Genomic DNA, 72,089 nt, shown 5'->3' on the forward strand with positions numbered 1-72,089 from the left:
TGTCAACTTACGAAGCGACAGATATGAATCTTAAGCCATAGTTTTGCCGTCTATTTCATGCATATTAGTGCAACCCAAACTTTTCAACTCGTTTTATGTTGTTTTGGCCCTTGGTGTAGTAGTATTTGAAGAAGCGAACTGCAATACTTATACAGATCCTTGGTCGGTTTTAGTAGTCAGTATAGCTAGTATAAACAAAAACTAAATTGTGGCCAAAAATATGCTTTACGAGGAAATTCTACTTTCAAATACTTACTGTCAACCATGTTATGAGCAGAACCTCTGGTATACTGGAGAACAGCAGCTCCTATCGTATACCAAAGAAATTACCGACTTAATTATTGAGGAGGTTGATGAGATTCCTCCTTGACCTTGATCCCATGTTTGGAACTTTCTTATTTCTCCTATTGAGGTTCTTGTTAGCTTAGGTTTTCTATTATTTTCTTTAGTTGCACTTGTCCCCACATTGCTTGTGTGCGTTTGCCGACCAGACGTATATTCTAACAAGTGGTAAATAGATTTTAGGGGTCAACCAATGTTTCCTCCTTTCATTAAATTCGATACGTTCAAAAAGATTCATCTTCTAGCAAGATTGCCTTAGTGTCATTGAAGACATTAGGAGAGGAAGATAGAGAACTAATGGATTCCGGTGGAAGAGTAAGGATTTTATATCCTGCTTTTGATTCCGTTTTTGTCTGATGATATAATGGGGATGCAGAAAAATTAAGGATGCGAGAAAAAGTGCATCACCTTTTGTTTCTTGTTTTGAATATCATATGGATACGGTGAAGATTGATGTCAAGGGATCAAACTCCTCTGGTTCAACAGATTAAAACACCTTTAATCAAGAACGATTTTTTAGGACTATGGTTTGGTTTTTTAGTGGGACATTTAGAAGTAAACCGAAATATCCCATACTCAAACATTTTTGTTAATACCAAAGTTATATTTTCTATTATTTTTTTTTATAAAATCCTTTTTTATATTATTATTAAAAATTTATTTACTAGAAAGTAGTTGGAAGGCTAGCAACAAGTTGGGCTCCAACATCTTTTTGAATAGCGATACCTATTCTAACGGAAAAAAAATTACCAACTTTTATTTTAATAGTTATTATTTATTTTTAAAAAAAAAATAATTTTTTTTCTTTTATTAGGTATTGATTCGCCAAGGCCCTGACTGTAGCAATACGCAAATTCGCAGGTATCTACCCATAAGCCCATTATTTTTAATTTGTTATTGATTGAAACAATGAGTTTGAATCATCAAAATAGGGTGAAAATAATTACAGTAGCAAGTTCGCTTAGTAAAAAATTAACCAAACTTTCTAAAACCAAGAACACGAAGAACATTTCAGCTAGAAAGAAATTTTTGGTTGTAACCGAATTTTTATATAGAACACCAAATGCATATTTTGGTTAGTTCGCAAAAGATTTCTCCTTAGCCGAACTATTCTCTGTTAACCCATATGTATAGATTGGTTAGCTCGCATTTTTTTCCCAAGCCGAACTTTTCTTTCATGTAGTTTAGCTACGCTTTATTTGTTTCTCCTATCAAACCTTAAGTTCAACTAGATTTTTTTTCTCTGAGCGAATCAAATACAAAAAAATACCAAAAAAAAGTTAAAAAACTTTTAAAAATTAATAATAAAAAATGATACAAAAATATTTTATTGGATTAAATTAAAAATTCGCTTTCTCTTGAAGGCTGGTACTGACGTCTACACAATTCTTTTCCGAGTAATAGTCGAAAAAACAGTGATGGTTTTCTTCAATGATGTTGTAGTAAGATGGTTCATTCAAGACTTGTGAAAGCAGATTTTTTAGACTTAAATTTTATAAATGATAATAATAAACTCAAATAAAAAGGTGATGTGAATATTGTGGAGAGGCTGGGGCTAGGATTCCACCATTCGTCGATATTAGTGATTTAATAAAACAATAATTTCGCAACTCAACATTCAAATTGATTCTAATAGTATTGCCTAGACATGTAGATTTTTAAAAGAATAGATGTTAATCCAAGCATAGAATATCAAAACTCTAAAACCAAGCATATTCTATCAAGAGAAAATACACCTAACTAATCAAAATCATATAATCCATTTTTAGTTCAATGCAAAAATCATAATAGAATTGCTATAATTAATTTAAAATAAAGATATATCACTTTTACCGAAACAACAACTTCCTACATAGCCCCAAGGATTGGGTTTAGCTCTTCATCATGGAAGCACGCTCAAAAGTTGATTTCATTTATGCTCAAAGATGGTTTACAAATGATGAAAGTGTGAGAATGATTAAAACTACAGAGAACGATATATGTTGATTGTCAATGTTACTATAGCAAATAAGACTGTCGTGCAACAGTCGTTGAGACTGTAGCTTCTAAGACCCACGGCTGTGTGTAGGGGTGTCAACGGGTCCGGGTCCTTGCGGATATCATACTACCCAGAACCGGACCCTATTATTTTGCTCGGTTCCGGTTCCTACCAGTTCCGGGTCCGGTTCTAAAATCATTAGGCCCAGAACCGGACCCTATTAAGCAGTCGGGTATCTAGCGGTTCTGGATATTTACCCGGTATGTCATGTTCCATTTTAATATGTATGTAAAACTAAGAAAAAATGTAGATTTTATATCATGTCGCCGCCATCAACCACGAGCAGAGATTAGCACCACCTCCCTGCATCTTCACATTGCAACAATTGAAATATATCAGTTCTCCGTTCAAGGTCACATCTTCCCGACACATGAAATAGATTGAACACAACACCCATTCTTCATTCAAGATCTTATTAGCAAACAACGGCTTGAATCTTTTTTCCCCAATTTACAGACAAAAAAGAAGATGTTAAATCTAGCTTACCAACTAATGATACTATAAAAGCTAACAAACCTATTAAAGAATCGATAAAGTAAACCCAAGAAGCCAATCAAATTCATTCAAATCAATGAAGAAATTTATCAAATTCAATTTGGAGTTGTAAATATCAAAATCCATACACAGAAGTCGTCCAAAAAGATGTGGATAAGTTCGATATGAGATCGGTAGTTATCACTTAGTATGAACTTGGAGGAAAAAGAATTAATTCAAGATTAAAAGATAAATATGGAGTAGGATATACGTTGATAGTTTTTTTCTCCAGTTAATATATGTATACAAGATAGTGATACAGTGAAGCATAACCTTTCTTTTTTAGGTTTTATAAAATTATGTCGGGTACCCAAGAACCGCGGGTACCCGTCGAGTACACCCGGTAAATACCGAAACTAATCGGTTCCTAATCGGGTAGACCCGTCGGGTATTAAAAGTCTTAACGGGTACGTTTTTAGGACCCGGAACCGGATCCGTATGAGCCGGTACCAAACCGGGTCCGGGTAAATGGGTACCCATTGATAGCCCTAGCTGTGTGTCGTTATCACTGTTCATAAACGACTGTCTTGGTTGGTCTGTTCTTCGTGTTCTTCAGCTATGCAGCATCAGAAATGGCGTGTCCTGCAACTTTGATTTCTCGACTCTCTGTTCGTTCTAACTGCTCCCCAAAATCCCCGTCCGACTCTACTCCTTAGAAACAGCTTATATAGCCTTATGATACTGAAAATAATCTCTAATAACTCCAAATATTCCCCATTGAATGCAATTATTCTTCACGTCCGGATTAGGGAATAATTTCCATTTTTGGTTTCTCCACGCGGTATTCTGAAGACAGCACACGCCAATCATGCTCAAAAGACGTCTCAAAAGAATATCTCCATGCTCTGACTCGTGCAAATCGTGCAAATCTTCCAAAAATAGAAAAGTCCCGAGAATATTCTCACGGGAAATATACCAGTCCTGAGTTCTTCGATTGGTGATTATCTAGCCAAATTGGATTGAATCCGACACCCATATCGTTCATGTGTTGACAATTAGAACAAACCCGAGTGATTTCAGCCATTGAATCTCCCTATAACTTCTTCAAATTCCCAACCCTAATTATGTTCCAGTTTTCCCGCCATATTTCTAAATTCAAACGAAGAGGATGAAGTCCCCTTAACCAGATTGGGGGTGCGAATAGCAGATGCCCAACTGAGGTGCCCCTTAGTAATTGAGGTGCCCCTTATCCAAAACTGGGGTCCGTTTAGCAGTTGTCCTTCGGGGGTGTTCCACATAATTTTTCCAGCCGATTTTTCCAAAAATGTTTATTTTCCAAAAATACCTACAAACACACAAAACACCAAAATAAGCACAAATCCGAGTACCAACAATACAGAAAATTGAGGACAACTTACACACAAAAATGTGTCTATCAAATACCCTTGAACTTATTATTTGCTAGTCCTCGAGCAAAACTGATCTAGAAAATAAAATCTTAACTCACTAGGTGACCCTAGTGACCGAGTTAATCTCGGGAGGGTTTACCAGAGGTTTACCCACAAAACCTTTACTCCAGACCCTAGCTATCTTACGTAGAACCTTGGAAGGCACTAAAGAATCTCCTTGGTTGGTATACTCTCATTGACTACAGGAGGAAGTACCCTGATGCGAAATTCCAATTATTGTACACGAGTTTGCACTCAAGCATACTAAAATTCATATATAAGTGACAGAGCTCTACTCAGATAGTTTCTGAACATCATAACCGGAGTCAACCAATCACATGGAAAGATTAAGAAGATGGATGTAGAGAAAAAGAAGTTGACTAAGGTGAACCTATCCTAATGGACTGAGATACCAGTATGACTAATACCAACACAGCTGGCATATACAAGGGACCAGGGGGCGATAATCCTAACTCTCCGTCAACACAACTGGCATATACAAGGGCACCAGTGGTCGACTTTATTGAATTTATTCTGGTTGGTCTGATGGTCTGTTTTTTTTTTTTTTTTTTGGTATGTCAATCACTCTATTTCAGCCAATCACTTATAAGAAAAGAAAAATAAAAACAGAAGGATTAGGATTCAACGAGATATGGCGAAACTACCATGTTTTTTTTTTAATTCTAACACCTGAGCTCTGTGCTTTTATGAATAGACTCTTTAGATGTTTCGATCTAATCAGATTGGTTCCTCAACTCCTACAACCAAGATGTTCCCATCCACTTAGATTGGTTAGTGCCAACCTTAATAAGCATAAGTTTCTAGGATCTGGAGTTTATTTGTTGCAGCTAAGAGCTAACAAAAAGTTTCTTCCCCACCCCAAAACTTAAAATAACATTGTCCTCAATGTTCTAAAGATGAAATTAAAAGCATGAACAAGAAGAAACTGTTACCACTTGATGGATGGAAAAAGAAATAAGAAAGGATATTACCGTAAGCGTGAGCGTGGGTGCCTCCCAGGAAATGCTAAATTTAAAGTCTTTAGCTAGACATCAAATACCTCATAAAGGATTGTCACTTTCCAAAGTCATATATCAGTAGTCTAAACAATTGTCGGCCCATTAGACCAAATAGAGCTGACACCAGTATGAGACAACTGCACTGGTTCAGAAAAATGAAAAGAAGGAGCACGTCCTCATATAAGGTTTCAGTCAAGACAACTGGGTTTATCTGCGGCGCGTAATTGAACTTCATATGTGTGTCTCGATAAATAGATTCATCCGAAAAACGGGTCTCTAATACATGGGTTACCTCCTGGACAGTATCAGGAGAATCGGGTTGCGGAGTCTGAAAAGACTCAAGTAATATCTCAGATGCACAAGGCTCGAGTCCCAAGTTAGGCACTCTAATTAGGGATACGAGACAATTACAAGAACCATCACTACCCCCAAACTTAGAGTTCATAGTCAAACCTCTAACTATTGCTTGAATTTCCGGATTTTCGGAGTCCTTAAAATACTCAAGAGATTCTTCTAGTTCTCTACCCCCAAACTTAGGGTCATCGTTATTCTCAGTAAAACCTAAAACTATTGCCTGAATTTCTGGGTCCATAGAATATTTAAAATACCCAAGAGCTTCTTGTAAATATTGATCACATATCTGATCTAAGAGAATGGTTTACTCAAAATCATCTAAAGAATCTACCAGTAAAGTATCAAGCCCATTATCCTGAACTAAAATGCTAATCATATTCACTTCTTCTAAATCATCGTTCTCAGAAGGTTGTCTAGTAACATTAAAGAAATTTAGTTCAGTGGTCATATTACCAAAGGATATGTTCATAAGCCCAGTCCTACAGTTGATGACAACGTTAGCTGTGGCTAAAAATGGGCGACCTAAGATCACTGGGATTTGAGCACTTGGGTCCTGAACAGGCTGGGTGTCTTGAACAACGAAATCCACTGGATAAATAAGCTTATCAACCTCAATCAGAACATCCTCTATGACACCACGAGGGATTTTGACATACCTATAAGCTAATTGTAGTGTCATTTTAGTCGGTTTCAACTTACCAAGACCTAGCTGGGTGTATACATGATACGGGAGTAAGTTAACACTAGCTCCTAAGTCAATTAAAGCTTTATCGACCATGTGATTACCAATCGCACAAGATATGGTGGGGCATCCAGGGTCCTTATACTTAGGGGGTGTTTGGTTCAGAAGAATGGAACTTATTTGACCAACTAAAAAGGCTTTCTTATGGACACTAAGCTTACGCTTTCTTGTACAAAGATGTTTAAGGAACTTGGCATAAGCAGGCATCTGCCTAATTGCTTGTAATAACAGAATGTTGATGTTCACCTGTTTAAATGTTTTCATTATCTCGTTGAAAGTCGACTCCTTCTTTGTTGGGGCTAACAAATGTGGATATGGGGCTCTAGGCACAAAGGTGGACCTATCAGGAATTTCTTAGGAATCCTTAGAGACTGTTTCAATTTCCTATTCTACGGGATCCTCTTGGGAAGTAGAAGGTGGAACTACAGTATGTTCACTAGGCATGGATACCTTATTGTCTACCGTTTTACCACTCCTAAGGGTTGTTATCGAGTTCACATGGTTTGATGATTTCTCACCAGCTAAAGATATTTGATGGACTCCCCTAGGGTTGGTTTGTGGTTGACTAGGAAACTTTTCTTTTTCTCTCAATGTCTCATTTATCTGACTAACCTGGGTTTTCAACTCGGAAATAGCCTGAGAGTTAGCTTGTACCATCTTTTTAGTTTCATCTAATCCTTGTGCAACTGATTGCTGAAATTCTAAAGTGTTCCGAGTTAACAAGGCAAGAGACTCTTCTAAACTCATGATTTTCTTATCTGAAGGGATCTGAAACTGTGCCGGAGCTGAAGGATTCTTAGTATAGCCAAAACCTGAGGGAATTTACTAGACTGACCTTGATTCTGTCCCTTAGACCAAGAAAGGTTGGGATGGTTTCTCCAGCCAGGGATATAGGTTTCTGAATATGGGTCAAACTTCTGACGGTTATCGAATCTAGTGTTGTTATAAAGAGCATTGGCTTGCTCCTCAACAGTATGGCCTTCCCAAAAAGGCCCTATTCTACCACTATTACCACTAGAATGACCCAATTCTAAGGCTTTTAACCTTTTGGCTATGGATTCTATTTTAGCATCTGACTCATAATATCCTTCTACCATATTGACATTTCCTCTACTTATAAGAATTGTTTTCTGGAGTTCCCTACTATTTTCCCATTGTTGGGTCTTATCGGAGATTTCATTCAAAAATGTCATCGCCTCATCAACAGTTTTATTCTCAAACCCACCTGTGCATAAGGACTCAACCATGGTTGTTGTTGAATAATCTAAACCCTCGTAGAGGATCTGAAGTAACCTAACCATCTCTAAACCATGATGAAGACATTGAGATATGAAGTCATTGAACCTTTCTAAATATCTATATAAAGATTCTCCCTCTTGTTGAGCAAAAGTACAGATTTGTGTCCTAATAGACGATGTTTTATGCCTTGGGAAAAACTTCTGTATAAAAGCAGATGTAAGTTGGTCATAGGTTTCAATTGACTCAAAAACCAAACTATACAGCCAAGATTTGGCTTTATCTTTTAAGGAAAAGGGGAATAACCTAAGTTTCAACGCATCATGACTAAGGTTTTTAATTTTCAGAGTACTACAAACTTCCTCAAATTCCCTAACATGAAAATAGGGGTTCTCATTCTCTTTTGCTAAAAGGATTGGGAGCATCTGTAGAGTCCCAGGTTTGAGTTTATAATTTTCCTCGGTTTCAGCTAACTTGATACAAGACGGACGAGAGGTCCTAGTTGGGTTTAATAAATGTTTTAAAGTTGCCATTTCTGGCACAACCAAAGGACTAGGATTACTTTCTTCACTAATTTTCAAGTTTTCAAAGATGAAATTTCCAAAGACAGGGATCTCAAAAGAAGAGTCTTCGAGCTCCCCGCCTTCACAAGAAGAACTACTAGGTTTATCACTAATCAAACGACCTAGAGTGTTTCTTTTCCAAGCCCGCTCTCTAATAGCCTCGGGCATACACTAGAAAAACAAAAGAAAAAGAAAGAAATCTTAAAAGGAATGGAAGTTATATGAAAACACAAACAAGGCTGACTCCACCACAGCAAACCTACTGATTTCTAGCAAACAAAAAGCATGATGGCTCCACTTAGATTGTTTCTAGACCATCTTCTAATCCTTCGAAAGGGAATTCGTTATAATTTAAGAAAACCCCCCTGGAATCAATCTGAGTTAAATTAAGTTGAATCGAGACGAGGGAAGCTCAGTGGAGCTTTGATACCCAAGGCCTCATCGGCATTACAAGGCGGCGTATTCAACTCACATAAACCATCATGAACTTTGAAGCATGCTTAAAAGAGTAACCAATATTTTTCGAATGACTTTCCTATTAAGCTCGTTACCCTATAGGTCTCGTGCTAGTCAAATTTTAGGCTTAGTTTCGCGTTTGGTTTCGTTTTCTTAAGGCGGGCAAGAAGGGAACGGTGATGAAATCAGAACCCTTATCTTGTATGGCCAGTCCTTGCCCTTTACTAGGAAATTAAAGCAGCCATTTTCACATCCTCAGCATATATGTAAACGAAGGAATACAGTAACTCGCTGACAGGGGATTCGCGAGTGTTTCGACAAACTTACCTCCCGTACCAAACGGGGATGAATCGTTGTAGTCGACTCGGGACACGACTCCTATATCATGTACGAACCCGAGGGGCCTAGGCGATATCGTAATCGCCGTCCTTCTCTGCAAATAATTGATATTTAAACTATCCTTCCATAGGGTTTAGAAAAAAAAGTCCCAAAGTCCACAGTCCAAAAACATAGTGCAAAAGAAAAGGAAAGTCTAAAAAAATAAAATAAAAAAACTCTAAAGAATAAAAACAAAATAAAATGTCTTCTTCTTTTCTTTCTCTCCTTTCGCTTTGCTTTTACTCCAAATCTTTAAGTATTCACCAAAAGCTTTGGCAAATTTTTCCTTCGCTCCAAATTCCAAAATCTGTAAGGAAAAGACAAAAACCTAAAAACGTAAAGAAGAACAAATAAAAACCTAAAAAACAAATCTAAAAAATCTAGCCTAAAGACAAGTCCGCGTCAGCGGCGCCAAAAATTGGTGGTTTTCTTCAATGATGTTGTAGTAAGATGGTTCGTTCAAGACTTGTGAAAGCATAATTTTTAGACTTAAATTTTATAAATGATAATAATAAACTCAAATAAAAAGGTGATGTGAATATTATGAAGAGACTGGGGCTAGGATTCCACCATTAGTCGATATTAGTGATTTAATAAAACAATAATTTCGCAACTCAATATTCAAATTAATTCTAATAGTATTGCCTAGACATGTAGATTTTTAAAAGAATAGATGCTAATCCAAGCATAGAATATCAAAACTCTAAAGCAAGCATATTATATCAAGAGAACATACACCTAACTAATCAAAATCATATAATCCATTTTTAGTTCAATGCAAAAATCATAATAGAATTTCTATAATTAATTTAAAATAAAGATATATCACTTTTACCGAAACAACAGCTTCCTCCATCGCCCCAAGGATTGGGTTTATCTCTTCATCATGGGAACACGCTCAAAAATTGATTTCATTTATGCTCAAAGATGGTTTACAAATGATGAAAGTGTGAGAATGATTAAAATTACAGAGAACGTTATATGTTGACCGTCGTTGTTACTATAGAAAATAAGTCTGTCATGCAACAGTCGCTGAGACTGTAGCTTCTAAGACCCACGGCTGTGTGTCGTTATCACTGTTGATAAACGACTGTCTTGGTTGGTCTGTTCTTCGTTTTCTTCAGCTATGCAGCAGCAGAAATGGCGTTTCCTGCAACTTTGATTTCTCTACTCTCTGTTCGTTCTAGCTGCTCCCTAAAATCCCCGTCCGACTCTACTCATTAGAAACAGCTTATATAGCCTTATGGTACCGAAAATAATCTCTAATAACTCCAAATATTCCCCATTGAATGCGATTATTCTTCACGGCCAGATTAGGGGATAATTTCCATTTTTGGTTTCTCCACAAAGTATTTTGAAAACAATACATTCCAATCATGCTCAAAAGATGTCTCAGAAGAATATCTCCATGCTATGACTCGCGCAAATCGTGCAATTCTTCTAAAAATAAAAAAGTCCCGAGAATATTCTAACGAGAAATATACCAGTCTTGAGTTCTTCGATTGGTGATTATCTAGCCAAATTGGATTGAATCCAACACCCATACGGTTCCTGAGTTGACAATTAGAACAAACCCGAGTGATTTCAGCCATTGAATCTCCCTAGAACTTCTTCAAATTCCCAACCCTAATTATGTTCCAGTTTTCCCGCCATATTTCTAAATTCAAACGAAGAGGATGAAGTCCCCCTAACCAGATTGGGGGTGCGAATAGCAGATGCCCAACTGATAGACACATTTTTCTGTCCGATTTGTCTCGATTCTATATATTGTTAGGGCTCATTTTTGTACTTATTATGGTGTTTTATTTATTTGTAGGTATTTTTGGCCAATAAACATTTTTGGAAAAAATTGGCTCTAAAAGTTGTCGGAAAGCACCCGGAGGACATTTGCTATTCGGACTCTCATTTTTGATAAGGGGTAACCTAATTACTAATGGGCATCCCATTTCCAGATAGTTTCTAATCACACCCGTATCCTGGATAAGGGGCAACCATCTTCAACATTTCAAAAACCAGGTTTTGGCGGGAAAATAGGTGCAATGAAGAACAATTTTGGCAATCGTGATTTGGAGGAGTTTGAGGTCGATTACACCTCTGATTTTCATAGGATAGACTCCTTATGGGTCTAGGAATCTGATATGGGTGTTTAAATCGATTAGACTGGGCTCAATCGACGTATTTTTCTCACAACAGAAAATATGGAAAGTCACGTGTGTGACCTGTTTTAGGGAATTTTAGAGAGATTAAAGTGTTGTAAACTTTCCCAAAGATTTGTATCTATCTAAGGAAGAGTTTAAAATAAAATGGAAAGCTCAGAAACGCGTAGAAATTATAAAACAAGAAATTGCCGCAACTTGGCCGTGAAGAGAAGGAAAGAGATTTTGGGAGAGATTTAATCGGTATTTTTGATATAAATAGATGTCTTGGGTCATATAGAAGAGGTGTCGAGAGTTTGGGAACCTAAGGAGAGCCAGAGAAGAAGAAATCAGAGCTTTACAAAACTCTGTTTCTGCTGCTGCTGCTGAAGAGGAAGAACGCGAAGAACATTGACGCACAGGAAACAGTCGCAGAACAGTGTCGTTGTTTAACAGCTGCAGAACATTAAGCTGTGCAGGACAGTCGTATTCTAGGGTCTTAAAATCAGCGACAAAGCAACAATATTTACAACAGCTTTATATAACAGTTCCATTGTAACAGCTGTTTTGCAACACCAATACACTGTTGCAAACAGTCTATGTTATTACTTTTCACTCTTTTAGTCATCTTTTGAGCAACAAACACATATTTTGAGATCATGATTAATATGAGGAGCTAAACCCCATTGTTGAGGCGATAGAGGAAGCTATTTTTCCAACAAAAAGTGGTATATTCTATTTTATCTTTTTATTTGCAATAATTATATGATTATTTGCCTTGAACTATTATTGAATATGATTTTTATTTGAGTGATTGTGATCCATTTTGATAGAGTATGCTTAGTTTTAAGACTTTTGATGCTTCATACTTGGTATTTACAATTACTACTTTTGAAAATCTACTTGTTGCAATATTTTAGAATCAAATTAAACGAGAAAATTGCATAAATATAAGTATTGGTTTAATCACTTTGAACTTGGAAAATAGTGTAATCTAAGCCTCAGTGTTTCTTTTAGAATTGATATCATCTTTGATTGAGTTTGTTATAATTTTTAGTGAGTTTTCTATTTTAATATTAGAATTTAAGTCTAACTAATATCCTTCACAAGTCTGAGAATCGAACCACTTTTACCACTATCTACAAATCACATCACCAACTGAGGTGCCCCTTTGTAATTGAGGTGTCCCTTATCCAAAAATGGGGTCTGTTTAGCAGTTGTCCTTCGGGGTGTTCCGCATAATTTTTCGAGCCGATTTTTCCAAAAATGTTTATTTTCCAAAAATACCTACAAACACACAAAACACCAAAATAAGCACAAATCTGAGTACCAAGAATACAGAAAATTGAGGACAACTTAGACACAAAAATATTTCTATCAGACAGGCCTTTCAAAAAAATTGGTAAATAAGCGGGGCAGCAGACAGATCGAAGCAGGGAAAAGTTCCTTTTATGAATCGAATAGAGAAGATAAAAGTGTCCTTCTACGTGACTCCTTTACAAGACTATATAAAAAGAAAAGCGAGTATTGCTTAAATTAAATGAAAGGCTGCTAAACGTGTCTACATGGGCCTTAGAGAGTAATCAGATTTACTATAGTGTAGGAGCGTAGTGACGAAGAACTAAGTAGCTGACCTTTTCTTGCATAAAAGAAGTTCTACGACCGATGTTAGTTTGGAGTTTACGAGCGTTAACAAATATCTCGGAAAGACTAGATTATAATTTAATGTAAACATTTGCTCCAAATTCAAGGTCTAGAAAGAGTTGTCGACTATCCCTCCGATGGCTATATGATGAGTGCTAAAAAGTGCATATTTCTATATATTTTTCTTGGCATTTAACTCATCTTTTGTGCATTAATTCTACATTTTATCCCATATTCTGTATTTTCATTGTTTTCAAGAATAAATATTTTTCTTACTTAATTTTGCATTTTTAGGTAATAAATAAAGTTTGGATGAATAGCAGAGCGGAAAAGAGCAGAAAAGTAGTGAAAAGCCGGGAGAAATTACGCAAGGAAGCCGCGAAGAATGTTGTGCACAAGACCAAAAGGCTAGCAATGGGCTTAACAAGGAAGAGATTGTTCTCACAAGAAGAAATGGGCTCAGAATTATCCCAAGCCCAACTTATCTCCCAAGCCAAATAACAAGACCCAAAGCCCATTCTCCTGTAGCCGTCAGATTGGATCCATCTACATCCAATGGTCGCAGCATCGTCAGTGCATCGAGGTCTGAAGATCCTGCTTCACACTACAGCACCTAACTCCATCTGGTGCCGTTAAATTCGTTGTATCTCGCAATCCAACGGTCGCTTAATCCAGTATCCTTGACGCCGTTCGATTCCTTCCAAATTCCACCATCCACCGCTCAGCTTCGCCGAACATCGAACTCGATGATCTCGCTACACACCATAGTGACCGAACCCTATGACCTAGCCAAACAGCCCCTTCTTCCCATTCTATCGACCTCCTCCTTCTTCTCCACCCTATTTGCAGACCTACCACCACCACCATACCTCACCTGCTACCACCTCGCCACTGCCATCGCCACCACCTACTCCATAACCACCTAACCACCTCCAATTCAGTAAACCCATCATCCCATACTGCAAAACCTATTCACCTAGCCAAAATTATTTCATCAAACACACACTCACGCCACTGAACCCTAGGGTGTGGAGTTGATGAAGCAATTCAAGCTAGACACGGCAATTGACAGCGGAACAGGGAGCAAAAGAAGAAGATAAAGCATGGGTCGAAGAAAAATTCAGAGAATTAGGTGAGATTTCTCAACTTTCAAAAAACCCTAATTTCTCAATTTTTGGGGATATTTATAGAAAACCCTAATTTTCTGTTAGGAAGGCATGGAGGAGCTAGAATAGGGATGTGGGTTCGAATTAGACCCATTACATTAGGTAAAATCATATACCTAATTTTACTGTTCAATTGGGTAAATTTGGGAATTGGGTGTAAGAACCCTAAAATGTAAATTGGGTATAAAAAGGGGACTGTGGTGTGTGTAATTTTCATGCTGGAATAGCCAGTGTCCAGAACTGTTATGTTCTGTTAATGTTTTTTTGAGTCTCTTCAATTTGTGCTGTTTCATGCACTGTTCCTGTTTAATCATGTATGTGTTCTGTTCAATTTGTTGTTCATGTTAAGCTGCTGTTAATGTGATGTTTGTGATGTTTGTTCCTTCATTGTTCATCTTTTGTTCATTATTTATGTTTTCCTGTTCTCTAATGTTCTTGTTATGTATGTTCTAAACCTCAAATGCTAGGACTAGATGAAACCATGAATCAATAAGATAGTCTTCATCATGTGCAGCTCATGTTCAATGTTGTTAAGCCCTTAGACTAGTTGTACTTTAATCAGACAATTAGTACTTTGGTAACTATTTTAGCTGTGAGTAGAATATCCCCTAGGTTAATGGTGGATTCAACATCCTAGTGTTCTTTCATCACTCATGTTTACTGTTTTGTGTGAATGTTAGGCTAAAGCCTTTAGAGCATTGTGTTGATTGAGCAGTGGGGAGAAACTAGTGCTCACTAGTGACTGTGAGCAAACTAGTTCTCTTCCCACTCTAGTAGTATGCCTAGGCTCACCTTCACCATTTCACCTTCTCCACACTCCTGCCCTTGGCAACAGCCTTGGTTTACTTCAATACCATTGCTTCACATCATCTTCACTGTCACCTTTCTCTTACCACTTTCTTTTGTAACTTACTTTGCTTCGTTGGCACTTTGCCACTGTTAACAATCACCATTTCACTGCCATTGTATATGCTTCCATTGTTTCATTGTCTTTACCACTGTCACTTTAGTGTTTTTGTCTCACTGTTTTCTTATTCACTTCATCTGTTTTCTTTCTCTGTTTCTTTTCTGTTTTCATTTCACTGTAAATAGCATTGCATTGTAAATAGCATTGTCTTCTCTAGCCTCCTTTGCCTCATTAGAGCCATTGTCTTGGCTTGTTAGCTTACTGCCCTGCCTTGGCCATTGTCTCTTAATTGCATTCTGTTTTGCAAAGGACCAGCTCATTGTAAGGCCAAAGGCCCAGTCCACTGTTGAGTCAACCAAAGCCCACTTCATTACCAAGCTCAGTTCATCTCATTTCCAAGGAAAGGCCAAGTTCAGGTGTAAACCAAAAGCCTAGCTTAACCTGAGGTCCATCCAACTGAGCCCAAGGCTCAGTTCACTTCAAGAATATTGAGCCCAGACCACTTGAGTACAAAGGATCAGTTCACTTCATTGGTACTCAAAACTCATTGGTACCAAAGCCCATAGCCCATTGTTATCACCTTAACTCAAAAGCCCAATAGCAATTTAGAACCCAAAATAGCTAGAAACTACAAAACACACCCAGTCTCTGTGGATCGACCCGTACTTGCACGAGCTACAACTGACGACCGTGCACTTGCGGTATTACTGTAGGCCCGTTTTCATTGCGCTTCAATTTTATACGCTTTCCCGGGTCCACCACTATACGGCAGAAAAATAAGCGATCAGTGAACCTCCTGAAAAATCTTATATTTAAAAAGGTATTTAAAGCAATTAAAATTTTGTAATAGATTGGGGACCTCTCCTAAATTATGTATTTAGGTATGATCTCTTCTTTTTAATGCATAAACTCCTTCTTTCAGTCTGGTTTGAACTGGAACGAAACGGATTAAAAAGTACGGAGCTATCAGTCGTAACTGAAGATACTCGCAGGACAGTCAAAAAGTTTCTTGCTTCCTTAGTCATAGTTGTACTGGCTCTTATAGCAGCTTCTGCTTCAAAGTTGCGCGGGAAAGTTGGGAAGCGTAGGAATAGTTGTTGAAGGTGCTTAAGATAGGTATTGGCGATAGAAGGCCAAGTATGACCATTAGGTTCTTCGGTTTATTGGAAAAAGAAGGATTGACAAGAAAAGATCTTTGACTACGATCCAACTATGGGTCATTTCTTGGTGAACATAATCTTCCATCATTTCTTCGATTCCTGCATTTATGTGTCAGAATAAAGAGAGGTTCAATAGGGAAATGAAAGAGACGAGAATCAACGGAAGCAGGGGTTAGTCGACTTTAAGGGTGGGTTTGAGGAATCACTCATGACTATGAAGTGATGGTACGGAATTGGATGATGTTATACTTTGTAAACTCCCACTTACTTGTTAAAGTAAGGGAGGAACTAACTTTCTTGTCCTACAAGTAGGTCCGGAGATTCGAAAGAACTCGACCGTAGAGGCCTCTCCTTTTATTCGAGTAAGAGAAATCTACTTAACCCACATAGGTTGTTTACTTACCTCTTATACGTATAGATTCATCCCCTCTTCGAGATTGAATTGCTCAAGATTGCTTCATCTTCATATACCTCCCCACCAATAGATAGAGACAAATGGGAATAACCAAACCACATCTACAAAATGCCAATACCATGCAGCTGCTTCAAAGTCAACATGATGCTCCTTGGTTAGATGACCAAGATATTGGCTGAAACCACAGACGATCGAGAAGAGGGTCCCTATAATCACATGAAAACCGTGGAAGCCGGTTGCTAAGGAAAAGGTAGATCTATGTACACTTTCCGAGATCGTGAAGGGTGCTTGGTAATATTCCATTACTTGAAAGCCAGTGGATACTAGACCCATTACAAAGGTAGCTACTAAAGCATAAATTGCGCGCCTTTCCTTCCCCGCGAGTATAACATGATGATCCCAAGTTGAGGCAGCTCTAGATGAAAGGAGAATAAGGGTATTAAGAAAAGGGATTGCCCAAGGATCTAAAACAAGAATCCCTTTCGGTGGCCAGCATGATCTCTACCATATGTGACAAAGACGAATGGAAGTACGCCTAGAAGAAAGCGAAAAAGAAGAGAACCTCTGACACTACGAAGGGAATAAAACCATATCGAAGTCCGTCTTGTACGACTTTGGTATGATGTCCTTCCAAGGTGGATTCGTGTAGAACATCACGCCACCACATGAACATGGTATAGAGTATCAAGATGATACCTAAACTAAGAAGTCTTGCACCCCCTTGATATGAATGCATGTACATCACACTTCCTACGGTAGTTGCTAAAGCCCCGAGTGAACCTGAAATAGGCCAAGGACTTGGATATACCAAATGAAAAGAATTCCTCTGAGAGTCAATCATAAAAACTTTAACTTATTGTAGTAAACCTTCCCCACTTCCCTCATCAGAACACCTTCTAAACTGATAAGATCTCTTTGGGATCAAAACTTTCTCTAACAGTACAAGGTGGGAAGGTTCTTTCATTATGTTGGTAGAAGTATTTCTAGACTCCTTTAAGTCGAGTCTCTTTGAGTACGCTCGAGGCTCAAAGCCTTGGCTGGTAACCTAGCAACAAGCTCGGCACCAACACCCTTTTGAATAGAAACACCCAATCTATAAAAAAGAAATTTACCTACACCATTATTGGCATCACAACTAACTAAATAATTCTTCATTCTATTAAAAAAACACAAGATATCACCACTAATCTCTCTTAGAGTAGAGAAGGCTAGAACCCCCAAACCATTACCATGTGATACACATTTGTCTAGATATTTAGTATGTTTGCGCAGAACAACATTCGAAACAGCTTGACCCGGAATGATAGCACGAATGCCATCAACTGTGAAGGGTGAGACGCCAGTGACATCTATACAAACATCTTGGCCATTCTCCCAATTATAAATAAGAATATCTGCATGACACAAATCTGTATTATTATCTGACAAAAATCCAAGGACCACTTCTTTACACGCAGGCACACCAGCCTTGTAACAAATGTTAACAATTGCATCTCGTACAAGATCATGTCTCAAAAAAGTAAATACTTATTTAGTTAAAGGGTAACTTAATCATTTTGTAACTTTAGCTTAATCAAAAGACAGATGGAGGAGCGCAATCCGTAGTTAATGACAAGGTACCAAAAAAGATCATGGTACCAAAGAGGAAATCGCGATGGACTTTCACAGTGGGTTTAAAAAACGTCGGGCCCAGTAGTTAATGAGCGCAATCAGTGTATAGATGAGCGCAATCAGTACTTAATGAGCGCAAAAGACAGCTGGAGGACTTTTTGGCCGAATTATTCGTTAATTCGTATAATTCGAACAGGCAATATAGTTAGCGTACTATGTTCGGAGTTTCAAATGGACGGCCATAATACACGAATTGGTTTGTTTCCAAACTATTCGCGTATAGATGCAGGGAAAAGAAATTTGCTTAAATGAAATTGGAGTTAAAGGGAAGCTAATTTTGACTAACATGTGGTTACCATTTACCAAGTGGATGTTTAAGCCTATGACGTGCATGTTCTATCATACACCAAGACTTGGTTTAAATTCTGAATGGGACAAACAATAACATCATTGCAGCTTGAAGGTAAATTTTCTTCTTTGCTCTATAAATTGAGCCTGAAGTCACACTACTTTCCTCACTCTTCTCTTGTTGATTAGTATTTCGCAGTGTCCTTTCAATATCAGTGCATTTGCATTAGTACGAAGAAACTTTCAAATGGGTGCGAATGGCAGGAAACTCGTTTTGCTGGGACTTCTTTTTGCTGTTGTTCTTCTCATCTCTTCTGAGGTCTTAGCTATTAAGTACATGCCTCAAAAAACACGTAAGTTTTTGTGCAATCGAATTAATTTTAGTTTATGCTTGACTACTACATTTTACATGCACCTTTAATCACTCAAAATTATATATTCACTGTTATACGTTGTTATTGGTGTCAGAGGAGCAAGGATTAAAGAAGACAAGTGGTGGATCGTCGATCAAGAAAAAATATCTTGGTAATGGAGGAATTGAGTATGATATTGAGCATGCAGGGAATGAAGTTGAGGCTGAGCTAACCAAAGATGGAGATGAGGTTGACGTTGAGTATGCTGGGAAGGAGGTTGATGTTGAGCTTAACAAAACTGGAGCTAAGGTTGAGATTGAGATCGGAGACAAAAAGTTTGAGATTCAGGTTAAAGGGTAAACCGGAAGAGTTAACAAAGATCCCAATCCGTAGGTGGTTGTATCTACCTTCTTGTTAAAGAATAATAATGAAATTACTCCACTGTGTTTAGTCTGGAGTATTTGTTTCATTTTCTTTGGTGTCATAAAAACAAATCGAGATAATAAGAACATCCTGTTTTAAGTCTTTTGTATCCATTTATTATGGTGTGGATCCGGCAAACAAATGCTTGTTACTAATCAGCATAGAACCACACTAGGAGAAGTGTAGCTGCCTTTTTTCTTTCAATACGAAGCCTTTACTTCTGATCACTTACTTCTTTGCAGCAGAAACCAGCTGCACGATTCCCTTACTTCTTTTGTACCCAATATGATTGGTAAAGAGTAAAGAAGGCCTTGTTTTTAATGTTAGGTTTAGGTAGAGTGGATGGGGAATATTAAAGCCACCACGAGTGTCTATTTACTGTGGATTGGAGAGAGAGCAAACCAAAACCACAGGAGTCTTTATCTAATCTCCCAGAATTGTGCCAAACCCACCGTGGTTTCTTGGCCAAAAAAAGGTAAGGGTGGACCAGAATTGATGGTCCAATTATGAACCATCAAAATCTAACCATCGATTGTTGTTTTAGAGTCTCATTCAGGTCTTTAAAAACTCCATCCCTATCAAATCCTGTGGTGACCTAACCAGTCAGTATTTAATATATTTACTGTACAATCCAAGAAAAAGCATCTATGAAGGGTATAACAAATTTTTGTTCTCACCATTTTCATTTTTTCGTTTATTTACTTCTTGTCTTCTGATATGTACAACAGTACAGAGCTGATGATGATCCAACTAGTCAAGGGGTTTATTAAAGAATCCTATTATTGGGGCTTGAACCCAATAGGAACTTGGGGCTTAATGTGCTTTGGGTAGCTAAAATATGGATAAGGGGAGATCTTAAGTGATTGAAAAGTCAGATTTACCCCTCCCTAATAAATCAATTTAAAATCAAATCTTATATAATTAAAACCTAATCCTAAATCAAAACCAAAAATCATAACCCTTTCATTTTCTCTCTTCTTCTTCTCAAAAACACTCTCCAAAACCTAATAATATTTCCTTCTCTTCTCTTTTGATTTTTGAAGCAGCTCAACGTGATTCGATTTCTTCTTCTTGATTCTCAAGATGGCAGCAAGATCAAGAGTGACAAGATCCGATCGATTGAACCCTAATTCTGAAACAGGTCAAGTTATTGATGTTCCTTTTAATGGAGATGTACTGGTGAACCAATCTGTTCAAACACCTGCGAATCGTCTATAAATGACTCCTACTAGGTAAGAATCGAAAAACCCACCAGTTATTTTACCATTACATTGAAAAAGTAGGTTCCATTGATGGTTTTAGGGTTTTCAAAAATGGTTTTCTGAAGGGTTTACGGCTAGGATATCATATTGTCCTGGCCTTAGTGTATACCTAACGGTTGGGACACCAAGAACTCCCAGCCGTTAATGTCTCATGCCGTTAGGAAAATTCGAGATCCCAACCGTGAAATATATTTACGGATGGGACTTTACCAACCATAAGTCGTCCTGTGTTTGCAGAAAAAATTGGGTGATGATTGTTTCGGCTGAGAAGTTCCTAACCGTTACCGAAATTTCGTAACTGTTATTTATATTTCCTAGTCGATACTATTTTACGGTTAGGTGGTGTCACACTTCCTGGACGCAATTAGGTCAAACGGATGAGTCGTCTGCATGTGTCGTAACCGAGACTGTGTTTACGGTTAGGAAGTCTCACATTTCCCAGCCAATATTGTGTAATACGGATGGGTCGCTTGTTGGTTCCGAACCGTAAGTGTATAACTCTGCGTAAATTGGTCTTATCTTCTGATATGGTTTTCACCATTTTTAGGAACCCTGGAAAGCATAAAGAACTCCAGGTACCAATGTGTGATATTGCGACGATGATGGTATGTAGGCTAAGTATATGATTCTTTTTTTTGTATACGTTTCTCAAATTATGTACCACTATTAATTGAATGATGCTGAAATAGGTCAAGCGAGCTAAGTGGATTGCCAGGCCTGATCCGTAAAATTGAGGAAGTTTTGTATTTGGATTGCGACCAACAAAAAACACTGCTTGTCAGGTTTCAGGAGTTACATAATCCAGCGAAGGATGATCTTTATACTACGACGAGGATAATTGGATGAGTGGTTCCCTAACTCTCCACAGTTCTTCATCATCTTCTAAGGATGTTCCCAAGATTGTTGGTCATAGTGGATGATTATTTTATGTACTTGTTTAATTCATTCAAGCTTTTCATTAGGCAGACTTACTTTTAGCATGTTTTAGGTTATGAATTTGGGCGATTTCATTTGTTTTTAAGTAATGGGATATTAATTTACCTTGAATGAATGGATACTAGTGTTTTGATTATTAATTTATCATATTCTTGTTTAAGTATAACAAAGTGAAATTTGATACTGACAATACAGGAGAGTTACGGCTAGGATTCCTAGCCTAAATGGGATTAACGGTTAGGTGTTTCATCTGTAACGGAGTAAAATCTTATACTGAAATTTCAGGGCGAGTTACGGCCAGAATTACCATCCGTAAATTGGATGTACGGCTAGAATTACCAGCCGTAATTCTGTCAGTACCCAGAAATACGGGTAGGATTCCTAGTCGTAAACTTGTTCATGGTTTGGTGTTTCATCTGTAATAATGACAGTACCCAAAAATACGGGTAGGACTCCTAGCCGTAAACGTGTCCACGGTTTGGTGTTTCAGCCGTAATTCTACGAAAATCTCACTTGGGTCATTACGGCTAGGTCGTGTCAGCGTATAACCTGGCCGTAAGCACCTCTAAATAACCACATGTTTATCATATTATCATTGTAAACATATAATAAGAGTAAAATTAGATTGTTCATTTATAATGAGTGATTCAAAATACATAGGTTCACACCACATTATTATCATATTATCGTTTTAGTCATCACCCTACAAAAAGCATTGTTATCATATTATCACTAACCTTCAAATACATAGGTTCACACCACATTGTTATCATATTATCATTTTAATCACCACCGTACGAAAAACATTGTTATCATAATATCACTAATCTTCACACCATATATACTCATAGTCATCCTCATCGGAACTCATTAGTAGACAGGGCCATCCCTCGAATTCTGTAATGCATCCCACAATTGAAATCTTTGCTCGAACTTATGACACCAAACCAATGGTATTTCGCCGTCACCACTGTCTCCCTTCCTTAATGGAGGTAATGGGAATCCATATTTCAATTGGAGGCCGATATAATGGTTCATGTTCACAAACCCCATGATGACTATCTTTGGTGATTCTTCTTCCGTAAAAATACGTCTTGTTGGTGCATATGTAATACTATGTCCATAGGAGATGGAATGAATAATGCAATGGAATGAGTTGGCGAGTCGATAGCCACATATTGGCATTCTCATCCAATATTCATGTAGTGTTTCCCGTTAAACGTCGTTCAAATGCTTTGAACTCCTCATTTATCACCGCCTCTGTGTCATCTCTTTCGAATCTTATCATTGGATTGTAGAAATCGGAGAAACCACGTAGTTCAAGCAAACACTTTTTCCTTACATAAGTAATTTGGTCGTCACCCCATTCTTTTGCCTCCTCAAAAGGTCCAAGTTGATCAACGAACACATGGTAACCATAATTTCCATCGCCCTCAACATCGTGGGTGGACTTGACGTACTCATGAATAAAATGTGGTAAAAAGTACATGTAATTTTTGAATATTGTATAAGTAGGTCGGATATAATTACCTTCCTCATCTATAGGGGGTGATTTCATCGGACCTACATCCAAAAAAACTGTCTCTTTCTCACCACTAACAACTCTTTGTGGGGTGATTTGAGATGGTTCGACCATCGCTGCTTTTCCTTTGACATAATTGCCTCGGCTTCTCGCTAATTGCTTAGTAACAACCGCACCACCAACTTTTCTTTGGACTCTACTAGTTTTTTTTGTTGTTAAACCTTGTTGGGATGGAACAACCGGGTCTTTAATTTTGACTCCACTATCAATTTTTATTTTTGAACTTTCTTGGGATGCCACAACCACATTCTTCTTGGGTACTTTTACCTTCATTTCACTAGCTGGGCTTGGTCTGCCTTTTACTATTTCCTTTCGTTTAAGTTTGTTTGTAGCCTATCTTTCGACTCGTTGTGCAACTCGTTCAACTTTTCAAAACTCGAAAGATCTCTTCGCATTGAAGGAGTCAATTGTGGACCCTCTTGAACATTTCTCTTAGCTTATTCCCTTTCATGTTTCTATGTTGTTTTTTTCGAAGGCCGACCATTGCCCTTCCCCTTGGTAGGTTCAAATATATCTTCTCTAGTGAATGGACGGTTGAATTTCCGCAATTCATACAACTAAAGTTGTCTTTGCGCTGGTAGTAAAGAAGCTTGCTTCTCAAAAATTTCCTTGTGTGCCTTTGTGTTGAAAAACACGTCTCCAAGACCTTGATTTGGTAATGGATCGCGAAATGTTAGTTGTTTCCAAAATGGATCTATATCTTCGACCATAATCATCCTTGTGGGATAATTTGCTACCGCATGCCTACATGGGAGCCCCAAAGCCAACTTGATGGGACAATTACACCTCATATCCGGTGGAATTGAGGTGTAATTTTTAGGATTGCCCATTTAGAAACGTATAAACTTCTTCCCCGGAGCCAAGGGCTATCCCTGTAGTCGACAAGCTTTCTAGATCGGCTTTTTTCAAAATCCCATTTAATTCTATCGAGATCACGCTTGAAATACTCGACCATAGCTTCAATACAATAACGAATCCACCATCACAACCATTTAACTTACTCTTGAACCGATAGTGGGTCGACTCCACCGTTCTTGTGGATTGATTGTCATAATGTCTATAATGGTTTATCCATGCACTAACAAACTTTTCTTTGTGGGGATCTAATAACTCGTTCTTCAAATATGTTATAACATCCGGGTAGGTTGACCATTTTTCCATTACAAAACACTCCCTTAGGAAATAAACTTCTTCCGTGAACGACCATATTAGTTGTTCCCAATCACCTTAAAAATCCGCCCAAAGCACCTCGGCTATTTTGTCATTGATTTCAAACTTATCTTTCTCTTCTTGTTGTTTCTCCAACGGTAGTTTTTTAATCCTCTCCATCTCGGTCTTCTTTGCTGGCCATATAACCCTCTTGCAATTAGTTTGCACATTGTTCCATAGATGAAACGTGCAAATATGATGACGCGTGATAGACACATTTTTGTGTCCGATTTGTCTCGATTCTATATATTGTTAGGGCTCATTTTTGTACTTATTATGGTGTTTTATTTATTTGTAGGTATTTTTGGCGAATAAACATTTTTGGAAAAAATTGGCTCGAAAAGTTGTTGGAAAGCACCCGGAGGACATTTGCTATTCGGACTCTCACTTTGGATAAGGGATAACCTAATTACTAAGGGGCATCCCATTTCCAGACAGTTGCTAATCGGACCCCTACTCTGGATAAGGGGTAACCATCTTCAACATTTCAAAAACCAGGTTTTGGCGGGAAAATAGTGCAGTGAAGTACAGTTTTGGAAATCGTGATTTGGAGGAGTTTGAGGTCGATTAAACCTCTGATTTTCATAGGATAGACTCCTTATGGGTCTAGGAATCTGATATGGGTGTTTAAATCGATTAGACTGGGCTCAATCGACGGATTTTTCTCACAACAGAAAATATGGAAAGTCACGTGTGTGACCTGTTTTAGGGAATTTTAGAGAGATTAAAGCGTTGTAAACCTTCCCAAAGATTTGTCTCTATCTAAGAAAGAGTTTAGAATAAAAAGGAAAGCTTAGAAACGCGTAAAAATTCTAAAACAAGAAATTGCCGCAACTTGGCCGTGAAGAGAATGAAAGAGATTTTGGAAGATTTGGGAGATATTTAATCGGTATTTTTGATATAGATAGATGTCTTGGGTCATATAGAAGAGGTGTCGAGAGTTTGGGAACCTAAGGAGAGCCAGAGAAGAAGAAATCAGAGCTTTACCAAACTCTGTTTCTGCTGCTGCTGCTGCTGCTGAAGAGGAAGAACGCGAAGAACATTGACGTACAGGAAACAGTCGCAGAACAGTGTCGTTGTTTAACAGCTGAAGAACATTAAGTTGTGCAGGGCAGTCGTATTCTAGGGTCTTAAAATCAGCGACAAAGCAACAGTTTTTCTGTAACAGTTCCATTATAACAGCTGCTTTGCAATACCAATACACTGTTGCAAACAGTCTGTGTTATTACTTTCACTCTTTTAATCATCTTTTGAGCAAGAAACACATATTTTGAGATCATGATTAATATGAGGGGCTAAACCCCATTGCTAAGGCGATAGAGGAAGCTATTTTTCCAACAAAAAGTGGTATATTCTATTTTATCTTTTTATTTGCAATAATTATATGATTATTTGCTTTGAACTATTATTGAATATGATTTTTATTTGAGTGATTGTGATCTATTTTGATAAAGTATGCTTAGTTTTAAGATTTTGATGCTTCATACTTGGTATTTACAATTATTACTTTTGAAAATCTACTTGTTGCAATATTTTAGAATAAAATTAAACAAGAAAATTGCATAAATATAAGTATTGGTTTAATCACTTTGAACTTGGAAAATAGTTGAATCTTAGCCTCAGTGTTTCTTTTAGTATTGACATCATCTTTGATTGAGTTTACTATAATTTTTAGTGAGTTTTCTATTTTAATATTAGAATTTAAGTCTAATTAATATCCTTCACAAGTCTGAGAATCGAACAACTTTTACCACTATCTACAAATCACATCAATTTTTGGCGCCGCTGCCGGGGAAATCGAGTGCCAACAAGTTGGCCATATAACCCTCTTGAAATTAGTTTGCACATTGTTCCATAGATGAAACGTGCAAATATGATGACGCGCGTAGGGGAAAACACGTGGTATGGACCACATCAATGCTTGCTCCTTATCCGTAATCAACACCTTTGGAGTATAACCTTCTTGATACAATAACTTCACCTTTTGCAATGCCCACATATAACTTTCCTTCGTCTCGTCTTTCAAAAAGCAAAACGCAACGGTAAATGTCGACAAATGTTTGCCAACAAAGTTCAATATCGGCATGTTGTACTTGTTAGTTTTATACGTGCAATCCATAAAGAGAATTTGATGAAAGCATCTTGTCAATTGTACACCTTCCGGATTTGCGATGAAAAGATATTCCACTTCCTTTTCTTCATTCGTTTCATACACTACACCATTTTTTCCGATTCGAAACGGTTATTGAGCGTTACGAATCGGAGTTGTAGCTGTTCCGGACCGTTACGAAAAGGGGTGATACAATTTTTTGTAACGACCCTGCAGCCGTTACGATTTTTTTTTGTAACAACGAATAGCCGTTACTACGTGGCACTGTAGTAACATGCGAGAGCCGTTACGAATTTATTTAGTAACAGAACGTTGTAACAAGCTGAAGCCGTTACGAATTTTTTGCCACAGTAAAAAAATTACTGCCGGTCAACCTTGACCTGGTCAAAATCAGTCAGCAATGACCAATTTTGACCAGGTCAAGGTTGACCGGCAGCTCATTCTCGGCCGGAATATGCCGGAATTCAAAATAACCAACTGCATACACCTTTCATTTATCCTTCACAATCAACAATATTTTTTTTCAATCAAATTCATGTCCATTCAATCAATTCTTATCACATTCAAATGGATTCATACAAAGGATTCATACAAAATAGAACTTAAATTATTCTAAGTATCAAATAGTAAGGGAATGTATACAAATTCCCATAAGTATCAGTTCATAGAAATTCCTATGTTCACAAATTTATATAACTTAGACTGTACATAGAAACTTACTGCAAATTTTCTATGTTCACAGCTAGAGATGATAAACCAACTTGAAGCTGCAAATTTTAAGACTTCAAGTTCGAAATCCATGCATAAAGTTATAGATGACAAGTATCTACTAAGTTTAAATTTCCTAAGCATATATACCAACCCATGTTAAAAGCAGACAAAACTTCAAAAAAATATAAATTAGGGAGAAGAACAATGAGAAATACTTATTGTGGTTTTGTAATAAGAACAAGCCCATGATTTAGTCATCAAGAGCTTCAACTGAAACTGCAACCACTGATCCAGGCCATCATTGCAATTGGTCCTGAAACAAACCAAAGTCCATAAGCTCTCTCGCACGCGCAACAAACAAAAGTCCCGTAAGAAACATGGAATCTAGAAATATACAAGTTAAGTACTTACCCGGCATTCTAGCAGGTACACAAGTTGATGCCAATCCAGCTGTATTTCACTTCCCACCAGCATAATACCTCGCAAGTATAAATTGAAGGTCAGAAACCACGCCTCTTAAACTTTATAGTACAAATATAACCAAGTGAAGTACTTACCAGGGATTGATATTTCCCCGGCTGGCTACTGTTGCTTCAGCTGACCTTGCGAGAAGTCCCCTGTGCATTCACATATAATAGAACAAAAGCCACCCACACATATACAAATAAATGATGAACTGAAAGTGCATATCCATTCATAAGCCGGTTTGTGTTCACATAATTCAGGAAAAAGTTACATCGGACAAAAAAAGTTGCTTCAAGTAAAGCTATTCTTATGCACAACTGCATAAGAGTATGCGTATGAGTCAGCATACATACAAAAGTGTGAACTGCAAAAAAAAAAGGGAAAATAAGCCTAAATACTTGTTATGCAGCACTGTAGATGTTTCTTCAAGTAAATCTATTCTTATGCACAACTGCATAAGAGTATGCGTATCAGTCAGCATACATACAAAAGTGTGAACTGGAAAAAAAAGGGGAAAATAAGCCTAAAAACTTGTTATGCACCACTGCATAAGAGCATACGTAAAAAAGTTTGAACTGCATAAAAAGACCAAAAAGAACCATATGAGTTGAGGCAGATACTATGCGATGCTCAAAAAGGTTGACACATCAAAAAGAAAGAGATGGTGTGTCGTAATTTGAGAGGCACATCTTTGGATGAAGCACATATCCTCCAATTCCAACGTCTCTGAAGGTCTCTGCATACTTGTTGGCACTCACAGTTATTTCATCTGGCTTGGAAATAGTATCGATACACACCTTGGCAAGATGTAAGGGTACAGGATCTCCGTGAATTATTTCTCCTAAACCACCAGTACAGATGTTACCAGTTGCAACCACTTGACCCTCGAAGTTCAGTAATGAACAACGCGGCATGCCATGTACTCCTGATGCAGCTGGTGAACTCGTCGCAGCTTGTGGAGATGATAGAGGTGAAGCAGAAACACCCTGAGGAGATGATAGAGGTGAAGCAGAAACACCCTGTGGAGATGGAGCTTTTGAGGTGCTGGCCAAGTTTGATCCAACTGATGCTGGCATTGCAGATTGGATATCTTGAACTATGTGGCATAATTTTCCAAGTCCTTCGATTAGAACCCCCACCTTTCCACCTAGTTTTTCCACCATTTGAGTAACACCACCCTCCTTCTGTTTCAACTCATTGACCTTGTGACGCGCAGGAGCAGAAAGTTGGACTTGTGTACGAGATAAAAGACCAAGAGAACGAGTCCGTCCTCTATTATCCTTTCCAAAAGCCGCAGCAAGTGCACAAAGTTCCTCTACTGGAAGACCTGCATCCAATTTTTCTTTGATCTCTTCTTGGGCCTTCTTCAGCTTATCCTGTTGTGCCAAGCATAACAATCGAGAAAATTATAATATGTTTAACTAAAAACAATGAGAAGACTTGAAATAACTGAAAAGTGAACTGACCCACAGCATATGGCTGGGCGCTAGGTAAGATTGAACCACTCTCTTGTGTATGAGCTTTAAGCCACACATCCTCAGGACTGATCTCTACATCAGGATTCTCGGCCTCCTACATACAGAGATCGAGACAAGTTGTGAATATATCATAGTTTGAGGCATTATTGAAATACAACAGAGATGGGGAAAATTGTGAATGTAGAAGAGATCGAGAAAACTTACGTGCCAATTCAGCTCTGACCAAACAATGAGGTTTGCGACCGGAACAATGTGTGTAGCCATATTGTTGTCTTTTCCGCTTATGGTCAATTCTACTTTGCGTTGCCTTTTCTTCTTTTTTATTCTCACAAAATTTTATCCAATCCTCTTCTCTTACAGTTGGTGGAACATGTAGAATCCTTTCTTCATGAGTAGGGTACAAATCATAATGATCGGTACGTAACTCAGTTTTAAATCTCCTCCATGGACCATCCATGGACTTCTGAACAATATCCTTCGATGTTTCAGGGATATTAAATTCGTCCTGTAAAGTCAGATCTCATTAATGGCTTACTGAGGATACAACCACTATAAAAGAAGTTAAAGGAGTGAACAACAACTGAGGATACAACCCTCATTAAGGTAAGTTTTGTACCTTAAGGGTATTCCAAACATCATCCTTATGCTTCTGAGGCACAAGATTCCAGTTTTTGTATGAAACAGGCACATGTGTACGAACCAATGAGCCCTTCCAGTGACCAACTGTCGTGCAGTTCCTGGAAACTGGTTTCCATATTCATTGACGACTACTGCTGCCATATCCTGGAAAAAAAATATCATGAAAGAAAATATTGCACAAGAGAAAACAGATCACAGAACAAGCGAATAAAATAAATAACACCTCTCAAATAATAAGCGATCAAATAAAACAAAAGAAAAGAAAAACAAGAGAAAAACAAAGGCAGTCTTTCTTTTTATAGATATTCATGAAGCGCAACACATTGCAAAGGTGGCATCAGTTTCATTTCAAATAGAACCAATTGAAAGCAACTTTTTGAAATTCTCATTGTCAGTAAGAACTGATTGATAAGCTGTAGGAACTTCAAATTTATCTACTGAACAAGTTAACCCCTGATGTGAGTGCAACACCATGGACCATCCCTCATCTGTAAGATCCTTTGAGTAGAACACTTGAGTCGCTTCAGATGCAAGGATAAACGGCTCATCAGACACTCTAACTTTGTTTTTCATCTTGGATAAGTTGACCTTTATAACCTTTGAAACTGCATCAACCTTATACGCATTCTTATCTACAATACTAACCCAATCACAACAGAAAACAGTTTCTTCAAACTCCATGTAATTCAAGACGATAATCTCTTTAATAACTCCGTAATAAGTTATTTCTGCTTCCTCGGCCGACTTCACTTTCAGTCTTGTAAAAGCTTTCATTGATACGCCACTTTTTTGCGATATATTCTTCGCCTCACAACCTAGTGTGCTAAAAGTAAAGCCATTGACTTGGTATTTCCTGTAGGATCGTGCCTTGAAGAGGGGTCCTTGCACGAGTCTCCAAAGTGTTGAATCAGTCTCTTTGCCTTCTATCAACTATAAAAGTTCATGTTGGAGTTAGTATCACAACCAAAAACATAACAAGTTGGGATGAAAGATTTAAGATATCATGTTACCTCGTCGCGCAACCATACATGAAAACTCTTTGAGGTCTGCTGACCATTAGACGTGTCGCCGCTAACATAGGAATCATACTTCCTGCAACCACATAAAAATAGTATCAAATAATGAAAACATCTTAATGCATCAATGAAACTGCTATCTCAAATAAAACCAAATACATAGACATTGATACTTCAAAGAACAAACAAATAGCATAACTCTAGCATACTACACAACAATTTAAAATTCACATTGAAGCAGTAATGTTTACCTTCGTCAGTCATCTATCTCAAAATACTTAGATAGGATCCAGCTGCGGCATTGTTCAAATTGTACTTGAGTTAAAGTCATACTCTTTCCAGTACTTAAAGGCATCTCATCTGCAAACATAGTCATAATCTAAAAAAGCCCGTCGAGTATGTTTGTGAGTACCATCACCATCATCTGACATGCCATCCATAAAAAATAAACTAGCTTCTCGCAACGAATACCCTCTCACAGTGCATCCCTCAATGTACCTTTTATTGCGCACTAACCCTTTAAAGCCTTTCATTAACCTACAAAGAATAGTAAAGTGTAGAAGTTGTCAAGGCCTTACCAAACATGATTCTTATGCTAAGTTGTCAACTTCATAAAATTTCAGAAGAAAAAAACTTCAAATATAAACTTTCTTAATCAAAGTATCTTACACTCAGCACCTGACATTCCATATAACATTCTCAAATTCAATTTAATCTATAAAGCAAGGGTTTGTACCCTCCATATCAGCACTAGCATAACACACATAGTAAGATGTTAAAAGACACAACCTTTCAATAATGAGAACTAACAGTTCCACTCCTTTTTATGGTTACCATTGGATTTTTATACTACTATGTTAGTCCAATCATGCATTTAACAACTGAGTTCCACTAAATAATTACAACACTAGCAATTTCTAATAAGGACATTACGGATTCTCAAATAGTATATTCACGAAATAAAGTCATCCTCTATCATAAAAGAAATTAATCATGATATCACAATAAACAAAATTGCTAAACAGGGGAAATAGTTAAGTGGGAAATTTACCTCTCAAAGGGGTACATCCACCTAAATCTGACCGGACCGCAGATTAAAGCTTCATCTTCCAGATGAATCATCAGGTGGATACTAATGACAAAGAAGGATGGAGGAAAGTATTTTTCTAGAACACACATTGCCTCCACCAAACTAGCTTTAGCTTGTAAAAGATGCTCTCTGTTAATAACCTTCACACATAAGATATTGAAAAATAAACTAATCCGGAGAAGAGCAACTCGCAGATCTTTAGGAAATGAAGTTGCCGTATGAACAAGCAGTGGAAACAAAGACTGCATCATAACATGGTAATCATGAGACTTTAAATTCTTCAACTCTGGTGGATTTATACCAACGTTGTTGCGAAGATTGGAACAGAAATTTGAAGGCACCCTTAAATTCTTCAAAACTGTACAGAAAGCAACTTTTTCATCCTTTGTTAAGGAAAAAGACCCATCTTCCATTGTTGTCTTGCCCGTGTTTTCATCCTCTTTCAACCATAACCGCTTTTTAATCCCCATAGATTCCATATCTTTACGTGCATTAAGACCATCTTTTGACTTGCTATTTCCCAATACAGTATTAACAATGTGCTCAGTTATATTCTTCTCGGTATGCATCACATCTGTATAGTGACGAACTGTGTTCGCTCCCCAATACGGCAAATCATAAAGAATAGACCTTCGAGAAAATAAAGAGTGATCGGAAATTTCTTCATCAGCATACCCTTCAGTCCCTCTTTTACGTTTCTTTGATGGTGGTTTTCCTTTACCCTGTTTGCTTTTCAAATTAGCTACCATCTCTTGAACTTGCAATCCTGTTAGTGGCCATGGAGCTTTACCATGCTCAACTCCTCCACTGAAGTTTGTTTTATCATCTCTAAACTTGTGTTTCGTTGGCAGCCATCTTCGATGTCCCATATAACACAACTTCTTACTATATGGCAGCCACTCAGCATCTGTTTCTTCTCCACAACTTGGACAAGCAAAATACCCATGAGTTACACATCCAGAAAGAGTCCCTAATGCTGGAAAATCATGAATTGCCCATAACAACCTATCTCTCATCAGAAATTCAGAACCGGTGAAGCTGTCGAAAGTCATAACACCATCATTCCATAACTCTTTCAACTCTTCAATCAATGGTTGTAAGTAAACATCGATATCTTTACCTGGTGCTCTCGGGCCTGATGTCAACAAACATAACATAGAAAACTCCCTCTTCATACACATCGAAGGAGGAAGATTATACGGACAGAGAATTACCGGCCAACAGCTGTAATTGAGACCAAAGCATCCATTGGGGTTGAAGCCTTCAGTTGTTATACCAAGAGTAACATTCCGTGCTTCCTTAGAAAACTCTGGACAAAAACTATCCGCACAACGCCAAGCTGAAGAATCAACGGGATGACGCATTACATTGATATCTTTCTGTGATCTAAAATGCCAAAGCATCGCCTCTGCTATCCATGGTATACTATAAAATCTTTTCAGCCTTGCAATTATTGGAAAGTGTCTCAACGTCTTCTGCGCAACTTGAGTAAGTTTTCTCTCATCATTGAAAACTCTTACATACCGCGGTTCTTGACATACAGGGCACTTCAGCAATGAACTCTTATCCTTCCAATAGAGTATACAAGCATTCACGCAAGCATCGTAGGTTACATAATCCATCCCCAACTCTTGAATTATCTTCTTGACATCTGGAAACTTACTTGGCAGGGTGTTTTCTTCGGTAAGCAACTCTTTTATCAATTCTAACATTGCAGTCATACCATTATCTGAAATTGCATACTGAGTCTTTATGTTGTTCACCATTATCGCTACATACAACGCCGACTTTCCTTTAGGACACGAAGGATACAATGGTACTCTTGCTCGCTCGGCCGCTGATAACTTTTTCTTACAACACCCCTTGGTCCCAACATTCTCATCCACATCCACATTTGTTGTAACATTCTCATCCACATCCACACCTGATGTAACATTCTCATCCACATCAACTCCTGCTGTGACATTCACATCCATATCCATAGCAGATGTAACATTCCCATCCACATCCACACCTACTGTAACATTCACATCCATACCTGCTGTAGTGTTATCCCTATGTCTTGACCGTGCTTCTACTGAACTTTCACCATGATTACGCCATGTTGTATACGTCAAACAAATACCATATTTTAGAAAATGAAATGATATCTCACTAAGTGAAACTGAACCTTTACCATTCATACAATTTCGACAAGGACATGAAAATAAAACCCTCCCACCACCATTATTCTTGGAAAACTGTATAAATGACCTCACACCTTGTATGTATTCACCAGACTTATGGTCACACTTCATCCATTTCTTGTTCTCATCAGATGACATATTACCCTTCAAAATAGACTTTATAGGATCAAACCAAGCACTTAGTCCTAGTGGTGGGTTTGCCGAAGCCCTCATGAAAATGACAGAAACATCCTCTCAACGAGGAGATGATGAGCTACAAGTAGTTCATAGAAAACATATTACAAAGAAAACAGAGTTCATACATATGGTATGCAAGTTTTGTAACATTGTCTCAATTAACTGACTCACATCACATTTTTTTAATGATGTTATATTTGAAGGTGAATATGTTTCTACAGATGGACAAAAACAGACGATTATGTTCAAACAATGTACGTAGTCCTAGTGATAGGGTTGTCGAAGCCCTGGCCGAGTAACTTCACATGTTAGTTTACATAAAACACCATAATCTTAACATGCTATAAAGAAAAAATTAATTCATACTAATTGAAACCCTAAAACTGAAATTAAACAAATCAATTCATACTAATTGAAAACCTAAAAATAAAAGTAAAAAAAATCAATTCATACTAATTGAAATTAAACAAATCAATTCTTATACCTTCAACTTAAGCTCTTTGGAGTTTTTCAAAGTTCTTCAGTCTTTCAAACCCTAACATGAAATCAGAATATCAGTTAGTATATATCCTTCAAATCCTAAAACTTGATTTAACAGATGATAAAACAAATACCTTCAAAGTTCTTCAGCTCTTCCACAGATAAAACCCTGAAATAAGAGAAAGAAATCGTATCAGATTTATATCAGATAAAAATAAACCTAAAACGAAATCAGAAATAGAAATCACAATAGATTTATCAGATGGAAAAACCCTAAAATTAAAAACCCCGATGAAAAAAACAGAAAATGATTGAATGAATAAAAAAAAACAACTTACGATTGAAATAACAGATCGAAAAATGTCTTTGATAAATTTCTGGTATCTTCTGCGGAGGCAACGAGATGAGAAACGAAGAGAAAAAGAGAAATTGAAAAAAAGGTAATGAGTGTACTCGATGAAACCCTTATCTCTTCACGAGCTTATCTCTTCAGGGGAGGAATAATACTCTAGCTTAGTGAACTTGGGTGGAAAAAGGGGGCACATGGCTGAATGGCACACGCGCAATAATATCTGTTACCGGCTCTAGTGTCACCAAGCGTGTGACTGACACACGTAAAAAATTAGTATGTTACTATTCGTAACAGTTTCCCCCTGTTACGAATCTGGAAAAAATTTTGTAACGGCTCCTCCCTGTTCGTCTAGGTTGTAACGGCCATTTGTAACATAAAAGTTTGTAACGGCTGCTTGGCCGTTACAAAATTTAGTTGCAATTCGGGGGAAATGGTGTAGTGATAGGACGTAGAGTACTTTGCCTCCTCAAACAAAAACAATAATCGTTGCATAAAATTACACCAAATTTAACGTTTAACAACAACTTAGATATGTTGTTGACGGGGCTTGCAACATATTTTTGCCGTTGGTAAACACCCTGTCGCAGTTTTTCGCGACAACTCTAGCTCTGTTGCTAATTTCGGTCAGCAACGACAGTAGAAACAGAAACAACCTGTTGCGAAATTAAAATATAGAAACAGAAGTAAACTGTTGTTATTCTGTTGCTAATTTTAGAGTCACTCCGGGATATACTTTAGTAGAACAGGAAATAGTTGTTCTGGTTCATATTTAGCAACCCATTTCTGCCGTTGATAATTTTTTTGCAACAACATAAAAAAAAAGGTCAAGTCTTCATTGACCTAGTCAAAACTGATTCGCCCCAAATTTATCATGCAATAGCCCAGTTCTCTGCACAACCTTGATTCATTTTATATCCAGCAATTCACTCTGATAGTTCTCATACTCTATATTCACAAGGACATTCCCACAAGTTTAAACCTCAAAGACATTCTACAAGGAAAGGGAACCAAATACAATAAAAAGCAGGGAACTCATGACATCATTGTCATGTTACAGGTTGCATTAAGAAAATCAGGAGTCAAATTGTACAACTGAAAGATTGCATATGTAAATATGTTTTTGGTTCTTACATAGTGCTGGTGCAACTATGTTTATTTTATCTTCTAAGGATTGCATATAGAAACAGAATGTTACAATCTCTTACAGTGAGTAATCAGAATGCAGCAAATTATTGTGGCTTTGGGAGGATGATCATACGATGAGGCCGAATTCTCGTTTTGCCCAAGATGATGAAGAACCTGTCACAGATATATATAGTTAGGGATAACAAATAAAGAAAGTAAATATACTTTAGAATTCAAGGTATATACTCTATTGCCAATGATTTGCTTATACCTGAAAGATACTAGAGACCAGCTGGGACCAATGAGACTCGAGTAAGTGTTGGGATTTCTGATGAGTTTTCGCTCACTACAACAAAACATGGTTTTTTCAATGAAAAATATCGTCACAAATATTTGATTTTATATCACAAATATATTTTTCTGACGTTGTTTTGTTGTCGGGAAGTGCGTTATAAAAACAGGTGTTGCAAATAATCCAACCGACGCTAAAAGCGTCACTTATGCCGAAGGTTTTTTTCAGTAGATTTTTGTGTAACAAATATGTTTCTTCGTCACAAATAGCTTATGCGTCACAAATACTGTTTTTTTCATTTATACTGAAAAATCCTTTATGTGACATTCGTTTATGTAACAAAAAATTTGTATTTATAACGATTGAAGATGCCATAAACAATCCTTATTTTCAACGCATTAATGCGTTATAAAATTGACGCATAAGCTGCGGATACACCCGTCATTAATATGTATTATTTTCAACACATAATAATATCGTGAATAATAATTATATGCTACGTATTATTATGTCATATAAAGAATTATATTTGCCACGCGTAATTTTTATACATACATATATAATATGGGCTTCAATTTTTTTCTGTCATGTAATAAGGGTCTCATTTGTAGTTTTTCTGTCATGTAAGGGTCTCATTTGCAATGCTTTTGTTGATGTTACAGTTGTAAGGAATTATCCGTCGTATTACAAATTTATAAAAGTAGGTTTAATATTTTTCATATTTACTTGGAAATTGTGATTCATCAAAGTTAGACTACTAAATTTTTTCGAAGCAAATCATTAATAGAAAAGATCTACATTGTTCATTAAATGACACCACTAATTAAGAAACTTAACATTCTAAACTGAAGAAAAGAAACGATATCCATTGTGTCAGTTACCAGCCCCTGTATTGTGCGATTTTGCTCATCAACTCTTTCTTCAAGTTCCTTATTTCTCTTCTCTGCTTCATCTGCCCTCCTAAGAGCTTCGCCTAACTCCGCATTATATTCGATGCTAGACGAGCTAGGTTTTTCATACCCATGACCAAGACCCTTGACATAACCGGATCTGACACCTAGCACTTCCTCACATATTTGAGCATCGGTCAAGGGTGTTGAACCTTCAGGTGTAGGCGCAGCTCGGAGTTCAAGCATTTTACCCTACACAATAATTAAAAATAAATAGTAGAACATATGCTAAAACTAAATAGTAAGTCTCAGACAAAAAATTAAAAAGAAAATCAGAACGAAAATCCTTGTATTACATAGTTTTCCTCCGCCGTATGACAGGTCCAAACATCAATATTGCAGTGGGTTAACTTGTAGAATTCAATTTGTCCAACAACTTCACCTGTTTCTGGATCACACTGCAGGTTTCCCCACAAAAAAAAATTAGATACAGTATTAACCATAAATTTATATAACAGAGACAACACAATTACCATTTTTTCTCTATAGCAGGCAAAAGGTTTTGACCCCGTACAATGAATGGTTGTATTCGCTTCTCGACTTTTTTTACCTTGAGTGCTACTTGTCTGCATTCAAATCCAAAGAAGACGGTTCAATGCAGATAAATACTACATAGATATCATAAATATGACTAGTACTGAAGTCTGAATACCACCAATATGACTACCACAAATAAATCTTATAAATACAACAAGGATCGAAGACCAATATCACCTGAAACTCATCAGACTCAAACCAAGTGCATAGTTTCTCCCAATCCTCCTGCTTAACCTGATGATGCGGGTTTTCCCGTTCTGTTCCATCTTGTTTTTACTGCAGGTAGTGTTTGTGAAGTGTGCATCTAAATTGTCTGTACTCATTAGCTAGCATTGTGTTGACCGCCTTATGAATGCGTACTACATGTAGATCAATAGTGAATTTTTCCTAAGTTCACAATCACCAAACAAATTTCTGTTAGCACCAGCAACAAAGAAACTACGCAAAGAGAGTTCTACCGTAGTCTGTGCAAGAAGAACATAACAGTAGGGACATTAGAAGAACAGAGTAGTAAGGACACTAGTATGTGCAAGAAGAACATAACAGTAGGGACATTAGAAGAACAGAGTAGTAAGGACACTAAAATGATACAAAAATAAGTGTATAATTACCATTATGAGATCATAAAATTTCTTCAGATCTGATTTTCCAATTGACTTCCATTTGGGGCGAGTCGACCACGGTGCAAACTTTCTCACTATGATTCCTATTTCAGTTTGGAACTCAGTGGCCCAATCCACAGTTGGAATATTTTTACCTGGTTTGATAGTTATTGTAGGCTTTTCATTCTTTTTCCTTATGTGATCATTAAGCTTTGCATTAAGAGCATCTCCTCTGCCTCCTTTGTTAATCTTTGGCAGATCTATTTTTCAAGAGATATGGGAGTTAGATAATACTGCGTTTGCCGAAAATAAACATAACAATTCCGAGAAAATAATTTGTAGGTATGCGATTAACTCAATTACCAGTGCGTGACAATTGAGAGGCTGCGTGTGATGTGCGAGGGGGTCTAACTCCACCTGGTGCCATTATCCCTTGATTAAAATTGGTAGTACTCCTGATAATGAAACACCAAAAGTAGATGATCAACAAACTGTAAGGAAAATAAACCAAAAGCATCAAGGTTAACAAGAAAGAACAGTAGACACTCAAAAACCAAATTAATAAAAGAACCAAAAATAACAAAAAAGAAAACCAGAGACTAAAAATAAAAAATTGAAGAAATAAGTTTAAAGAGAAACTTTGATAAATCACCACAAGATTTTTTTCTCAAGTTTTCAGCACAAAAAACTCCCCCCAATACCAGTTATGAGTCACTGATCACAAACCCAAAACAGATCTCTGTTTTGGTAGGAGAGACTAGGAATACTGATAGTTAGGATGAGAGATTAGAGACACTGATTTGCACTTATAATAATTAAGATGAAGAGAAATAATTGAAGATCAAAATCAAAGATTAAGATGGTTACCTCTTTCAAGTTCAGATTTAGGGTTTTGTACTTGAGTTTTTTTTGCTGTACATGAAAAGAGGTTTTGTTTCAGAGTATAAAGGAGAAACGTGATCAGTTATCCGAAGATTATGGCCACAATATTGACTAAATTAAAATTATGGGGACTTTTTGAAATATCATGAAAATATTGGCGGGTCTTTTTTCTTTGCCGGACTAGTAAAAGACTTTTTTCATAATTAAAAGATTTTATGCCCAATATTTAGTAAGTAAAAATAAAATCATTAAACGCAATCTAAATATAGCTAAATATTTAGTGCATATCTAACAAAGTGCAGTATGAGGGCGCATCTTTGACTTAAAAAATTCATCCCATCTTTACTAATTAGCACTTTTGGGGAAAACAAGAAATCAACATAATAATTTTCAGAATATGAAAACAAGTACCTGACCTTTTAGACATCTTGGGTGTTGGGTGGGGGGAATCCAACAATTAACCGAAACAACATTAGATACAGTAATGAGATGTGATCCATAGTTTCCTTCGAACTCCATCACATAAGCAATCAGTGTCATTACCTGTTTGTGCAGATAATCCATCAAAATTCAATATCTCTAGCAATTATTTTAACTGTTTAGTAGATGAACTCCCAAAAATATGGAACAAAAATTCCATATCACTACAGGAAACATTATCATGGTTCTGATTTTTCGCACAATTGGAATTTTCCCAGCATGAGTGAGCTGATTATTCAACCTAGGCATGAATTTATATTGATATATGCAAGTGAAGAAGATATTAAGTTAAGAATGACTACGACAATGAGTAAAACCTTTCCACCAGGTACAATATTAGCAAGCTTTCTAGACTTCTCAATGATTGGAAGTACGGTTGGATCGGGGTTTTGCCTGCTTCCCTTTACCATCTAGTTTACCTGAAACATCAAAATCTTTGTACGAAGCCGAATAAGCATCACAGGCATTGGTTATAGAAGCTAGGGAATAATAGAAAGGTAACACCGAGTAATTGTCAAAATCTTCAGATTAAAAAGAAATACATGATTTTCCTCTGTATCATTTCTCCCGTACTTCATTACAATATCATTTAATGGACTTTTTGAGCATTCAATCTCCGAAGGCAGAGGCTAACACTTTAACAGTCGCAATTCCAATTCCATATCCAGCTATGTCCTGTAGTCTGGAATCAAATGGAGCACTATTAGTAACATGATATTACACAACCAAGGAAGCACCAGAAGAAGAGGAAGAACATTACTGGAAAGGTCCAATAGAAATGCCAAACTCTCTGAAAAATCTGTCGATCCTGAACAAATCCACACTCAGGTGTACAAAAAGCTGTGCCCCTTGTCCATATGGGAAGAAAGTACGGTTAACCGCAAAGCCGGTACAGTTCTCCACTATGACAGATACTTAGCTCTGTTCGACAAGAAAGAAACTACAGGGAAACTTAAATCGTAAAGAGACCTGAAAAAATATGCGCTCACAATGCGATCTTGATTTGTCTTTCAATGGCATTGAAACTAGTACCTTCAAAACCAATAAATATAAACTTACAAAAAGAAATACTAACCCTGAACCAGTAAGAAGCACTGCATCAACTCTTCGAGCAGCCATCCTTCGACAAGCATCAGAAACAGTCGTTCCTTCAGCTATAGTTAAAGCTTTCGATAATCTCAACTTCTTCACTGTTCTTTCTCCACCAACTGACCTTATTCATCCAAAACATAAATCCAATCAAAAACACAACTCCCAGCTGCAAGCTCTTCCCAAGCTTACTGCCTCAACCTTGCCTCGTATTCTGTGGAAAACAAAACAAAACGGGGTGAGCCACAACCCATTAGAGGTCACGGAAATAACGTACCGAAAGACAAAACCAACTTAATATAAATCAAAGTTAAAGAATGAGCATGTCCAAATTCAGAAATTACATAAAGCATGACAAATCCATTTTACATTCAAACAGTAGAAATGACGTATTTGTCAACTGGTGGTGAAAAAATTCACATATGCTACTTGGGAGGACCAGTCTCACCTATGGGTATTATATCCATAACAAACCAGTAGTTAAAACAAAGGGATATATAAAAATGGCTACCAAATTAACCAGTTAAGCTTTTCTTTCATAATACTAAGCAAGTATAAAAACAAAGATATCCAAAGTGGTTAATCAAAGAAAATCTAAGATTATAAAGTACATTTGGTTGTATATCATTTGTTGCTGACCAACATCAACTTGAGGTTTAAATTTACTGGGTAATTTTAACGAACAGGTTATGGCTAGTTCAAAGAAAATCAATTCAAGGAAAACTAAACTTAAATAGATGCAAATATATTTAGTCTTCACAAATTGTCTAAAAATCACCCACTAATCACTAAACAAGGAATTTAAATCCATAAATAACATGATATTTACCAAGGCATGGAGATAAAGAAGACATTTACAACAAAGAGAAGAGAGAAAAGCATGCACTCAAATCAAATCAGGGCTGAAAGAGATTTGTACAAAAATTAACTCAAGAGAAGAACCCCTACCTGCATGATACTCTGAATCAGTGAAACAACATTTTAGGGATTGAATACATATAAAAGCAAAATCCTAAGCTGCGAATTTTCATTGAATACAAATTTAAATCGACTAAAATTTGATTCAATTTGGATAGTTAACTTCATCCCAACCTACAAGATATCAAAATTTAATCAATTTAAATACAGATGAAAGAAAAATAGAACCACCGAGCATATGGAATTAGGGCTTGTAATTTGTTGTTGTTGATTAGAGCAACAGAGAAGTCTTGCTAAAAAAATTGGTTGGTGATGCATCTCTCACTTTCTCTACTAGCTTCTCGATCTCTCAGATTTTCATTGTTTTTGGATTCTTAATTTTAATTGTAGTTGATCATTTCTTTCTGGACTAAACATTACACTGAGCATATGGAAGTGGAGAAGCTGACACGTACATAGATATCGTTATTAACAAGAAGGATTTTAGACGTGGTCCATCCACAATGCTACACGTAGCAATAATGTCTTTGTTATCGTCGGAGAGAAAAACATTTGCTGGGCTAAATGTTTTAGAAGTCGTACAAGTAACTTAATTAGGCCCGTCAACGGATATCAATTAGCCGACATCCGATACCGAAAATCCGTTAGCCGTTACTGCTACCATCCAACATAGTGGTAAACGAATATCCGATACCGATAAGCTAACGGATAATCCATTATTAACGTAACGGTAGTGGAACCGTGTATTTCTGTTAGATTTAGTTTCGTTATCCGGTAAGGCCCAAATATATTTGTAAACAAGAGTTGTTCAGATTTGTTCGTTAAAATTGTGTAACAATAAGCATCGTAGTGGATACAAAATTTGAAAAAAAAACTCAAATCATATAAATTTTAATCAGCTAAGAAACTCAAATCATATAAATTCTAATCAGCTAAGACATTGAACTTGTAGTGAAACTATAAACTATTTTTTTTTACGACATATGAAAAGGTTTAAAATAAAAACCATTTATTATATTATATACGGCAAGGACCATTATTGTATTTACAACATTTTATATTGCCGATAATGTAAAAAGGTATTTCTAATAGATGCATGCGTCGCAAAAATGTTATTATCGTGACATTATTTTTGAGTGGCAAATAAAGGGTTTTACCAACATCATAAAATGTTAGTTATACATGAGCTTATTTGCAGCGGATGAGAGTGCTAGGGAAAATATATTATTCTCAATGACTACACAATGTCGTGAATAATTGGATATTTGTGACAGATTTTAGTGTTAACAATATACATAATTATTCATAACATTTCTAAAATGTCAGTTATAAAAAATTATAAGTATTTTAAATTAACAATTAAAAAAATAATAATTTTTCCACACTTAAAAATGTCGCGAAAAAATCATATTAATTTTATTTATTTTTTATTTTAAAAATAAATAGTTGCGACAGAATGGAAGGTGTAGAAAATACCTATCCTGACATTTCTGGGGATTTAGCTCACACAATATTTTTGTGACACTAAACCTATCACGAATAACTAATATGTATGACGTTTTCTATTATGTTGCAAACATAATGTCACAAATACATTTGTTTGTTGTAGTGGCTATACCATGATCAAAATGACCCTAGTCAAAACACTACCAGTGGCACAGTAGTTGATATGGATTCATCATAAGGAGCTTCAGGGTGAAGCTCAGTAGTTCAGTTAGAACCAAGCTTGGTCAAATTTGGTGCTTCTCGTTCACCACCATTTATGGCATGTCTGATTCCAGAACTTAACTGATCATCTCGGCGAAATTCTTAACTCTAAAATTTATTACAAGCAACCCAATTTAGATTTCACAATGCATTTTTGACACACAATCTAACAATCAGTAACTATAAAAGAAAACGGAAAAGCTTCTTTCTAAAACAAGAAATGGACATAAATCATGCAAGATTTTATTCTAATTTTCAGCTAAGCATATACTTTTTTCAGTTCTGCAAAAGCCATCCAACTGAAACTTGTGAGGAAACTGAGTATAAGCCCTTAGAGCAACTTAAGTGTTTGCAATTTAATCACCGCAGTTACAATCTACATTACCTGGAACATGATAAATGTAGAAGATGAAGAACCACAGCTTGAACCAAACCAAATTATCATAGGGCTTTACCATCGAAGTCCCTTAAACAATTTATGCGCCTCCCATCTTTTCGGTGTCTTATTTAACCGACGATGAAAAGATTTCAAGTAAAATCAGACATATCTATTTTGGTAAACAGTGAAACAAAGCTCATGATTTACCTAACTTGATAAACACTAAATTTTTCGAGAGTGAATATGTATAATGTTTTACGAAAACATGTCAGCGTGGACATAATAAGCATGCTAAGAACAAAAAAGAGAAGCAAATTCATAGTATAAACAGAAGATAAACAATACACTACATTCATAAACCTATTTAAGTAAATGCAGTGATAAAAGAGATGTGTATGCATCATCTTCCTAGTGTATGAAGAAGAATATGTATTCTACAAGTTTTAAATAGCCATCTTAGTCTCACATTTATCTATCTCAAGTCAAAGTCGACACTTCCATTTCTCGAAGAAACATTAACCTCGTCTAATCCGAAGGTACAGAAGCAAAATAGGGAAGTGAGAGTGTAGTAATTGATGAACTCAAAAACAAGTCTGAGAATTCACTAAAACCATAGCAAGTGTACTATTTGGAGATAGCTAATATTACCATGAAAAACTTAGTCGTTGTTACCTTGCATACTAGATCAGAGACAAAATCCATTATTTGACACCTGAAATGTTGGAACCGCAAATCTTAGACGAATGATTCTAGTGCATGATCATATGCATAAGAGTTCCCACGAAGCATGTCCAGAGCCTACAAACCAAATTCTAAAAGATTGTTATCTGGGTGAAAAATACTTCATACGAATTGCCTGCTAAATGATTACTGGTAAATTACAGGACAAAAGAGAAATTATACTCAACAAAAACCAAAAAACTGCAGACAAACCTTTCAGATGCCCGTTGAAAACCCCGCACTGCCGGACAACCGTAGTGGTTAAGTGGGGACAGTATCGGTGGAGGGACGGGTCATTACAGAATCCACTGACTGATGGACAACACAATACAACCAAGAAGCTCTTGTTCAAATTCTCGTCCAATATTTTTTTGCACACTCAAAAGCTATATATGATGTGGGAATAATGCCTAACAGAAGTATCGTTCTGCACCAGTTTTTTACTCTGGTCCAGGGTTAACAAAAAACATTCAATCTCTAACGCTAAAAGCAGACCAAACAGATTTCTGCAAATGTCTGCAGTAAAAAAAGCTCGATATGTATCTCCGTAATGGAGAGACTAACAAGAATAACAAACTCTATGGTATATGCCATATCAAGAAACTAAATGACAATTTAAGCTTTATAAGCCAAAAGAGTGTAACTGATCACAACAAAGCTACCTTAAATTGGTTCAAAAAGATATTCCTGTTCATCGTTGTGACTACTGTATAAACCCCATAGTTCTTCTCCATTAAGCATAGAAAAATCATCTAGTAAAAAATATAGACACCAACGCATATATGCTACTTTAGTAAATTCTCATAAAAAAAAAGATGATGAAGTTTTTCTGCGTTGTTGTTGTTCTAGCCATGGCTCATATGATGGTTGAACCAACCTAAACAACTTTTACCTGTACCGATGTTGACCTATGCCTCGTGCAACGCATGCCGTACTTCGTCATCACTGCAATTGTGCCTGCTTCAGCCATTGTAAATGTGGTCTGTGCCTTTCGACTTCGTAAGTTGTTCATTATGCAAGCCTCAAACAGTGGCTACTGGATGTGCTTATAACTGACAAAGAAATGAACTTTGAACTGTTCTGTAACTTCGTAAAGATGTGAGCTAGGTTGGAAGCAGAAGACTTTCTCTTGCTTCATAAGTTGATCGTTGAGTCCATGGCTTGATCATACACTTAAGTTGGAAGCAGAAGACTTTTTTTTTTCTGCGAGTTTTTCTCTAGAGAAAGGAAGAAGAATGTGGTAGAAGAGAAACTTATCTCTTCGATAGAAACAAGTAGCAGAAATGGTCAAAGGGGTCAAGGAGTCAACGGGGTGGAAGTTTATCAATACACTAAATGATATCAAAAATATGAGCGGAAAAAGAGTTCCAAAGTGTTACCTGGAAGCATGTGAATCGCATGCTTATGATCTCCGCAGTTGCTAATCGCAACAGAGCATGGGCAGTCGCGAGTTTCGCAACAGAAAAAAGTTGTTGCTAACATTTGGCAACTGCTTTATTTTGTTGCGAATTAGCAACAACCCTAGAGTTGTTGCTAATCTGGGTTGTTAAATCCAGAATTTGGTGTAGTGTAAGCACTCTCTCTTTCCCTGTCTCATTTCTAAATTTTTCTCTTTCCTTATAGATAGTTGCCAATGAGGATGAGTTTTGGGGGTTTAACACCTTCACGCCACTAAGGATATCAATAGGTCTTGTGCGTCTTTTACTCAACACGTGTACTAACTCCTTTTCTAAGGGGTTGAGCCTTGCCGAATAAAGATGGTTGATCGAAATCTCAGGAATAGGATGATTATGATAACCCGAGACAACTTTCACCATACACCACACTTTCTTATCATCATTATATTTAAATTGAAGATTAAAAGGGCATCCACATTTCTTTGTATTATAGCGTCCCTTCTTCCTTATGGTTTTTGGTTTATACTCACTACCCTTTTTCCAATGGCTCTCATATTTTCCACACACTCGCAAACCATTTGAAAGATGGTGTATGTAACTTGTTTATTTTGGACTATGATGCACATCTTTTTCAACCCTTGTGATCGATCCCACTTCTTTGCATCTTCCTTATATTTCCGCTCATAGTTGTTTGCATAGTGAGCACTTGTGTCCTCGGAAACTTGCATAGGTGGGGGTTGATCTTCCATAACCACCTTTTGCTATTCCATAACCACCTCTTGATCTTCCATAACCACCTCTTGGTCTTTCACCAGAATGTACGATACAATCTATAATAAAATGAAATATGTCAAAAAATATCTTTTAAACACACATAAACGACTGGGTCGAAAAATATATATCCAGCCGTAATAACCTACATGGTTGGGTCGACCAGTGATATTCTAGTCGTCAAAACGTATACGGATGGGTCGACTAGTAATATTCCCAACCGTTCTAGGAGTTCCTGGACGTTAGTTGCCCTGTATTTGGATGAGTCAGCTTACAACCTAGAAAACTAGCCGTAAACGTATATACGGCTGGGTAACCCAATCGGCGCCGACAACATTAAATAGCATTTAATATTTTCGTCCAGGAAACCTAACCGCCACCGACAATATTAAATGCTATTTAATACTTCTCATGCACGTAGAAAAAACATGGCCGTAATTTTTCAGTTAGGGCCAACAATGTTCATCGTTCCATCAGTAATTTTTGATAACGGCTGGGAGTTCATCAATTGTGAGCCGTATAACAGAATAACATCTAGGAGTTCATGGGTTCCCAGACATGATTGTACCTGGCGGCTGGAAACCTAGGGTTTTCGGAAGGAAAAAACCGAAACTTCTTACAATTCTAAGAGAAAACTGAAATCGGAGCTAGATTAGAGGTATACCTGGTAATCTTGAGTATTTGTTTCTTCGATTTCTTCTTCTTCTTGGGTTGGTCCTTCGAAATCATAGTAAGGTTCATAAGGGTTATTTTGAGTTTCAGAAAAAATTTCATGTTTTTCTGAAAAATCAGCAAATAACTGATTGTTGTTGATGGGTATTAATATCTTATTGTATTTTGAAGATGAGGGTTCACCTACATCAAAAGTTTTGCTTGAATCACTCATTTCCAATTTTCTCCAAATTTTCTCTCTTATTCTTATTCTTTTTCTTCTTCTCCTTCTCCTCTTCCCTCTGATTTTTTTGGTTGTTTTGATTTTTGTCTTCATCACTTAACTTAAAAGAAATAAATTAGTCTTAATTAATTAGCTAATTATGATTAGTGATGTTAATCAAGATTATCATCTCAAATTAAATGAGGTCATATTAGTCATTCTGAAAATACTTGGATAGGGGGCGTGCACTATCACTATTTCAGGACCCTATATAGTCCCCAAAAAGCCAAGCCTTTTTAAGTCCCAATAATAGGATTCTTATTAAAATACTCAGTACCATAAGAAAGCAAAAACGGAAATTTTCTATGTGATAATAGTAATACATTCGCAATGCACTTAAATTATAAATCTGTAACCGCTAAAAACCCAACTAGTGGATCTAGCAAATGCTCGCAGTACGCTCGAGTAAGGCCACTTATGATACTATCGAAGTACGTTCTTAGCCACGAATTAAGAATCAAATTTCATGACTGGAGGTAAGTTTTATATATTCTGTTTGTCTAAGAATTAGATAAAACTTTTTGAATTTGGTAGGTGATAAAAACATAAGATCAGATCAGATGCACAATTCGAAATGAGACTTGACTTGTTGTATAATGTGGTGGCTAGTGAGTTGTAGTAAGGCAAACAAGCCGTAGTTGATTATTAATATTTTACAAGTTTAGAATGTACACAAAATTGGTTAAAAAGACCAAAATCAACAATTCCTGGGTAAAAAAGAATGTAAAATTTGATATTGTTTAAATGAATGAGAATGTAAAAATCATCCTACCCATTTTCAGATATATTTTCTTATTTTTAATGATAATTTACTTTAGGGTGCATCCAGTTTCATCCTCAATCTTTTTTAAATTTAAGCCAGGATGAATTCAGTTTCATTCTTGCTATTTTTTTGTTGTCCATTTCACCCATACTAATTTTTACTCGTCCATTAGAACCATGTTTTAAAAATATTTGGGCAAATGACCCATTTTCCGTGGAATGTAAGCTGTCACCACACTGGAATATCATATCAAAACGAGTCAAACACAGTCTTTTATCAGTCCAAGTAAAAAAAGAGTCAAATACAAAGCCTTTATCAGCCAAGAAGATCTATTGTTACACAGTCTTCTTCGCTCTCTTCCCTCGTTCACTGCCCCACTCCACCACCACCCACCACCGCGAGCACTGTCACTGAAATCACCACCTTCAACAGAAAACTCGAGAAAAACTTGAAGGTACTTATTCCTTGTATTCTGATTTTGTGTTTTATGTTTCAATTTTTGTTTTAATCTTGACTTTCTTTCGCAGAAATCAAACTTGGGGGTTTTCATGAATAATAATCACCATCAATTGCAGACACGAGAAACTCAGTGGTGCTAGGTATGGATTTCTTTACTTGTCATTTCGATTTTCTTTTAGTTGTTCAAATTAATGGGGGTTTTCATGAGAATCAAACCCTAGGTTAGGTTTGTTACTGCCTCTTTTTACAATCTAGGGTTAAAACAATTGCTTGTTTTACCTGTATGATGATTTTTGGCATTGGGGTTTGAATTAGTTTCTAGGAATGGGTAATAATTTGTTTATTTGGTTGCTAGTGTGGTTTTGTGCAAGAGTAATTTCAATTTGTAAATTTCTCTCTTCATGCACTTTGTATGATTTTTTTATCTTCTCTGTGCGTCTATGGTAAGTCGTATGTCTAATAGGGTCAAAACACTGTGTACAGAGAGTGAGACGAAACACAAAATGCTTCTCTTCTGTGTGCATGTCTAGGATATTTGTATACTATGTAGGTGCGCGCGAGTAGAGTCCATTTTCGTTGCCTTTCTGTGTCTTCTGGTGCCCCTATGTTGGCTAAAACAAGTGATAATTACAACGCGACAGAGAGTGACTATTTCTCTTTTGTCTCTCATCATATGCACGTTTGTGTATACCGTAATTCTATTTTCATTTAGTTTGTGAAGTGGTTCAACTGTTTTTAGTAATAGACAGTATGTAGTAATGTCTTTTGAACTTTGTTTTCTTTTCATGATTAATATGTTACGAATCTGTTCTATTGGTTTTAAATGTTCTTGTAACTTGTTTATGTTGGGAAAATGATTGATGTTCATTTCTTACTGGAACTGGGATTGCCTGCCTTACTACTTCTTCTTTTTTCTTTGAACTTTGAATTGGCATTGCCTGCCTTACTACTTAGTTACGCAAATGATTCTCTGATACCTGTGAATGTGTATGTTTGAGTAATAAAATCTCTTACTGGTAACTGAAAAATACTTTGTAAAATGTCCTTAGATAACCCAAAATTCACCAAATCCATTGTGATGACCAGAAAACGTAAACTAAATGCAGTAGCTCATTCATTACAATTATTAGTTAACAGTTTTTTTCTGGCAATTTCTGGTCATCTCTAAGTTATGTTTTTTTTTTCTTCTTCTTTTTCTCTCTCATTATCCACATCAGCAGCAGCAGCTGCAGCTCCAGTTCCAACAGCAACAGCAGCTTCAGCAGCAACAACATCAACTACAGCAACAACAACACCAACTACAGCAACACCAACACCAACACCAACAACAAACCCTTGGCTTCCATAGAGGACTGCCAACTCGTCAACCATCAGCTTCTTCGACTAACATCATATCTGACAACTATCCCACTGGTCTCACTCCTTATGATGGTAGCATTTAAAATTTTAACATCTTTCCTATTCTTTGCTCCTGATGCATATGTTCATTTCCATTAAATTTTTTCTTTTTCGTCCATTTCCAAGTGTTTGATGAAATTATAAGAGCTAGAGGAATGTTCCTAGTGTGCCTTAGGTGAAGAAGCTTGTACGTACCCTGCAAATTGCGATTGGACGCTTGCATGTCGTTTTACGGTATTTTAGGCTAGCGTAAAGTTACCGAATGCCACTGTTGGAGTATTACATTTTTGGTCTAAGTTGCTAGAAACCATAAACGATATAGATTGAAGAGAACACACCACTCTTTGGTTTCAATTAGGCATAATTATATAAACTTGACACTTGTTGGCAAATACTACTAATTATTCATGAATCATTAGTGCAGTAGAAAATAAATACTAAATGATAATAAAGAAATAGAATATATATAGTTACTGTTAGGTTTTAATTCTAATACCTTTTTCCCTTTCCTCTAATATGGTATTGATAATGTATATCCTAGCATATTTGATACTCTTTCGGTCACGTTTGGGAATGTGTGTCGTGTACCTAAGCTCCTCACAAATTCGGTAACATTGTGTAGGCTTATCCCTTCGTCAATAAGTTGAAAGTGCATGTCCAAACTACTGAAACAAATTCATATGGTTTTTAGCTTTGATGACAATGAAATTGTTCTTGTTAGTTAAAAAGAAACTATTTACAGGGCCAAGGTTATATGTTCCCGTTTTTAGATTATTTGGCTATGCCAGAATACTAATAGGTTTGAATGCTAGAAATTGCAAACTGTCTAATTTGAATTGGTAATTTTTCTTTGCAACATGCAACTGGTAGCTTTTGAAAATGTCTTGTTCTGATATAATTATCATCAGAATTAAACTGCAGTGGGTTGTTATGAATTACACTACAAACCTGTAGTAGAAACATATGAGAAGAACTGGAATACATATCAGTCTCAATTTAGTTCAACTAGCCGATTATATAATATGATTTTTGGAAAAAGTCCGCGCAAAGACTGTTCACATACATAAACTGATCAGTTACTTATGAATATTTGTCATATCATAATCTTGATGCATTTTTCTTTTTGCTACTCTAAATTAAGTGTTTTTGGTGTTAATGTGTATATGGTAGTTTGGTGGCTTCTCCTGTATCTGTGAAAGTTTTCTTTATCTTCCTTCAAATTTATCGCAGCTCAAGGAGACAGTTTTGCTGCTAAACGAGTTGGAAAGCTTGTTCAGAGGAGAGCTGTTGATTATACTAGCACCGCGGTTCGCTATATACAGGTGCATTTTTTTCCTCTAGTTTATGCATATTTCAAGACATTTTTTTATGGTTTAAATAATATAACGTAAAAGCATTTTACTTTACCCTTTTTTTTTTTTTTTTTTCATGTTTACATATCTGTAAGTTGCTATTTACTTTGTTGACATGCATAACAATGTCGCACTCTCTGTTGTATAAGAACAAAAACCTGCTATTTGAATTTATTTGTTTCATTAGATTATCTGTATATATTATAGTGTCTCGTTTTGGATCTTCAATGTTTATAAACTAAGATCACTCTTAAGTGTAATCTTTTGTTTGAGTGCAACTGATGTACCATTATTTGTTGGAAACTAACTTGTTGGAGTGTCTTGTCAATCAGTTGCATCAACTGTTAATTTCTTACTTACCTTCACGGCTTCACCTAGAGTTTAGTTTTATGTATTGGAGTACAAAATCACTTATTTTAATTAGATGGAGGTAGATGCATACACTCTGGGACATGGTGAGAATGGAAGAGTAGAATAGAAAAGTATGGATTGATACTAGTCTCTGTAGGTAGGTTCTGAAATTTGAATTTGCTTGGAATTTCGTTGGAGTGTTGTTGATGGGGATCTGGTGCATTTGATGAGATCAGCAATAACTAAATGAGTGTTTAGTCTGTCTGACAACATGGGTGTTTGGTCTAGTGGTATGATTCTCGCTTCGGGTGCGAGAGGTCCCGAGTTCGATTCCCGGAACACCCCTTGTTTTTTTTTTTTTTTTTGCTTTTAAAACAAACCCCTCTGAAAATTTATACTCTCCCCCATCCAGTTTACAAAACCCTTCCGAATATTTATACTCTCTCCTTGTCCAGTTTACTTGATTATTTTGGATATTGTTTTTTTTTACTCAGTGACTGTGAAGGCATAAACTGTCAATTACCCATAGACTGATAGACTTACCGACATCTAGTCTAGTTCATCTTCTCAGCAAACTCCATTCTCGTTACTTATCATAATTTAATATTATGCTCAGACAGATCCATAGGAGAATGCAAATCAGATATTTAAAAGCCATTTCAGTATTTCAGTAATAATATGTCTATATTAACATGTGACCATCAGGATAACATATCTTAAGTTATCAACAGTATAGTTATCTCCCGATTAGCGTTTTACTCTTTACATGTTATTCTAAGTCCACATACTGGAAATGTTGGCTTAAATATGTTCTTATGTGTGTGTTCTAATTGCAAAATAAAGGCGCAAATACGATACTTACATCAGTCTTTTGCAGATCCGTGCTTGGCAGCGAGATTCAAGGCATAGGACTGTGTTGCATCCTGCCCCGCCTGCAGCATTAGATGTTAGTGCTTTTCTTTTTAAATTACTCTGTTGTTCTAAAGTGCATAGGTGAACAGTAGCAAAATGCTACTGTTCTGGTTCGTTTTCTGCATGTTTTTTGCTCCTCCCTTGGTCATTCATGCTTTCTGATCATTGGCTATGTCAAAATTTACATATTTGATTGTGCTCGTTGCCTGTAGATGTGAAACTAACTAATAGCAAATTGACTGCTCACTGTGTCTTTGTTTGTGGTCATGGGGTTAAAATAGTTGGCATACAAGTTAAGGTCTCTCTTCTTTGTCAATGTGCAGATGCTGCCAACAATTGCTTACGCGGATAATCCATCGACTAGCTTCGCTGCAAAGTTTGTCCATACATCTACTAACAAAAACAGGTGTTCAATAAATTGTGTGCTGGTAAGTTTCTTGTGTAATATCAATCTTCATCAATATTTGGAATTCTTAGTTTCTGCTGTTATAAAGCACACCTGTCTGACTATGGGGGAAGGAAATGCTACTATGTTATCAGTACTGAGCGGGGGACTGTATAACTGAAACATGAATTGGTTAGTGTGATACAGTAAATGTTATTGGTTGACGGGTATCATCTTTTCGATGTCTGACGGAATCAATTATCGTCTACTGTAGTGGACTCCAACAGGTAGACGTCTCATAACTGGTTCTCAAAGTGGTGAATTTACTCTTTGGGATGGACAGTCATTTAATTTTCAGACGGTCCTTCAGGTCTGCAGTGTTCACTTCACCTGTTTGTTTCGTTTTGAAGATATTTTTTCTGATCTTAGCAATTGCATACTCAATATTCTTGTTGTTGGATGCCCTTTCGTACAGCTCATGATCAAGCAATTAGGTCTATGGTATGGAGTCACAACGAGAATTGGATGGTTACTGGGGATGATGGAGGCTCAATAAAGTGTGATTTTCGACCTATTACATATGATTATTTAGTTACTCCGATTCCAAAATTCCTGATTTCCGTAAAACAACGATACAGTTTATGGACTTCTTTTTTTTAACATACTATATTTGTATACTTGCTATCGGGTTAGGTATTGGGAAAATAGCATGGCTAATGTCAAGGCAAAAAAATCTGCTCATAAGGAATCAGTCCGTGATTTGAGGTACATCTTTGTAGTCTTATATGAATTTATGAAATCAATTGCATGTTAGCTTTTTTATGTGTGGATTTTTAAAGGATGTATATTTTTGCTCCACAGCTTCAGTAAAACTGATCTGAAGTTCTGTTCCTGTTCTGAGGATAGAACTGTTAAAGTTTGGGATTTTGCACGGTGCCAGGAAGAGCGATCTTTATCTGGTAATGTGCCTTTAAAAACTTGTTGGTTTTGTCAGTGACTGGTGCATGTGTATCCACGGAAGTGTCATTCGTACATATTGCTTATTGTACCATGTGTTCATGCTTTCATCATAGCAATTGGTGTTGTGTAATGCTTGGGTTTGTTCTCCTTATCAGATTGCAAGTTTATTTGTTAACCACGTCGATTACTGTATTATCACTGAATAGTGCTGGGGGTCCTTGAAGATATACATTAAGCAAGCATAAACAAGCCAAACAAACAGCAAGTTTGCTTTTTGAAATCATGTCACCTGTAACTGAAAAAATTGCCTGCAGAAGCTATTAAGGTTTCAAAATAAATGGATTAATCTCATTACTTTATCAGCTCCATGCAGTGGTAATATACTTTGACATCAAATATGATGAAGATATTCCCAGTTTAGACGATTTGTTTTATAAACCGGTGCATTAATTTCTGAATGGCAATTTATGGTTTCTATTCAAATTATCAGATTTTGGTTAGCAGTGTTGGTTTAAGCATTCTTCCCTGTTTTTTTCTCTATAAGTAAACAACATTGTTAATGTTTACGGTATCTGATGAACTATTTCACATCTCTATCTGAAAACTCTTTTTGCTATCTGCGACGTACAGTACTGCTTTCTTCTGCATGTGTCAGAGTATCATACGAACTTTAAAATGCATGAGAAATGCTAAGAGATATGAATGCATTTTGACCTCTGGCAGGCCACGGTTGGGATGTTAACAGTGTCGATTGGCACCCAACAAAGTCGTTACTGGTTTCAGGTCAGTACATTTGTGCGTACATTTATCACTACAATTGTTCACTAGATTTAGGTACGAACGTTCGTCTGTGCTATTGGTTTCAAGCTGACTTTCTTACCTTTGGATCAGGTGGCAAAGACAACCTTGTAAAACTCTGGGATGCTAAATCTGGGAAAGAGCTTTCTTCCTTGTAAGAAATTTTTGATTATTTTCTCATGTGAAGCTTAATTCATGCACATTAATCTCAACTTCTTTTGCAGCCATGGTCATAAAAATATAGTGCTTTGTGTTAAATGGAATCAGAAGGGCAATTGGGTACTAACAGCTTCAAAGGATCAAATCATCAAGGTGCAGTTAACAGACTATAATAACGCAACTATGCTATTATCATTTTTTTACCCTGGGCATAAACAATTTCTTTTTGCTAAATTATTGGTTGACACACCAATCACTGCCTTCTTGATGCCCAGATTTATGATATAAGAGCTATGAAAGAGCTTGAATCGTTTCATGGACATCAGAAAGATGTAACTGGTTAGTAACACCTCTTCACTTTTCCTTTACTACTTGCTTTCTTATGATGTTTGTATGTCTATTTGGGCATATGGATGTGTAGCTAAAATTTGTTTGGTTGCACAATTTAAGATCTGGATGGTGTATAGTGTCACATATTTTTCGTATGTCACATATTATTCATACCAGAAACCCTTTTCATTAGGACGAGTTCTTTTTCTAGTAAGGTCCGAACTCAACATGTTATATTTTTTGGTGCGAATCGTTTACTCAATGATGCAAGTAAGTGGAAGTATTTTTTGGTCACGTAGAACTTTTGTTAGGTTGCTTGTCAATGCTTAATGGAGATATCTATTGGTTCTTCTATTTATTTTTTTCATGCGTAGGCTTACATGAAAAACTATTATTTTAGCGATTTTAAACTAAGCTGTCTTCAAATAGAAGTTCGACTCAAGGTAACATTATTCTAAGCATACGAAGGTTCCCCTAAAACACCATAATCTGAGACAATAAGATTTCACTTATTAGAAACAGAATGCAGGTGTTGAATTCAGTTGTCTGGTTGGGGCCATTGCCTATCCAAATTGTATGTAGCTAATGTTAGTCTCCTACACCTCTGACCAGGAAAATATTCACAGTAAAACTTTTAATCTCTTCTCCACAGAAGCGAATTTCAGAGCAAATGCTTACTTTCAGTTTTGTGCTTATATAGCCAATACTATAGAAAAGTAAAGTTTAATCATGTATCGCTCGATGAAGAATCTATTTTCGGTAGGTTTTTCGGATTTCATTGTCATTGGGTCAAATAGGTTGAACGAACCATGTGAGGTTTCTGCTTTTCTTTTTAGTCCGAAGATGAAACTTTCTTCCCTTATGCCCTTTCTGTTTTGCTAGCTCTTGCATGGCATCCTTTCCACGAAGAATACTTTGTCAGCGGCAGTTTTGATGGCTCCATCTTCCATTGGCTCGTGGGGTAACTATCTTTTCCATGATCAAAATAGTACTGATTACTTCCATTATATATCTTTTGTTATTTTCTACTGACCCATGCTAGTAATGCTCGAGTTTTCCTTTTAGGACGTCTTAGTCATACAGGTGTTCCAGTTCCTAAATTTTTGATTGTTGTTACTATGTCTGAACAGGCATGATAGTCCTCAGGTCGAAATAACTGGGGCACATGAAAACAGTGTATCGGACCTTGCATGGCATCCTATTGGCAATATCCTATGCAGGTAACTTTTCATATGTTGTTTTTGAAGTATTACTGAAAATGAGCTTTTCTCTTGGTTTCTTACATTAAATGGTCAAACTGAAGTGCACTTGAAAGATACAAAACATTTCGACTATAGTTTCCTGCTAGTTCGACTAGCAACTAGCTTGATCAACCTTTTGTTAGTGGCAAGCAATAGAATGCCGACTAGCACTTGTTAGTCTCAAACAATACTGGTATTTGACATTGTGATACTTGCTTAAAAAGAAAATTAATAATGATGTCAGTTTCCTATGCTGAATCATGGGTAGATAGAGAATCTAAATCAACACCTGAACTATGTATTTGATACTGTTCTGGGTAATATTTTGGGTTCGAAATTCCCAAATAGTGAAGCTTGAAGTGATTTTGAGAGAATCTCATAAAAGTCAAAAATTTGGTAATAGAAAAATATTGTCAAATAGTGAAGCTTGAAGTGACACATATAAAAATTCCCTGATGGAATCAGTAGTTTTCAAGCCATCACATGAAATTCTAGAACTGTCACGACAACAGATCTCTTTTTAATTCGGTCAAATACAGCAATAGATGTCGTACAATAATATGTAACAGGTGAATTCTGCTCACATTCTGGGTGCTGGGCACGAAGTTGTGTAGGCTTTCTGTAGTGAGGGGTCTATTCTTGTGGAGATTATCTGTTTAACTCACACTGGAACTTCTTTGTCGATGAACCTAGTTATATGATCGATCAGAAAAAAAAAAAAAAAAAAGAAAAAAAGAAAAAAGCTAATTATATGTGTAGGTGTTTTGATGTCGAAATTTTGTGCAAGGTGTACAGTGATTAAGGACATTGTTAAGATTTATTTATGCGGTTAGAGATGGACATATATGCTTCAAATACCTATGTGCCCAACCACACTGGATATACTTGCAACATCTAACTGAACAATGTGCGAGTACCTGCTGAAGTGTCAACAAGTATGGGCACAATGTATGTCTGTCACAACTTGATCTAGGAAATGTTGTCCAAGCATGTTAGGATTATTTAGCCGACTTAATTATAATTGTTGTAGTTTTTTGATACTTCTATTACCAAATGAAGATGTCAGAGATATATAGTACTGAAGTTGGTTTGCAGTGTAGTCTTTGCTTGGATCTGATGGTACATTTCGTCAGATTAGCAAATTGCTGACTGATTTTAGTATTTTACCATCACTACTAGTTCTGTGTGCTCACAGGGTGGGATTTAGCTCACCTTTATGTGATCACCAGTAGTGTATTTACTGTATTTCTCGCATCAGGATTTGGCTTACCTTTTCCTTTTAATGGTGCAGTGGTAGCAATGGTCACAACAAAGTTTTGGTGTAGAAATAGACCAGGAGAGACTCCTCGTGATAAACTCAATACGGCATACAACCAAGGTTGCTTTTACACCTTCTTTATGGTCATTTTTAAGGTTGTCTTAATGAAATGTTCATCTTGTCCCTTTACGTGACACAAGAGGCCTATTCATATGCCTCTTCTCCGTAGCATGTACTCCACTGCTTTGCTTCCTTAGATTTTTTTTTTTTCGTTCTGTTTGATCTTTCCTTGTCTAGTTTGAGTATATACATTGTAATGAACTTATGGAAATCCTTGCTTGTCCTTATTTACCTCCATTTCTCAGTGACCATTATATTTATTCCGAGCATTTTCAGGATTTGGTGAGCACAATCCTGCTCTTGTTGGTCTGCCTGGAAATGAAGGAACCATTCCTGGTATTGGGGTTGAAATGGCGTTATCTATACCGTCCATTGACACATCTGATCAAGGAGAGCGGCAACAGCAATTTTTTCCAGTTTCTATGCCTGTTGGTGTCACTGTCAGGCCTCCTCCGCTTCCACCGGGTCCACATCCATCCCTTCTTACCCCAGGTCAATCTTATCAGCAATTTTCTCATCTTATGCCGCCTCAACAACAGCAACGTCAACCATACCAACAGCAAATACCTTCTTTACAAGTGCCACCCTCAAATATGCCGCAGATGCGGTTACCACCATCTCATTTATCCCTCCTACATTCTCATTTGTCTCGCCCTCCCCCACTGGCAGGTTCTCTGCCCGTGCCCTCGATGTCTGACTCACCACAATTGCCACAAATGCTTAGTCAAATGATATTTTGTTCCCCGTCTCTCTCAGGTTATGTATAAGTTTAGATCTTTTTGTAAAGTTGCAAAACCCAAATGTAGTTCATCTAGGGCTGATGTTCAGTGAATTTGTTATTTACACCATGTTCTTCTTTCTCACATAAAGTAAAATCAAAATTTTCAATCATGTTAAAAGGCTCCTGACTTTTAGTCCGTCTATTGCTCATCAGACATTGAAAACCATCTTTCATTGCAAAACGATATCTTGACAGTGGTGATTTTTTTTTTTTTTTGCACTATGATCTAATGACTTCCCTTGGATGATCCAATCTTGATGGGTCACATAAATTTTGATACAAATTCATTCTTGATGGATGCTGACCCAATTTATGATGAACACGTTTCTCAGTTAATAACTTTTGATGCATTTTCTCATTTAGGGGATGCAAGGTTCGACGAATCAGATGGTCCAGCCAATGCCACAAGGACATATGATGGGTATGAATCAAATGCATTCAGGATCTGTACCAGCTAATGCTCTACAACAACCTCCATATGGTGGTTATACGAGTGGGATGCCTAATATTCAGGGCCCTTCAGGTCCAAGTGGACCAGGCCAAGTGTATTTTCCATTGGGCGGTTCATACAACCGCGGAGAATCTGTTCAAATGTCAACGGTACCAGCACTTAATCCGTACCAGGTAATACATATTGCAACTGGTTTTGTCTTCACATTTATGTTTCTTGTATTTTCTTCTGGTATGATATACTGTATCTAGGAGTCTGGGAAGGTTATACGTGCGTAGTCTCCCTGTTTTAAGAGAAAACCTTGATTAATTGCACGAAGCTCCAAATACCGTTGTACTATGAATACATGGATTGCCTGGGTTGATCATTTGGTTCCACTGTGGCGAGTTAATTTGTTGCAAGAATCTGTCATTTTATTTTTGTTTTTTATTTTAAACTCCAAGACCCTTTAAAGTTTTCTTTTACCTGCAAAGTATCACAGTTTAGCCAGAATCAACCTCAAGAATGTTAGGATAATGATCTGATCTGGTCCTGATACAGAATTTCCCTGTTAGTATTTGTTACATTAGCAAAACCTTGGCTAATTTATTTATTTCAAAGGCTTTCCAGTGTAGTGTTTGGTTTGCTTTTCAAATGGAAAAAATGCTATCATAGTTCCTCTCATCTACAGCTATCATTTCTATGTTCTTCTATAACAGGTGGGAAATCAAAATTGGACTGGCACGAGGCAAGTTGGAATGCACATGGGTCCTTCACCTGGTATGCTGCCTCCACCACCACCACCACCACCACAACAACAACAACAACATGGTTCGATTCCTCAGTGACCAGTAGCTGAAAGTTTTTGTAGAGGTAAGGTACACAAGTGAATAGACCAGAGAAAGATGACGAAATAACCTAGTATCAAGAGTTTATTTCCTGTTTGAATCATTGTGGTAAGGCCAAGTCTTATGGAGAGTAAATTCAACTTTCCAGTTGCTTGACAAAGGTTGGATGCAAAGAACTTGATTCAACTTTATGTTCAACCATTTGCTTGAACCACTACTTGAATCTTGAAGTTGAAGCTCCACAAGACTTCGCCTTACATCTACTTAGGTTGAAAAATGGCTGAAGCATAGTACCTTTAAACCCATCCCTTTTGGCCCAATGTAGCAGTCTAGTTGTACAAAGTTGTTAGCTTTTCTGACCAATGTGCGCCGTCCTCGGGACCCACAAAATATTTGTTTCCATTACACATTACACAACACTAGATTATGTCCAGATTTTGGTGATGAATTGTTATTCTCTCTTTAGTTTCTCTCTTCTATTCAATCTCATCATCTTTTTCTTTCAAAATAACAATGATTGCTGAAGGGTACTGGTAATGCTAAGGCAGGCAATTCAGAGATCCAGCGGTCAGGATTATTTTGTTTTATATGGATTGATATCTTTCTGAGAATATAGGAGGATAGCACGATTTATATAGGAGAATAACACCTTCCGAGTGGTGGTTACCAATCCATATAGATCAAAACTACCAATCCATATAAATCAAAATAATCTTGTCCACCGGATTTCTAAAAATCAGTGGTCTCTGTGTGCACATTTTAATTGCAGTCAAAGCATCACGGGACATTTTCGGCATTTGCTTTGGGCATTGCAGGTCTCAGGCCAGTCGTGGTGACACAAGCTCACTTATCTACGTATCTCGATAGAGTGTCACTTGCATCATGATACATGTCACCGGGGGTGGACCTATGAAAAGGCTAAGAATATCTCTGGTCCATCGGGCTATTACCCTTAGGTCCGGGAAATCCCTTCATTTGTGGATTGGGCTATTACCCTCAGCTCAGGTCAAAGGTAGACAAAGGGGACCCTTAGGTCCGTCCCTGCAGGTAGATCTAACTTTATGGTTGATTGTGCCGACAGCCAGAATTTGCCATAAGAGTAATCTGTTTAAATTCATTGATCCACAATTTCTCTTTCAACACGAAATGTAATTGTAAAAATTGTCTCGTAATTCAAAACTGCTCATAAGCAACTTAGAATGAAGCAATCGTTTAACAATTGAGTCATATATCTGGTAGACTTTGTAACATGTGATTCTTGAATTTTCCTGAATTTGTTAAGTTCCTTTCCACACATCAAAACCTCTTATTTGTAAACCAGTGAGTTGTCAATGTGAATGTTGTTGGCTTGTCATACAGGTGTAGTACGCTACAAGCAGCTTGAGAAAGATTTTTGAACAAGAAAGAGGGCAATTATTGATACACAGTATATGGAATACTGAACTCATCGGATGAGATCGGAGTGTGTCCGTATCAACTACTGCCAATCTACTAAAAGTATTGGAAGCAGGAACAGACCATGGTTCTCTTCTCTTGATTCAATTGCAATGCTAATGTGCTCACAAACCTTGTCGTTGTCAATTTCTTCGCCTGTTTTTCTCTCCTTCATGTAAGTTTAATATTCCTGTTCCTTTTCACGAGCTAGAAACTTAACAATGTTAGAGCAGAATGAAAACTAATTATTGATCTAAAAAAAAGACTTGTTCTGGTTTTGTAGGTACATATCTTGAAAGAGGCTCCCAAAAGAACAGGTTGAGACTTCATCCCAAAATTAAAAGGCTTTTTGCAGAATAAAAGATGATTATGGATCTAACAGAGTTGTTGTGATTTCATATTTGTCAAATGCAGGTAATACGAACGAGGCTTTCAAAAGAACAGGTTGAGACATGGCCACTGTAGATGGTGGTTTTTCCAGCAAAACAAAAAGGCTACGAAGAATCAAATTTCACGAGTAATGGTGAGTTGTACCTTTTATTTTATGGTTTACTTGGATCTCCATGAACTTATATGCCATTAGCAGTAGTTTAACACCGAGTCAGTTTTGCATCAGGCATTTAGTAAAGCTACCGCATTTAGCTCTGTCTCAGATCCCTGCTCCAATATTAATCCTATTCCTAAATATGTTGCATGGATTTTTCCACCTGCAGGTTATGTTAAACTGAATAGAATACTGATCGAGTAGCCAGTTCTATTCATCTTGCAGGTACAGGTCGAACACTCCAATCAGATAACAGTTATTTCATTTCGGCATTTGCTAAATGGCAGCAACATGACAGAATTATGGGCCGTTAAAGAGGCTTCAAGTTGTAGGTGACTTAATGTATATTATCAGTCTTGTAAAATGGGTTCTGTGAGGTGCCTTGGTTTTCCTTTCACCGTCAGTTAGTCATCGATGATTTTCCTCATGACGTATATCGTCTATGATGTCTACAGTCTGATCCAAACACTGTCTAATGACCCTAAAATTACTCCATTCTACACCTCTTCACATCTAAGTATTTTTCTGCAACTCAAATTCTATACTAGAGACTTACAATTTGCTAAATCTCCTAGTGTGACCTTGAGTTGACTTCATGAGCTAGAAAATGACCATAAATGATTCCTTGTGATCCAAAATTAGTTGGGCAACATAACTGTGCCATTGTGCTCAAGAATTTTGCCGCATGTGTAAACCGAAATATGTCCATGATCCGAAATTGTGCCAAGAAAAAACAACAAAGAAAATGCTCCACCACATTGAGAATACCGGTGATGTAACCAAGGTGTGATTCTATTTTATATTGTTCACTTCATTGAAAATTTACCCAGTATTTATGGGTTCAGGGTTCATTACCCTAATTCTCAGTTTCATACTGCCTCCACCCTCTACCTCTCTTTCCTCTGCCGCCGCCACCACAAACCATGGCATCTGATGTTGACATCAACAACAACAAGAAAATCAGCATAATGATTTCTTCTCTCAAACATAAGCTGCCGTTGAAGTAGCTGGAAAGCTGGGTTTCATCAATCAGTTTTCAAAACTTAACTCCATCTCTATCATCTTGGCTTCCTTTCCTGTCGTCCATCTAGCAGGTAAGTTTGGTTTACTTGCATCTTGGCCTCCTTTCTTAATGATTCTAATGTGCTGATTTCTTATCTATCAAATGCAGGATCTAGATGATTTGAAAGATGGCAAATGGATAGAGATAACCTTGAAATGGTGAGTTTCATATCAATCTGATGAAACTGCAGTCTGGATCTGTAGATGATAATAAATCTGTTGTCGATCCATCTCTAAATCATCTTATGGTTACTGTAAGAATCCTAGAGGTGTACTTCAACCTATTGATAAACTACAAAGAAAATTCTTGTGGAATTTGGATAAAATTTGTCTGCCTATAGAGCCAGGTTGTAGTTTTATGGGCTAGACTTAAAATGTTAGAGCAGAATAAAAAAATAAAAAATAATTGTGAATCTAGAAGACTTGTTCTGATTCATATTTGTCAATTGCAGGTATTATGAACGAGGCTTTCGAAAGAACAGGTTGAGACTTCATTGGAAAATTAAAAGGCTATGAAGAATCAAATTTCATGACTAATTGTGAGTGAGCTTTATATCTTTATGACTGTCTAAGAATCAGATGAAACTTTTTGAATGTGGTAGATGGTAGAAACATAAGATGCACATTGGACATGAAACATGACTTATTGTGTAATGTGGTGGCTAATGAGTGTTGTGCCTCAGTCAGGCAAACAAAACGTAGTCGAGTATCAATTTTTACAGTATATGCCTATGAGAAAACTCACAAGTTTAGCATGTAACTTGCGAATTCTGGAAAATGCTTGTAAGTTGAATGTATGGCTGTAGCTGATACATTAAGGAACTAGTAAAGTCATCACTTTTCTGTAAATGAAGCAAACGTCTTAATTTTTCTTTGAATAAATATTTGAAGCAACCAAATAACAACTGAAGATAGATTTGGTAGACTTTGTAACATATGATGTTGTTATATGGTTTGATGAGTCTTTGCTTCTTACCATTGTTGATAAAAGATCTGGTCACTTCTCTGACGGTTTGTTTACTATTTGATATCTATTAAAGCCCTACATATCTCATTCATCTGTTTTAGGTCTTACATTTTTTATCGAATCATCGAATTTTGAATTTCATGCTATTTTATCCACGAGTATGATTATCAGTACTAATACTAATACGAAGAATCATCTGAGAACATTGGCACGAAATCATTACTGATACCATACTAATAACTACTAAATACTAACTTTTTTTTTTTCTCTGGTGATTTTGTTGTCAACTGTCCTGCAGGAGAGCAAATGTATCTAGAGGTGAACTCCAAACAGTCTATGCATGTACGTTTGTTTAAGAATATCAGCGAAATCACAAATTGGTGTGCTCCTGCATGAGGTGACACAGAATGGAAATAAGGGCGACATTGAAGGAGGGAATCCGAAGGTAGAGCAAATGTAAGCAAACGAATTAGTGAAAATGGAACGTATTCCCAATTTTCCCTTGTTAATTTTTCACAGTATATACCCATGATGAAGAGTGGTGGCAGCTTACAAGTTTAGCATGTAACCTGTCACCCCTATACAACTAATAAATTAGTTGTATAGGTGGATATCCTGATAAGCAAAATGGAGGGAGCATTGGCATCTTAAATGCCCTTCTTCATCATATTCTTGCCCACTACTTGTCTCCAGTATGCAGAATCATTATGAACATTGAGGAAGAGAGGTTTAGATATCCCTGATTCTTGCCCACTACTTGTCTCCAGTATGCAGAATCATTGAATCCCCTCTTCTCAGAATGTTCTGTAGTTTGTCAGCTTTGTGATAAGGTCACACTACAGAATGCAAGTTTATAATGTAGACTGGTTCTTACTGTCAAAACAATTGAAGGCTTTTCCAACTGCATTGTACCTTTTATATTGTGGTTTACTTGGATCTCCATGAACTTATATGCCATCAGCAGCAGTTTTAGACCGAGTCAGTTTTGCGTCAGGCATTTAGTAATGCTACCAAATTTAGCTCCATCTCAATATTAAACCAATTGTTGATTATGTTGGATGGATTTTTCCACCTGCAGGTTATGTTAAATTGAATACTGATAGAGTAGCCACTTCCGATCATCTTGCAGGTACAGGTCGAATACTTCAATCAGATAAGGGTAATTTCATCGCAGCATTTGCAAAATGGCATCAATACGGCAGAATTAGGCCACTAAAGAAGTTGCGGAGGCTTCAAGTTGTCGGTGACTTAATGTATATTATCAGTCTTGTAAAATGGGTTCTGTGAGGTGCCTTGGTTTTTGTTTCACTTTGTGAAAGATATTGTTCATTAGCTCATCTCCTTTTGTTAGTCATCGATGATTTGCCTCATGACGCATATTGTCTATGATATGTCTACAGTCTGATCCAAACAGTCTAATGACCCTATAATTACACCATGGCTCAAATTCTACACCTCATCTCATCTAAGTATTTTACTGTAAGTCTGCAACTCTAATTATTTAACAGAGACTTGTGATTTGTTAAAATCTCCTAGTGTGACCTTGAATTATTCACTTCATTAGCTAAAACACGACCATAAGAGGCTCCCTACTGATCGTACAGGGGTGGTATGCTGCTAGCAGCTTAGAAATGTCATTGGAAAAAGGGTGCAATGAACAAGGGTGGAGCGGCCAATTTACTGAAAGTATTGGAAGCAGGAACAGACCACTTATCTTGATTCAATTGCAATGCTAATGTGCTCAGAAACTTTGTCTTCATCAAACTCTCCACCACTTGTTTCTCCTTCATGTAAGATCAATTTTATTGTTCATTTTCATGAGCTAGACAGATGTTAGAGCAAAATAAAAAATGATTGTGGATCTAAAAGATTTGTTCTGATTTTATATTTGTCAAATGCAGAACGAGGCTTTCAAAACAACAGGTTGAGACTTCATTGCAAGGCTACGAAGAACCAAAATTCATGACTAGTGGTGAGTGAGTTTTATATCTTTATAACTGTTTATGCCTATGAAAAAGAGTTGGGACAGCTTACAAGTTTAGCATGTAAATTGTGAATTCTGGAATATCTTTGTAAGTTGAATGTACAGTTGTAGCTGATATACTAATTCATATTCTGTAAAATAAGTTTAGCTAGTAGTAGAAAATTCATATTCTGTAAAAGAAGGAAACGTCTTACCTTTTCTTACAATGAGTATATCTGAAGCAATCAATTAACAACTGAAGATAGATTAGGTAGATTTTGTGACATGTGATGCTATTATATGGTTTGATGAGTCTTTGCTGCTTGCAGTTGTTGATAAAAGATCTATTCACTTTTCTGGCGGTTTTTTAGAGAGCACAATTTCTTTATCAAGAATCATCTGTCAACTTTGGCACAAAATCAATATTCCTACTAATATTTTTTCTTTAATGATTTTGTGGTCAACGGTCCTGCAGAAGGGACAACACAAATGCACCTAGAGGTGAACTCTAAACAGTCTACTGCATTGCATTGTATGTTTGCTTAAGAATATCAGCGAAGCCACAAATTGCTATGCTCCTGCATAAGGTGGCACAAAGTGGAAATAAGGGCGACACTGAAAGAGGGAATCCAAAGATACAGCAAATGTAAGCTGTAGTAGCAGAAAATCCTAGTACTACACCCCTTAGATAATCTATACAATAAACTAGGAAATCATCATGAAGAACACTCAGAAGGATTTTATTAAGTTTAGAAATCAATACAAAGAACTAAAGTAAAACCCTTAACTTGGGAAGCAAACCACTTTCTCTCTCTTAAAGTTCTATCTCTACTCTCAAAAAGATCTCTCTTAACATAGTGGTAGTTGGTCCTATATATAGTAGTTTTACGTAGTGAAGGACAGCTAATAAAGCCCCTATTTTCGGGTTTGTCGTACGATGTCCTCGCACGCTTACATTTGGATCTTCTCGCAGCATGCTCTTGGAACTTCACACTGACTTCACACTTTACTCGTGACCTTATGACGTCATCAGCCTCGTCATCCGGAATATACTACGTGCGAGTACGTTCGCCCCCTTATAATAGTATCCCTTCGCATGATACCTAAGGGTGCGGTATTTAACCCCTACATTTTGCTTCTTCTCTTAGCGATATTTATTATGGAAAGAGCGATGAGAGAAACTGCTCTTATAATCCTCGCACCTTTTATGTGATTTGCCGCACCTCATCAACTTTTCATATTTCTTAACTGACATTATTTCGAGATCTCGGACTTTAACTTTTCCATGTGTCGTTCTTATCGATTCACCTTTGGACACGTTGCGATTAATCCCTGCAATTGTCGCTTCATGTCCTTTCACTCATTAATGCATTCATAAAAGTGAATTTCGTGGGGAGGAAACGAAATCCTTTATAAGGCCTCTTCTCGTTTTTATTCCTTTCTTTTTACCCTCTTCCTTCAACCTCTGCAACTTTTCTTTTCTTACCGTAGATATTTTTCTGTTCGATCTTGACTCTTGATCTTTCTTCGTTCCGATTGTTGTTTCTGTTTCCCGTTTGTCGTATTATGTTTATAATCCCATTTATAATCCCATTCTAGAAGATCAACAATGGGGCACAAGCCAGGTTGGAGAATGGTAGAACAGTTTGATAGGTTACTGGTCGAATTCAGGGATAAAGGTTTCACATTATCCGCTCTTTCTTCATCAGGGCCTACTTTGACGCTTAACCCTAAATGGTTCAAGACTGATCAATAGAATGATCAGAAAATCATTATCATTGTAGGCAGCTTCTCGCTGGTCTGCCTATCACTCTCTTGGATCCGCGAATTCTTCTGTTTTATAAAATCCTATTGCATGATAAATTTAAACGTGTGATTTTTCAGTTTAGCGGGGACGCCATAAGGATTATGGTGGAGTTCGCTCGTTGTGCGGCTGGATTAGGATCCCTTTATCCTAGAGAATACAGGAATGAAGCGTATGCTGACTTAGAAATTATTCCTTCTGATTATATTGTTGAGAGCTTATTTGTTAACTACGAAGTGGTGATCATGAAGTCTGAGTCATCTCGCTGGGCTGTCGAGGAAAGATGGCCTCGCAGAGAATCAAAGGATTATGCGAGACGTTGATTTTAACGATAAGACTAATCGCACTGCACGGAACTCTAATGACAATCGCTGGGATGTTTATCCTGTTATTCTTGAGGGTCCATATATTACTGGTTATGGTGACAATAGGTCGATAAATCCCCTTCCCGAGGGTTATTCGCTATGATCTCCTTGGGAGTTTAATTGTATTGAGGAGAAGAAAGTGGTACGTCTTTCTAACCTTCTCCCTTCATTAATATTTCTTTATTTTATTTTTCTTTTTTCTCTGTTTCACTAGTTTCTTCATCTCCATATTGCCAAGCTGAAGAATGAGTATAATGCTCATAAGAAACAAAGCACACTGGAAGCTCTACGTTCGATCACTGATGAAGTAAGAAATACTTTTAATTTTACTTTAACAATATTGTTGCCTCTATTTCTTATCTTTATCTGTGTGTGAAGGTGGAGGGGATAAATATTGGTGGCACTGATGATGAAAGCTCTTATGAGGGTGAGGAGGAGGCTTCTACTCGCGCAAAGCCTACTAGATGTGCGAAGTCTAAGGACAAAGTCGTTGCTTCCAAGTCTTCTTCGAGAAATGTCAACAAGAAAGATAATCCCAAGAAGAAGAGAAAGATTGCCTTTACTACCTCGTCTCCTAGTCCTTTAGTTCCTTGTTCTCAGGGAAATGAGCTACCGTTCCCTGATGAATCTACTTCAGCTTCCTCCATGACCCAATTATCTCTCATCTTCAAAGATTCCTTCGTAGCTGTTGGTGATGATAACTTAGTTCGCACCTGACAAATGATTTCTTCGATATGCGATGCTCCCACCTTGAGTCATGAATCTCTGCGAGGATCTGCCTCAGCCATATCTCCAGAGTTTTTATTTGCTATGGCTTCCATGGTATGTCTTCTCCTTCTCTTATGGACTGGGTGAGTTTAAGCTAATGCTTCCTTTTTTGTATATTAATTATTTTGACCTCCTTTGTCTTCCGATCCTTACAGGTGGCGCGAGCTTCTCATGTGGTTGCCTCTGACTCTCACGGGAAGAATCACTCCTTGGAGGTTGAGTGTGCGAAACTTAAAGGAAAACCTTCACTAGTGGAAAACAGACATTCCGCGATGGCCAAGATACGTCATATATACGAGTTAAACGACCTGTTCTAGGCATCTCTGAATGGGTCATTTATAAAGCTTTTTTTAATTGTGCTACCCTTATTGCGTGGGTCTCTGAACAGAGACTGTTTCTTACAGTAACTAGATGATGACCCGCGATACTGGTCGTAGATTTGAATTATGATATAAAAAAATTCAGATTCAGATCTGCTAAAATGTCTGAATGTTTGAATGGCTGAATCTGAATTAATCTTACTGGTATTTAAGTCAAACGGTCAAGTCAAGTCTAGTTAAGTCAAACAGTCAAGTCAAGTCTAGTTAAGTCAAACTACAGTCAAGTCAAACTACAGACAAACTGAAATTCAAATACAACATCAGATTTAAATGAATATCAAATTCTACCTCAAATTTAACTGAAATTCAAATGCAACTCGAATTTAACTGAAATTCAAGTGCAACTTCAACTTTAACTGAGAATTTTAACATTCATTCCATTGGGTGTAAAACTGCACAAAAAAATGAAATACTGAGTTCAGATAATACATGTCCAAGATTGCTAAGTTCTAACAACAACATGCTAAACTAAGAAACTAATAAAAAAAACAAAATGATAATTCAGCTCCTCCTATGACAATACTTCACAAATGATATCAAGCAGAGCATCAATTTGCTGTGTCCTTGGTTCACATGCGACTTCCTGCAAAGCAAATCAACAACAATACAATAACTTCATTCAGTTCACAATACACGGTAGAACATAATAAGTTACTAGATATAGGTCATGTACAACAATGTGAGGTAATTCGACAGACATTCTAGCAATTGGTAGTAGCTGAAAGTACATGTGTGAGGTAATTTGACATATAGGTCATGTAGATAATAATTATTGGCTCATTAATTGCAGGGATCAAACCATAATCATTTTCATTCTACCATACTAATCAAGACCACAACTATAATTCACATCATTTGAACAACTTATACAATCCAAGCAAAACTCATTGTAATATACAATCATAAACTCAGCTTATTTCCAATCCACCCATAGCTGCAATCTCATTTCAATCATCACCAACAATCTCAATTTCCCTGAACTACTACGTACCACCAGATTCAATAACCTCATCATTAAGAGTGCTAAAAACATGTTTCCTGCATCATTTGCATACATACAAAATCTTTGTGATTCAACCATAACCATAAAACCTAATCTAGGTCATGTTTGAGGTAAATTTGACAAATCAAACCTTAGTTGTAGGTAATCTAGAAGGGCACATCACATATGTAACTTAACAACTAATAATATTAGCTGGGTGGAAGATGTATATAAATACATGCAGTATTGGCCACAAATTGCAGGAAAGTTATCACACAACCATAACTACGATAGGAGAATATTGCAACAAAACAGAAGCTTCATGGAAGTCAAAGGCGGATACAGGGGAAGAAGAAGATACTTGCACAAGCTAAACTAATAATCATATGTGCGCAGGGGAGCTAAACAAGTACTAATTGTCAAGGTTCTGACTATACAATGCCTTTAAGATGCACAGGAAAACTCACATGTGCGCAGGGGAGCTGCATGATTTCCACCAGTTGAATTATAAGGTGCTGGGCAAGTTCATTCACGTACGTGTATCCCCATTTTTCGTTCCCTTGGAAAGATAAACAATTGTAGAAAATGAAATTAAAACGAAATTAAACATAAAAAAATATGGAATATACTAGAAGAGACATGTAAGAAGAAATAGAATGAAACCTTACCTAAGATTCTCCATTCCAATACTCATCATCTCCAACAGTTTTCAAAATTGATGGAGCTTCATTCGCATTTGAAGTGAAGACAAATGGATCTTCCAAAGAATTATTATTGGGGTCTGATTTTATTGGAGATTCCAGTGCTCCCTTGTCACATCTCTGCAGTAAAAAACTTGTCTAGCTTGAAAAGCATGGATGAATGGCTCGTCGACTTCTTTTGAGCTTCTCATAAACCTTCTGAAGTTGACAAACCTCAACTTTGTATCTGCATCTACATAGGATCCATGTATTTTGTCTTCGACTCGCACCCAACCACAGTAAAAAAAAATTTCAGAGAAAACTCCATAATCCAGTTCAAGTATACGTTGTAGAACGTCGTAGTATGTAGTATCCTCATCGACCAAGTTAGTATCTTTGGAACTTGCACTGAAACTGGTGCAAGCTTCCATGGTGACTCCACTATTTTGTGTAGTTAATTTTTTTTCTGCATCGGCTGTGTAAAAAAGATAGCCATTAACAAAATATGAGTTGTATGAAATTGTAGTGAAGGTAGGACCAATTGCCATCCTACGAAAATCTGTCATGGGAGTGCCTTCAAGTTGTTTATGTAGCCATTCAATGTAGTCTGTAGGTTTTATCCTCCCCGTACGAGTTTGGTTAAAATTACAGATGTATATCTTGTACTTCTTGTCAAACAACAAACAAAGTGACAATTGATAAGCATTAACTAATAAACCAAGAAGCATAATCAAGTAGTACTACTACTCCTATATAACCTCGCTTCGAGCGAGCACACACGGATTTTTGAAGATGCCATTATAACAATCCCAAATGTTTAACTATTAATGGAAAAAAATTGAACCATAAATCAAACATAGCGACAAAACAATATAAAAGATAATAAGAAACTTTGAGTTTTAGCATG

General features: G+C 36.9%; 3 protein-coding genes, 1 non-coding gene and 1 pseudogene across 16 annotated transcripts; 3 read left to right on the forward strand and 2 right to left on the reverse strand.

Annotated features, from left to right (window-relative positions):
* The first annotated feature begins 18,589 nt into the window (after positions 1-18,589).
* LOC113330197 lies at positions 18,590-19,439 on the forward strand. Its single transcript, XM_026577043.1, has 2 exons — positions 18,590-18,789; positions 18,905-19,439. The coding sequence occupies exons 1-2, from the start codon at positions 18,684-18,686 to the stop codon at positions 19,147-19,149; spliced, it is 351 nt and encodes a 116-aa protein (XP_026432828.1). The 5' UTR covers positions 18,590-18,683; the 3' UTR covers positions 19,150-19,439.
* A 12,283-nt stretch (positions 19,440-31,722) lies between these two features.
* On the reverse strand, positions 31,723-34,109 carry LOC113329644. The gene is made up of 2 exons (XM_026576498.1): positions 31,803-34,109; positions 31,723-31,752 (listed from the first exon to the last, which is right to left on the reverse strand). The coding sequence occupies exons 1-2, from the start codon at positions 34,107-34,109 to the stop codon at positions 31,723-31,725; spliced, it is 2,337 nt and encodes a 778-aa protein (XP_026432283.1).
* A 2,914-nt stretch (positions 34,110-37,023) lies between these two features.
* LOC113329905 lies at positions 37,024-42,203 on the reverse strand. Of its 13 annotated transcripts, XR_003349991.1 has the most exons (11): positions 42,012-42,203; positions 40,849-41,076; positions 40,534-40,713; positions 40,091-40,455; positions 39,710-39,836; positions 38,775-38,866; positions 38,421-38,671; positions 37,987-38,196; positions 37,746-37,838; positions 37,569-37,670; positions 37,024-37,464 (listed from the first exon to the last, which is right to left on the reverse strand). XR_003349991.1 is itself a non-coding variant. In XM_026576742.1 (10 exons), exons 7-10 carry the CDS (start codon positions 38,130-38,132, stop codon positions 37,129-37,131), a joined length of 636 nt encoding a protein of 211 aa, XP_026432527.1. In that variant the 5' UTR covers positions 38,133-38,196; positions 38,421-38,671; positions 38,775-38,866; positions 39,710-39,836; positions 40,091-40,455; positions 40,534-41,076; positions 42,012-42,203; the 3' UTR covers positions 37,085-37,128. The 13 variants fall into 13 exon arrangements, 6 of the variants coding, with proteins under 6 accessions (XP_026432527.1, XP_026432526.1, XP_026432524.1 ...); XR_003349990.1 differs by having other exon boundaries at positions 40,534-40,694; positions 40,849-42,203; XR_003349989.1 differs by having other exon boundaries at positions 40,849-42,203.
* Positions 42,204-48,154: 5,951 nt separating this feature from the next.
* On the forward strand, positions 48,155-62,706 carry LOC113329645 (annotated as a pseudogene).
* On the forward strand, positions 52,285-52,356 carry TRNAP-CGG. Its single transcript has one exon. It is a non-coding gene; the product is annotated as a tRNA-Pro (tRNA).
* Positions 62,707-72,089: the final 9,383 nt, after the last annotated feature.

Source organism: Papaver somniferum, unplaced genomic scaffold (assembly GCF_003573695.1).
Source record: "Papaver somniferum cultivar HN1 unplaced genomic scaffold, ASM357369v1 unplaced-scaffold_117, whole genome shotgun sequence".
NCBI classification, from domain to species: Eukaryota; Viridiplantae; Streptophyta; class Magnoliopsida; order Ranunculales; family Papaveraceae; genus Papaver; species Papaver somniferum.

Bases quoted from the DNA above. Each gene is read 5' to 3' on its own strand.
- LOC113330197 (XM_026577043.1), top strand. From the start codon at position 18,684: ATGGGTGCGAATGGCAGGAAACTCGTTTTGCTGGGACTTCTTTTTGCT. The intron at 18,790-18,904 runs GTAAGTTTTTGT...TATTGGTGTCAG, and splicing joins GTACATGCCTCAAAAAACAC to AGGAGCAAGGATTAAAGAAG.
- LOC113329644 (XM_026576498.1), bottom strand. From the start codon at position 34,109: ATGAGGGCTTCGGCAAACCCACCACTAGGACTAAGTGCTTGGTTTGAT. The intron at 31,753-31,802 runs GCAATGTGTGTT...CTTTGTCATTAG, and splicing joins CTAAAGCTAGTTTGGTGGAG to TATCCACCTGATGATTCATC.
- LOC113329905 (XM_026576742.1), bottom strand. From the start codon at position 38,132: ATGAGTACAGACAATTTAGATGCACACTTCACAAACACTACCTGCAGT. The intron at 37,839-37,986 runs GTGATATTGGTC...ATTTGAATGCAG, and splicing joins TTGAGTCTGATGAGTTTCAG to ACAAGTAGCACTCAAGGTAA. The intron at 37,671-37,786 runs GTACGGGGTCAA...GGAAACCTGCAG, and splicing joins AGCGAATACAACCATTCATT to TGTGATCCAGAAACAGGTGA.